The sequence below is a fragment of the Electrona antarctica genome (genome assembly GCF_951216825.1).
Source record: "Electrona antarctica genome assembly, chromosome: 24".
In the NCBI taxonomy this organism is placed as follows: domain Eukaryota; kingdom Metazoa; phylum Chordata; class Actinopteri; order Myctophiformes; family Myctophidae; genus Electrona; species Electrona antarctica.
In genome coordinates this window covers 27449176-27521264 of record NC_136803.1, presented here as the reverse complement: position 1 = coordinate 27521264, position 72089 = coordinate 27449176, and the positions used below count along the sequence as shown (strand labels likewise).

The 72089-nt window shown below is 43.0% G+C and overlaps 2 protein-coding genes across 2 annotated transcripts in view; both read right to left on the bottom strand.

Annotated features, from left to right (window-relative positions):
* LOC306916955 (cysteine and tyrosine-rich protein 1-like) overlaps positions 1–8238 on the bottom strand; it is a 13450-nt gene extending 5212 nt beyond the window's left edge. Inside the window, exons 1-3 of the mRNA XM_079495056.1 lie at positions 8050–8238; positions 2595–2691; positions 1128–1288 (exon numbers count right to left, since the gene is read on the bottom strand). Of these exons, the coding sequence (XP_079351182.1) occupies positions 1128–1288; positions 2595–2691; positions 8050–8143 (352 nt within the window). The 5' untranslated portion in view covers positions 8144–8238. The remainder of the gene's footprint in view (positions 1–1127; positions 1289–2594; positions 2692–8049) is intronic.
* A 25056-nt stretch (positions 8239–33294) lies between these two features.
* On the bottom strand, positions 33295–63770 carry kpnb3 (karyopherin (importin) beta 3). Its single transcript, XM_079495834.1, has 26 exons — positions 63526–63770; positions 59238–59318; positions 57360–57552; positions 56326–56428; positions 55166–55262; positions 54479–54583; positions 53749–53871; positions 53137–53257; positions 51977–52064; positions 51266–51372; positions 50676–50800; positions 49157–49246; positions 48691–48864; positions 47220–47438; positions 44435–44518; positions 43761–43893; positions 42918–43039; positions 42447–42543; positions 42091–42263; positions 41350–41461; positions 40253–40308; positions 39657–39779; positions 37892–38111; positions 36138–36366; positions 35701–35842; positions 33295–34428 (listed from the first exon to the last, which is right to left on the bottom strand). The coding sequence occupies exons 1-26, from the start codon at positions 63601–63603 to the stop codon at positions 34342–34344; spliced, it is 3282 nt and encodes a 1093-aa protein (XP_079351960.1). The 5' UTR covers positions 63604–63770; the 3' UTR covers positions 33295–34341.
* Between the last annotated feature and the right edge of the window lie 8319 nt (positions 63771–72089).

Sequence of the window (72089 nt, the reverse complement as noted above, 5' to 3'; positions counted from 1 at the left end):
CGTCAAACACGGAAGAGATGCACAGGGGCCTCCGTGGTGCATTTGTTCCATGCAGGAGCGCTCTGCGCGGCATGCGGGTCGCCGTGTCCATGACGGTAAACGCCACCGGGTCCCCCAGCAAAGTAGATGGCTGTGAACACGGAAGTTAGGGCTCTTGTTGTGACCTATCTATATTATTTTGTATAAGTATTTAGATAGGTTGTTTCCCAGGGGGTGGGGAAGCAACCAATTTTGAGCTACCAGCTGATCGGAATGGGCTATTGAGGTGATCAATTGAGTTGAGCACTCATCCCAGCTAATCAGAATGTATTTCATCTGCATTATTCATGTTCATTTATTTAATCGTTCCTTGCTAGGTTTATTGTTAAATTATTGACTTATTAATTGCTTATTATTATTTGCAGCTGACAATAAGACTATACAGTAAGCAAAGGCAGTTTTCATCTTCTGGCAGCCTTGGATAAATAAATGCCTTGGATAAATGGCTAAGAAATATGCCAGAAAAGGCTATGGTTTTAGTAACTTTACCCTGCTTGCACAAATCTTGCTCTCTCGCTGTATTTGTGTGTTTTCACTGTTTGTTTTGGTAGCCCAAAAACATCCTGTCTAAAAACATCATTCATAAAATTGCTGTACAATAATGTTGAGGTTCTCACAAGTATAGAGCGTCGCAGTCCCGCCCCCTTTCATGACGACGCCAGGCCCAGGAAATGAATCCCAATGCATTTTTCCCATAGACATTTCAAAACGTATTTATTTAAAGACCTTTTAAGCGTCGTATGAAGCCAACTCTTGTCGTGACAAATCATGACAACACACACAATATTTTGGACCAAACAAATAATTACAAAGAAGAAAAACAACAAAATAAGTGTAACCTGCCGTTTTTTTCTATTTTCTAATTCTTTGTTTGGCCCGAAAAATTGTGTTTGTTGTCATGATTTGTCACGACAAGAGTTGGCTTTGTCCGTGGCGTAAACGTCTTTAAATAAATACTTTCTGAAAAGTCTATGAGGAAAATTAACGGGGATTTCTTTTCCGGGTCTCTCGAGGGGGCGGGACTGCGACGCTCTATAGTTATACAAACGTGTGTGTGTGTGTGTGTGTGTGTGTGTGTGTGTCACTACCTGGGTAGCCTTGGGTCACAGTGTTGATGTAGGAGCTGTTGAACACGCCCACGCGAGCGCCGCGCCCGTTCTTCATGCACATACACACACACAGGAACAAGGCCGCTACTGCCCCCATGAGGAACACCACGCCGAAGACAATGCCCGAGATCGCAGTCCCCCTGCAACGTGCGCACACACACACACACACACACACACACACACACACACACACACACACACACACACACACACACACACACACACACACACACACACACACACACACACACACACACACACACACGATTAACCAATTAAGTCTCAAGATACTACAAATTCCTTCTAAATCAGAGGTTCTCAGAATTTTTGAGCAGTGCCTCCGCTTCATTACGCAGCTATGTGTGTCCGTATGTGTGTCCCTGTGTCCGAGCACGGAAAGCTGCAACACAGTAACTCTGTCATTTCTCGACCGTTTCGGACGCGGGAAGGCTAGCCGGAACTTGGCCGCCCCCCCCTGGTTGCGTTTCTGGGGACCTCCACAATAATAAATGTAGAGTTGCACCGCTCAGTTCACACAGGTGTGATTTTTGTGTGCCAAGGACCCCCACATTTATATATATTTGGCCCATCTGAAAAAGGTTATAACTGCAGTGACAACACACAAATGTGTGGGGGTAGGAAATCAATTGGCATAACGACTACATTGAGGAGAAAAAGAAGTACAAAAAAGAAGCCGTTAACTCCAGACAAGGTTGAGAACCACTGTTCTAGAATCTAGATCACAAGACATTGAAATGATCAAACAATTTTTCAAATGGGGGTCCACAGCGTAAAACATAACCATTTGGGGATCCTTGACATGGAAAGGAGAAACAATGAGCTGTAGTGTATGAAAGTGATAAGGACAGCCTTCTGAAAGGGTGACATGCACAGGTCAAAGGTGACGAGACAACCAAGTGACCCAACAGCTGGTGTGTGTTTGTCAGCATTTCTAGATGAATGCTGAGCTTGTGCAAGTGCGTGCGCATGTGTGAGAAAGAGAGAGAGAGAGAGACAGAGAGAGAGAGAGAGAGAGAGAGAGAGAGAGAGAGAGAGAGAGAGAGAGAGAGAAGTGTCTGTCAGAAAGCTCCTTTCTGCCAGAAACACAAACAAATGGATACATAAAGTCTTCTTTCAATAATATGTGTTTTTGTAGATATTGGGACCATTCATTTCTAATTGAAGATAAAACGCTTCTAGGGCTTCTGTTGGTTCCATTCTACTGAGTTGAGTTCTATTCTACTGAAGCTGCCCTTCTGGCCAATAGCAGTCGTATTCCGGGTTGCAGAAAAACAGGCTTCAGAAACAAACAAATAGTAGTAGAAACAAATAGGTGCAATGCGTTCCCCGTGTCCATTCTTTATTTACAGTCTATGTGTGTGTGTGTGTGTGTGTGTGTGTGTGTGTGTGTGTGTGTGTGTGTGTGTGTGTGTGTGTGTGTCTTACGAGAGCACGTCTCCGACGTAGGCGTAGTAAGAACAGCAGAAAGGCGGCGAGCCATCACAGCAGTACTCCAAACAGCCATTACACTGTGCGTCACTGCCTGTCAGAGAAGTAGTTAAATGGCATATTATGCAGAAAGATGAAGTGGATAATTGCACAAAATGTCTTCAAACATGCTCCAATTCAATAGAGCGGAGTCTGGAGAGGGTACATTAGTAGGGGGTGGTGTGGTGGTGGTGTGCTTTAAATGCCCAATATCAGAGAAAATAGCTGATCTACAAGCTCACAAAGCATCACAAAATGTTCCGAAATGGTCAAAATAGGTACACCAACTTGGAAGTTTACGCTTTTCTCTCCTCTGGGGAAAGACTTCACACTTTCCTTTTAGCCCTTTTCCCATATGAAAAAAGAAAAGAAAAATAAATCATTTAACGTGCTTTAATGAAACCTTTCATGGACCAACCTCAAAGCAATAGAAGCAAACAACCACATCCCACCAGCTTCTAATTATACCCTCAAAGCAATCTTCCAGAGTTAAGGACACAGTTGACTCATTATAGAAGCACAGAGCTCGTTGGGAGTGTGGACACTTAAAGAGCACTGTGGTTTAGATCCACTACTTTTAAACATGTGTAGTAGGTCTTAGTGTTTCCTGTAGCATGCACAAGTCACACCTTTTAACACTCAGCCACTCTTACTTGCCTAAAGTTTGCAGTAACACAAGTACACGAACACGACTAAAGACTAAATAAATAAAATCCACACTGATTTACAAGTTATCGGAAGGTAGGCCAACAGATTAAAGAAGTTGCTAAGTGTACATAAATGACTGTACTTGGCATATGGTGTATAAGGTCTAATATTTATACAATTGCTAAAACGTGTAAATGGTATAGGTGCTCCGATCGATCGACCACCGATCTGTGATTAGCCGATTTTCACTCCAAATGACTCGATCGGTGATCGGCAATTTACCCGATCTGGAGAAACCGATCTTTTATACCATTTTAAGTGGTATAAATCATATCGTTTTGCATCTTCTTTATGACAGGTCTAAACATTCTCCCCTTCCTCCGCACACACACACAGAACAGTTTTGACATATAATGATTTTGGGGAGACAAACAAACAAACAAACAAACAAACAAAAAACGTTTTTGGCAGTGTGCCGCGGGTTCGACTCCCGATCCCGACAGCCTTTACTGCATGTCACCCCCCCATATCTCTCCCCATTTCCTGTCAGCCTACTGTCTATCCCTCTATAAAATATATAAAATAAAGGTGAAAGCAAAAAAAAATACAAAAAATAACCTGTGGCGTGGCAGGTTAAAACTAGCCCGTGGCTTCCTGTGATGTTAGGTTTAGGGTTGGGTTTTGGGGTAGGGTGACAGACTCATGATTGTGTAGGACTGTTACGTCGGACAAAAACACATGCACCCGTGTACACATGCATGTTTGACTGTGTCTGCTTGTGATGAGCTGAATGCACTCAATGCGGTGTCATAAAAAAGCCTATTAATTCAACAGGATTGTGCACACAGCTGTGTGTGTCTCAGAGGACTAGCCCAGACATGCAGGGCTGGTGATGACACAGCAACACCTGTTTATGTTTGAAGGTTTTTCCTCTCTTTTGTGAGCTGGGAGCGATGTTTGTCTTTCTGCTGTCACGGGAAAAAAAATGCAAAGCATGGTGGGAGAACAGCGTGACGGGGCCTTTGCATACAAAGGTACAAACAAGCAATAAAATCAGGGTTATTCTTGATTTGCATGTGTATTTGGATACACGTAATAAGTACGTGTGTAACATCTGTTTCCACTCAATAATTTCCCAGAACCCGAATTATGCTCTGTGCATGTGTACAGTCACCGTGCAAGAATTCAGGGATATATGGGCATAGAGCACTGGCCTTGCATTTTGACCTCTCTGCAGACTATACTGCTTAAAGCAGCCAGGGGTCTTCAATGTTTTTCAGGTGACGGACGCATTAGCTGGGAGAGATAGATGAAGCTACATTGGATTCATGTTAAATGTGTGTACAGTGTGTTTTCCAACATTTAACCACTTAAACCCTCAATACTTCAAAATTGACCTTTGGCTCTCGATACCCGGTCTGCCCTTTATGCCTGTACACCAAACCTCTTCACCAAAAATAGCCGATCTACGCCTACCTATACCTATTTGCAGCTAAGCTCCCCCCAGAATTGCTAACCCTAACCCAATGGATTTGAGGGTTCAAGTGGTAAAGTCTCTATCACACCAAGATTTGGCGGCCTCCCGACAGTATCTCTATAGGGGTCCCAGACGACCCCTGTTCAAGACCTTATGAAAGACTTTTACAGGGAAGAGCTGTTGCACTTTTCCATAAACATATTTCACTTCCAGGTGAATGCCTCAGAGCTCCCCACTCCTTCGCCAGACATGAAGACCTGGTTACCACACTGCTCCGGGCAGCGCACCCCTCGCTCCTCAACCTCCCAGTTCTCCTCTGTGTGTGTGTAGTGTCAACACGCGCAGAGATGATAGATCAGAATCACACACTCGCTCGCACACGACACAGTTTTGGTATGGAATGAACATAATATAATAATTAGGCCTGCATCGCTTTGCCTAAAACACTGAATTATGAAAAGGACCGCAATTGGAAAAAGCCTGCCGCTGGCTCCCATTTGTTGAAGAGAGATATATACATTTTCAAATGATATTGTTATTATGCTTAAATTATCGCTTTGGCTAAAACGCTGAATCCCGCCGATAAAGTATACAGGCTATGTACATATAACTACAGGAATTCATAACTACAGACATTAATATATCCTACTGCATAGGATTGTACAATTATATAGCCTACATTTAACAAACAAGCTTGTAAATACCAGTAGGTCAATACAAAAACTGCTACGAGGATAAAACCAGAAAAAGCACTAAGACTTAATTGTTCACATGATCAGGTATAAAGTAAAAGGAAAATGTGACAACCGTATGTAAAAATGGGCAGAAGAACTGGGAGGTGGAGGCGCGGGGGGTGCGTGTGGTAACCAATTAAGTCAATACAAAAACTGCTACGAGGATAAAACCAGAAAAAGCACTAAGAAGACTTGTTCACATGATCAGGTATAAAGTCAAAGGAAAACGTGACAACCGTATGGAAAAATGGGCAGAAGAACTGGGAGGTGGAGGCGCGGGGGGTGCGTGTGGTATCCAATTAAGTCTTCGCAAACCCAGACAGCGAAGACCATGCTGTAGTAGGCCCTCTCTTTCTGGGTGGTCCTCTGACTCTTGCCCCCCCTCCACCCACCCTCTCTCCTGGCTCCTGTCTATCGACACCCTGGGAGACAATGGCAGCATGTTCCCCCTGCCTATACCTCCCCCCACACTCAGCTGTGCTGTAGCTACAGTATAACTCACCGCCTTAATTTGACCCCCAGCCACCATGATTGTGTTCAGCCCATGAAAATGATTGTCTGCATTTCAAGGTTCAGCAGATGCTCTTCAGACTTCAGAGTGACTTGCATCAAAGAGAACAGTATATATTCATGGACCCTTGGCCTGTACTCAATATAACTAATTACTAGGTTGCTATTAGTCTATAGCAGGGGTGCCCAAAAGGTAGATTGCAATCTACCAGTAGATCACAAAGGCTGTGCAGGTAGATCACATGACATGCCCCTAAAGAGTATTTAATTTAAATATATTGAAGAAAAAAAACCGATTAAAAAAAAAAACATTTCTCCCCCTCTATTTCCCATTCCAAGTGCATTTGTCTTATACTGTACAGAATGTAACACAAACTCTACTATTCCGAAGCCCCCTCAGGTACATATTTCAACTATTTTCAGCAATGGTATAATAATTGATTTGGTGGGTAGATCTTGCCGAGCTGGTCATTTTGAAAGTAGCTCTCAAGTCAAAAAGTGTGGGCACCCCTGGTCTATAGGTAACAGCACTGTGCACTAAGGAAGAGTGGGCACTTTCAACGTAAAACTCTGTCTCTGTACAAAATGTTATAACAGAAAATGGTCTTCGTATAGTATAGGACCTATACTATACGAAGACCATTTTCCGTTATAACATTTTGGTAAAATGATTGATTGACATTGACATTGATTGTAAAATGTTCAAGCATGTTCTAATTACAACATTAGGCTATACTATAGGCTAATGTTGTAATTAGAACATGCTTGAACATTTTACAATCAATGTCTAATATTTATACAATTGCTAAAACGTGTAAATCATTGTGGGTATAAACAAGAAGTTGAAGGATACATTGGATTTAAGTCTGGGAAAAGCACATTTTACATTGAGGTGCATTCTTCTATTTTATCTATCTTCTATTAGTCTACGTCCCTTTTGGACAAATTTAGACAAAAATTGGACAGATTTACAAGCTCGTACAAGTTTAGGATATAGGAAGAAAGTACGTAGTCTAGGGCTTTTAGAATAAACAATGTGCCACACCACGCTTGGCGCGCACAGCGTTTTTGTCATCCACCTTGTTAACCTATAATGACAAGTTCACGTCATGAATTAAATATGAACAGGCTGTTTCACTATAGCCCCACCGTGGATGGGGTGTTAAATAAGTAATGGTCCTCCTGGTGAAAACGTATTGTAGAGGCCGAGGGGAAACAACAACAAGCCAAACAGTGGTGGAAAAGTAGCCTATACTACAAAGTATAAAGTCTGGAATTCAAAATGTAGGCCTACTTGAGCAGAAGAAGTACAAAAGTATTAGCACAAATGTACCGGTACTCATAACATAAAGTATCAAAAGTAGAATGTACAGATTATGTTTTCAAATGTATATTAAAAACATTTTGAAAATATTTTTAGCGCAACAATGTGTCTTGCATCTGCTATTTTCAAATGACTGTGTTGTTTTGTAATGATCAAAAACCTACAAAGTAACTGGTAACTTTAAAACGTATTACGTTTTAAAATACTTGTATTGGAGTAAAACTGTAGCCTCTTTCTTGAGATGTAGTGGGGTAGAAGTAAAATGACATTTGGGATTTGGAAATACTCCGGTAAAGTAAAGATAGATACCTCATAATTGTACTTAAAGCTTTGGTTCCCAAAGTGGGGTCCGGGGACCCCCAGGCCCCAGGGGTCCTTGATGGAGTTCCAGGGGGCCCCCAGCTAAATGCTAGTTTGGTCTACTCTCAGAGGTAAATTAACATTGATTTTACAATATAAATTAGGGGTCCCGGACCCAGAGATAGAAATGGCATTAAATGGAGGTCCGTAGATCTATATGCATGTCAAACTGGGGGTCCTTGAAATTAAACGGGTTGATCTCTCGTAAAAAAATCTTCTCTTATGGGGGTCCCTGGCATATCTTTTCAAATGGGGGTCCACGGGCTAATAATTAGTGTCAATTTGGGGGTCCTTGACGTGAAAAAGTTTGAGAACCACCGCCGTAGCCCTACTTTGAGTCACCACAGCAAGCCAACTCACCGGCGCAGAACAAGCAGAAGAGCAGTGAAGTCCGGAGGAGTTCTTCTGCGGCTCGTCTCGCAGTCGCAACCGTCACCGGAGTCTCTCCTTCCATGACGAGCACGAGACTGAATCCTTCAATCCTGATGTGCCCACTTCCCAATCCCTCTATGATCTGTTCATATTACCCGTTACATGCAGCATCAATATTCAATAACAACTAGCGCTTCGTAACGGCCGTAGGGCTCCCGCGTGCCTTGATCGCCACCCTCAGCATTGTGGATGTGGATTGTGGAATGTTTCTCTCAGGTCTACTCTGAGAGAGAGAGTTGTTCTTCAGTTCAGATCTCGTTCGCAGAAGGCTTTTGTGTCCTTGCCGTTTGCTCGCTCTCCCCTCCCTTCTTCTCCTCCCTCCACCCACATCGCATTAGGCCTACACCGCGCGAGAGAGAGAGAGGGGGGGGGGGGGGGGGGTATACGTGCATGCAAAATACGCTATCGAGTAGTATGCTACAGTACTACAACCTCTATGGATCATGGATGTAAATTTCTTCTGACAGAAATGCAAAATTGTTAATTAGGCTAGTTGATAGATCAGGTGAGGGGAGGTAACAAGACAACTCATCCCGTCCCCCCGAAACTTTCCCCAGTGAGGGGTGGGAGGGGGACCTGGATCTGGGTGAGTTGTCCAGTATTCTATAAAGTAGTAGGCTACCCTAACTCCAAAGTGCCCATATGGTAGGTCTGGCCATATGGTAGGTCTCTCTCTCATATGGTAGGTCTCTCTCTCTCGCGCGCGAGAGAGAGAGAGAGAGACGAGAGAGAATTAGAACAATAGCACTAACTGATCAAAATTCAAAAGACATAATTTAGATGTTATAATCACCTAAAACAAAACGACCCAGACATTAAGAGACTCCAGAACAGATACCAACTAGCCTACTTACTAGACCATGATTCATTCATTCGTTTCCATCCTTCCTCCCATTCATTCATTCACTTAATTCATTCATTTTTTTGTCGGAAAATACATTGATATGAATCCAGCATTATGTTCTTGTCAAGCTAACCTGTGAAAAACACTGCAACACCATTGTGCATGGACATGTAGTGAGTATACTCTATCTAATAGGCAGTAGTATTGTCAACATTGTGCAAGTGGTTCTCAACCTGTGGGTCAGGACCCCAGGGACCCCCACATGACAGTGAAGTGACAAAAAATACCATTAATGAATCAAAAGTAATCAACAAACTACAGTATACTATAAAAGCTGTTCGAACATCGGCCACATTGTCAAACAATATCACAAAGAGGCTAAAATTGAGAAAATAGCAGATCTGTAAGCTCACATCAAAGGCCTGAAAAGGTTGAGTACTGTATATGAACGATAACACAGTAAGCACAATACACTTTATTGTAGGCCCAGTTTACTATGCAAGTTTATACAATGCATGAAGTAGGGGGGCCATCACCATTTCATTTTTCTTTTCTGAAAGATAATTTTGGGGCTTTTTGCCTTCATTGAAAGATATAATAGGTTGACAGGAAAGGAAAGGGGAGAGAGGTGGGGGGAATAATAATAATAATTGCGACTGCAGGTCGCATTTACTATGAAATTGTGCATTTCCCGTCAGTTGTTTGGTTGGTCACGCCCCCTATGGAGATCCCTGACGTCATCAATATTGGCCAGCACCTCTACATCTGACCTCAAACCCTTAGACCTGTTCTGACATTCCATATGTTGTCCCTCCCCCACATCCTTCCTCTTTGATGTCTCCCTTTTGACGGATACCTGTACATTTAAACTCCCCAAAGTTATTAGAGCAGCCGCGCCCGGCAGCCAGCAAAAACTAGAGTTCTCAACAGGCCCGGCCCTACCTGGGCCCTCATCAAACCCTGTACACTCAAGACACGCTCCATATATGGCCAGTACAGAATTCATTCTATATGTTGATCTGACCCCCCATTCCAAAGTGCCAGCGCTCGCCCAGCAGTCTGCCGTCAACGAGGCGGATGCGTGCACGCGACCTCGCCCTTTTGGGCAGTTGTTACTTGTTACTGCTGACGAATTATTTTCTCCAGAAACAGACTGTCAAATATGAGTGACTGACTATCGATAGAGAGCCACCTCCCCGACAAGATCGCTGATACAGTTTGTTTATTTTTGGACCACAATTCTCATGAGACGATTCTAAGATGACCCTGTTATTGTCCATAGATCTCGCCCCTCCTGAAATTACTTCCACAACCCACTTACGCAGGGGATAAGTGTCGTCAGGATTTCGGTACCAAATTAAGGGCAATCATTCCTGAATTTCAGGTTAGTTTAATCAGAACCAATATCCATGTTGTCACTTACAAGTAAATCAACATTGCATATGACAATACAAGAATAAAATAGAACAGTGTTAACATAAGATGAAAAAGGAAAAATAAGTCCGATTTGGTGCATTTTAGACCCAAAGACTAAACAGCTCATATCTTTAGTAGTCCAAGACAAGTCAAACTATATATTGTAACACATTTCATACACACAGAACAAATCCTATCAGGCAACGGAAAGCACTTCAGCCTTAATTTCTCAAATTACCAGCTTTCTGCTTTAATTGGCCTATTCATTCCTGAATCGTAGCTCAATACAATCATTTGTGTAGGTTTTTTCCCCTGAATTTCTTGAATTATGACCCTGCATATTACAAGGCCACGGCCATTTCCACCAATCTCGATTTTCTGATATTTACCTTTTTTTAATTTATTTTATCAAACTATTTGGTATTACTGGAACAATCAAGTGTATTTGTTTTCATGCACATAACTAGTATAGGCCAGTTTTCCCTAATAGACCATATTCACATTTTGCATTGAAAAAGCAGGGTGGCATTTCATTAACGTAATGGAAAGATGTCCACCATGTGGTCTGTTGGCCTCATGGTTGCACTACACGAGCCCACTTTTGATTTTGACCTATAACTCGTAAACTATATACAATATGCCGCCCACCCCCCGTCCTGAATCCTTGGATCATTGGACCAAACTCAATTTTCTGCCATTTTTCATTTCTTCTAAATACAACTCCTCCACAGTATATATCTCTGGAGGGAGTGGAGGCCTGCGATAAACATGCATCATGTACATTTTTCACATTACATTCCGATTGTCAATATTAATCTGGTTAAGGTTTATACGGTGGGCCTAATTTATTTATATTTATATATATATATATATATATATATATATATATATATATATATATATATATATATATATATATATAAATAATGCTAAAATTAATAATGAAGTCATCATCCAATGACCCCCAATTTCATTCAGTTACGGATGAGGGGCATCTAAACAAGGCAAAGCTTAAATCGATTTCCCTAAAGTCGCTCTCCACAGATAGACAACGCAGATCTCCGACAACCTACTTTCAAGCCTATTCATACAGACAAGCAAGCATTCCAACAGTGATATGCACAGGCACAGCTTATGACATTTTAGTGGGGATAATCATTCAAATTAAAAAAATACTCTTCGGTCTGTTAAGGAAATTATGAGGCCCCATCATTGGCAATCAGCAGAGGGAGGCGAAGGCATGACACAGCACAAGGAGTCCGGCATATGGTCAGCATCGTTCTTTATTCGTTCCTATCATCTCAGTACAGCAGAATCGTAGCATGGTTGCTCATCGTCGTACAGTCAAGAGTGAAGCATCACCCCGTTCCTCCCCAAGTTGTCCCTTTCCCTCCCCTTTATTTCCCAACCACACACCCCCAAATTGACAGTCAGTGACAGGTGTTTTATTCAAATACAACAGGACATGGACAGATAATAACAGGTGGTCATACAACATCTCCGTTTATGGTCGGAGTTAAGCAAGCAGGAAACAACATGCTATTCTCATCCAAGCTAAGATGAGAGAGCACACCACTAGCAACACCTTTGTTGACAATGGTCTTCGTGAGCATGGGAATGCAGCTGTCAGATTGACAGCTGCATTGGTAGTCTCCTTTTTGCTCTGACAGGAATAGTTACCCCAATGTGTATTTGCTGACATGGTGTTTTACAGTAGGATGGAAAAATGAGATGTATATATCTATTTGGCAATAGTAACACCTTGGCTGCCTGGCTTGGAAACTGATTCAGCTGTCAGGTGACAGCTGTCGGTCAGTCCGAATGCGTATTTGTGATAGTCCATCCTATTTGACTGAAATGAAATACAATTATAGTTCTTATTGAATAGTAGAATTGGCATTCTAAAACTGCCATTACAATCCACCGCTTTATATATGAAAATTGATACCTTATTAATTTACATGGCCCAGGAGATTTTTAGAATGACAAATATTGATGATTAAAACTGTATGGCTAGATTCATGTTTGATGACAGTGGTCAGATAAAGAAGGTTTCGCTATTAAGACATTTAAAAATTACTGGACACATCTAGAATCAAGAAAAAAACACATCTATAGTTAAATTAGGAGATAGTGAACACATCTAGTTAAATTTAGGAAGATAGGCACATCTAGAATCAAGAAAAAACACATCTATAGTTAAATTAGGAGATAGTGAACACATCTAGTTAAATTTAGGAAGATAGGCACATCTAGAAGATCTTGTAGATCTGCTAATTTTCGAAAAGGTAGTTATTCTTTGCTCCGTTTCCAATACTATTTGTTGGTAAAGTGTAATTCCACACTACACGTACCTATAATAGTTTAGTTAAGAACAAAATTAACTGAAATGATTAAACTTACAATTAGGGTAGGATTTACATTCAAATGGAAAGAATTAAAATGGATTCTATTAGGATAGAATGTAAACACTTCAACAATAAAATAATTGAATATGGCCACGTTTAGTTCACCTCTCAGGCTGTTTTCACACCCGAAAATAAATAAATAAATAAACTGACCGTGACCAAATCCTGTAGTTTAGGCTCTCTGCTACTTTTAACTCAGTTACCCACAAACACACAAATACCTTTCCTCCCCCCCCCCCTCCTGCTAGCTGGACGAGAAAGAGAAAGAAAGGAAGGCTGTAAATCAGACATTTATATTTTCCAATATCGAATTAATTCAAAATAAACTGTTGCTAATGTGACCAAGGTGAGGTTTTCTCTGTCTAAATATTATCTCCATTCGTTCAACATTTTCTGTATTATATTACTTAAGTTAGCCCACGGAGATAAGGACCTATTTTGAAAGCTCACTGGAACGATTTAACTGCAGATCTTACTATTCGAAAATAGGTTTTTTGTCCTCTTTTTTCATACATCACGTGGAATTCTCATAAATTCTTGACATGGAATTAGAATTACCGTGGGCTACCTAGTAAAACCAGACTAATTTACAGGAGACAAACTAATATTAGACTTTTAACCATGTGCCATGCCATCTTAAATGATCGATTTCACATTATTGATTTAACACCTTGAAACACTAACTTTTGAATAGTTACTTTAGATCCATATTACTTATTTGCAAAACTGTAAATGTATTCCTAATTTGGGTTTATTGACACACACACACACACACACACTGAAAACACCTTTGCCACTCTCTCCTTCCATTTTGGGGGGAGAGTGAGATGCACTCAGTATGGTCTGTGGGTGGAAACAAATTCCACTACAACTTTACCCATTGTCCTATTTTAGGTTTCTGGTTTTCAGCTGCTGTTTTACAATTACATTTTTACCAATTTTAAAGTGGATTTTAATAAGCCTAGTTATAATTTTCCCTAGACTGTTGGATTGCTTTTAACTCAGATCGTAGTTTATAATTTTGTAGTTCACTACTTGTACATGTAGAAAAACTAAAATATATTAAATCACATAGGATAAATTACAAACTAAAGATCTAGTTACTTTCAGTTGTTTTCTCTTTAGCCAAAATTGATTTGCTGGCCTGCTTTACGGCAACGCCAAGCTTCCTGGTTTAAGGGGCACTCACGGGTCATATGGCCTTCCTTGAAGCAGTAAAAACACACGGTCGTCTTCTTTCCCAAACATCGTGCCCAATGTCTGTGTCGATTTCTTCTGTCTTGTTTTTCCTGGCGTCTCGCGTCCATGCTAGCAACGTCAGGCCTGGCTCGGCCATGCCAGCGGCGTCCGGATTCCTGGCGTCTCACGTCCTCTCTAGCAACGTCAAGCCTGGCTCGGCCATGCCAGTATGGTGTTGGTCCTGGTGGTCCTGGTCGTCTAACTCGCTGGCTGTGGAATGGCCTTGGGTTGCCCGGCTGGCTATGCCAGGCTCCCCAAGGTTGTGGGTGTTGTTTTGCAGCCCAGACGGGTGGTCTGGTGATTACTTGATGTGGTGTCCTGGCTGTTGGTTGTGGGGTAGGCTCGATGTAGTCTGGCACATCAAGTGACAGTGCCTCGAAGCCACCCAGTAGAACGGTGTTGGCTTGGTCGTCGGTTGTGTTGGCTTGGTCCTGGTCGTTGGTTGGTTTGGCATGCAAAGTGTAGTTGGCGTGTAAGCCTGTGAGTTGCATTACCGCGGTTTCAAGTTTCTGTTGTAGTAGAGTTACACGTGACTGTGCGTCGTCCATGAGTTTCTTCTGGACCTGTAGTTGGTGTTGGAGTGCCATTTCCCTTTGCTGTGCGTCGCTCATTTCCTGTCGAAGTTTCTTTCGGCTCTGCTTTGCCCCCATCTTTAAAATCGTCGGGTTTTTTTCCAAGTACTCATCTATGGTGAAGACGAAATATCGGCCCTGCGTCACTGCGTCATTTGTTAATGACCCGTCTGGCCAACGCTGATGCCATTTTTCTGAAATACCCTGCTCGCACACCATTTGTTAAGGAAATTATGAGGCCCCATCATTGGCAATCAGCAGAGGGAGGCGAAGGCATGACACAGCACAAGGAGTCCGGCATATGGTCAGCATCGTTCTTTATTCGTTCCTATCATCTCAGTACAGCAGAATCGTAGCATGGTTGCTCATCGTCGTACAGTCAAGAGTGAAGCATCACCCCGTTCCTCCCCAAGTTGTCCCTTTCCCTCCCCTTTATTTCCCAACCACACACCCCCAAATTGACAGTCAGTGACAGGTGTTTTATTCAAATACAACAGGACATGGACAGATAATAACAGGTGGTCATACAACATCTCCGTTTATGGTCGGAGTTAAGCAAGCAGGAAACAACATGCTATTCTCATCCAAGCTAAGATGAGAGAGCACACCACTAGCAACACCTTTGTTGACAATGGTCTTCGTGAGCATGGGAATGCAGCTGTCAGATTGACAGCTGCATTGGTAGTCTCCTTTTTGCTCTGACAGGAATAGTTACCCCAATGTGTATTTGCTGACATGGTGTTTTACAGTAGGATGGAAAAATGAGATGTATATATCTATTTGGCAATAGTAACACCTTGGCTGCCTGGCTTGGAAACTGATTCAGCTGTCAGGTGACAGCTGTCGGTCAGTCCGAATGCGTATTTGTGATAGTCCATCCTATTTGACTGAAATGAAATACAATTATAGTTCTTATTGAATAGTAGAATTGGCATTCTAAAACTGCCATTACAGGTCCGACAGTGTCCCAGGGAGATTCACACGGGCAGATAATGTTCTGATTGGTCAACACTATATGGTGGGTCCTGATCCCAGCCAATCGAGTGGTTCTTTACATAGTCCTGGGTGCCACAAATGTCACCGTTTGGACATCGAATCACTGATCAAGGAGTCATGTGAAGTGACGACAAGCATCAAACATGTTTTTGATATATTCCATTCCAATCCATACAGTTTCCCTGTAATGTTTTTACATACATTTCCACAGCTGGCAGCTTTAGTAATAAAGTGAATTCCAGAAAGGAGTGCAGTTCCTCACTGAATACAGCAACATTGTTACAGACCCCACACAATCCAACACACACCTCTTTGTAGTCAAGATCAGCTATTTTCACCTAAAGGACGACTTTTCAACCACCTCTTCATATAATAGGTCCTCACTAATAATCATGATAAAATGGCAAATTGTTTTCCTACTCAGTCTGTGTCTCATAGGAAGGCTGTGGGCAGTTCAAAAAAAATCTGCCTTAACGATGGTGTCACTGGTGAACGGGTTTCTGAACTGCCCACAGCCCTCCTATGAGACACAGACCGAGTAGGGGGGAAAAAGTGCCATTTTATCATCATATTAGTGAGGACCTATTATATGAAGATAGGTTGAAAAGTGGTGAAGTGGCTCTTTTCTTTATAGGAAATAATAGTATTCATTGTAATAAATTAAGTCAAATCGCCCCGCCCTACTTACACCTTAACCACTCCTCATCATTGTTTCCCTGGTAACGTGTGTGTGTGTGTGTGTGTGTGTGTGTGTGTGTGTGTGTGTGTGTGTGTGTGTGTGTGTGCGCGCACATGCGCGCGAGGTTATTAGAGTTGATTGAGACAAAATGACCCAAACGAGATGTGAAATTAAGCTAGCTAAAAAGGAAACTAGAAGGAAAGAAGGCTTGAAGGAAACTTTGGTTGGATATTAAATTCATCTTCTTTCTAGTCATTTGTTTTGTTTTTTAGCTGTGCCAGAATATTTTAATACTATGTTTTGTTAAACTACTCCTCCTGCACCTCCTGTTTACTTGCACCAATGGTATTTTAAAGTTTGAATCCACTGAAAACTCTTTAGACATTTTTTGCATTTGTAGGGCTTCTCTCCACCATGTGATTTCTGGTCTCTATGGCTGAACCTTTTCCCACGCTGGTGAAGGTAGTAGGAATTATCTCTTACCCTGTGAACCCTCTGGTGACTTTTGAGATGACTCTTAATGCTGAACCTCTTCTCACAGTGGTTACAATGGAAGGCCTTCAGTCCTGAATGGATGAGCATGTGAGTGGTGAGATGACTGCTCTGGCTGAACATTTTACCACACTGGTCACAGCGGTAGGGTTTCTCGCCAGTGTGAATTCTCAGGTGAACTGTGAGATCACCGCTTCTGCTGAACACTTTCCCACACACGATACAGTGGTAGGGTTTCTCTCCTGTATGGAGTCTCTTGTGAACAATGAGGGTACCGGCTGTCCTGAAACTACTCTTACACTCTTTACAGTGGAAGGACTTCTCCCCGGTATGGACTCTCTCGTGTAACATGAGCCTCGTGGATGTGCAGAATTCTCTCTGACACAGCTCACAGTACGTTGGCTTCTTCTCTGGCGGTATGGGAGGAGAAACATCTGGGGTGGAGAAAGAAGAAATGGATCATTCACACCAGTCTGAAATGACTATATACAGCCAAATGTATAACATTGATTGTTATATGGGAACAATCACATTTTGTGATCTACAATTGGCATAGAAAACATGAGTTATACGATGTAGGATAGGCTCACTTGGGATTCTCTACCAGTTTGTAGAAGTGACATGGTCAAAAAGGTATTTCACAGCTATTTCCACTTTTAAAACACTTTTCCTGCCACGTCCGTTGGGAATTAATCTGTTAATTTGAGCCTTATGAGCCTATTTCAAGGCAAAAGATACCCCGGGGGCTTGACCGGAAGTTAGCTCTTGGATAAGCAATCATATCACAGGAGGATCGCGGACCACCAAAGGCATCGTAATCTGTGATTAGATTCTGAGATAAAAGGGTGGGATCAGTCAGGGGGGAACCATTATGCTGACGGACCATTGACTTCCGGTTTGTCGGTGCGCAACAAAGACGCTCATAGACAGTGGTATAGCACGATCTCTAATTTAATCAATATAAAACATTAAAATGGCAGCCGGGTGAAATAAAAAACTGAGATATACGTTCATGGCAGTAAATGTTTTAAATATAGCTATTAAATATGTCACAAATGCTTCTATGAATATTTAGATTATTTGTTATATCTGCCCCATGCAACTTTAAAGCCTAAAAGCCAAACATAAATGTATTTTTTATTCAGACGTCCTCCCACAAAAACACAATTCAATCGTTAAAGCTGCTATAAGCAATAATATGTCAAAATTTGAATTACCTTTTTCTTTTTTTGGTATTCAGACAGCCAGCAATGGGTAGAACGTCTCATCACGTTGTCTCATCATGATTACCTCACCTTCTGACGTTTGGCAAAATACTTCAATTACCTCAATTCTTGACGTATTTAAATAATACCTCATGGCGTGACTTAAGTGTAAAAAGGTCACGCTCTGACGTTTTTTATTTTTCTGTCTAAAATAATCTGAAGCTATATTATTATTCATGTCATGTTAGAGCAGGTCTGAAATAAATGTCAGAGCTGATATCGACATATAAATATGAAATAAATGCTTAAACATGTCACTATGTCTAATGTTATAACCATTGGGCAATGCTAACAACTTCCCTGCTAAAGTATGCAAATTCCGCTAAAATCCGCCTTTTTGTACACAATCGTTTTGGAAGATAATACTAGTCTTTTACTAACTGGCTAACAGAAATAGCAGATAAAGAAGTATTAACACTGATAGTTTGTAAAAAGTGTTTATGTCCACCATGTTCAAGGTTGCTTGCAAGAAACCTATACATTGTGTGGATGCAGTATTGGATGCAGTCAAGTCTATTGAGATCTGAGTGTAAAATCGACCTACGAGGACCACATTTTACACTGTAGGTGTAGATATTGGGGCCAATTGTAAAATGTAGTCGTAACGTTTTCCTATACAACCAACCGACTACACCGGCCATTTTAAATTAATATAATAAAGATAATTATTATATTATCTGACTACCATTAAAATATGTTCACTGAGATGGATAAGACCATAATATTGAATTTAATTGAGGGTGCATTGGTAAATAAAATAATATATTTGTATAAAATATCTTTCATACAAATACAAAGACAAACAAAGACAATGCAAAGACAGACGTGAATAAAACGCAACAATTTTATTTTATAATTCAAACATCAACAAAGTTAAGATAATTTATAACAATATTTATAAAAGTGGTAAAACAGATTATATACATTTATTGACCTAGTCTGACCAGCAGATCATTGTGTTCAGTATTTCAGTGTTAAGTGCTTCAGTAGAATCACATCCCTAAATCACATTCATATTTATAAAAGTTGGTGTAACACCTCTTCCTTATGAATGTATTTTGTGTCATACAACCTGCACATTCAAGTAAGTCACCATAGTTCAGCCTTATTGTTATGATTCTCTAATCTTACTGTTCATAGTGGCAATAGCAATTCATAGATTGTCGACATCTCGTGGTAGTGGTAATTGAAGGCCAATTAACTCAATATTCAGACCCACAAACTGTCAAGTGACTGTGGTGGTAGAATCCTCTCCTCAGAACTGGTCCCACACAGACATTGTCAAGGACGACGCAGCTTCTGAGATTTTCATGGGGATCTGGATCTCCACAAAGCCCTTGTTGAAGAGCAGGCACACCCACTGCTGGTGGGAGATGGCCATTGCTTGTTCATGTGAGAATGCAGGATGTTTGCCTGCTTTTTGAAGCCTCTTCAAGTCTGCACCGTCACAGATCTCACTCGCCCACTCCAGGTTGCCCTTTGCTTTGGCTGGAGCCAGGTTGTAATTGTGTATGTCGTTTTACAGCTGCTGCTGCTGCTCTTCTCTGTTTCTTCAATGTGGTGTAGAGCTGCTGCATCTGACACACACGGTCTGTTCTGTCTTTCCAGCTTGTCCTTTTCCATGATGTCTCTCAGCTGCTCATCTTTACTCTCCAGTGTGGTGCACATCTGCAAGCTCTCTGCTTTTAGCTGCTTTATCTCCCGTCTCATTCTGAAGATCACTGTGTCCATGGTCTTCATCTCTTTCTCCATGTTTTTAATTTTGTCTGCTTGGATTTCAAACAGTTTATCTTCCATCTTCTCCCACAGCTCAGTTGAGGAACTTGAGGTGAACCATTTATCCTGACTCTGAACTCGGGGTGATGGAGGTGAGGTGGTGATATGTGAATCAGCTGTAGTCTTTGATTTGCCAAAGAAATGCTTAACCGCCTTAACGAAACAGGCTGCTTTTCCTGTCCTCCCCTTGCTGGAACCAGGAGCAGTGACAGTGCTGTGATCCATTCTGGAGGATTCCATGTCAGTTGTTTCCACCATAATACAGTTGGTAAAACTTGTGTGACTATTCTGCTTGCTAGCACTAGTAGACAGGATTTCCATTAACACTAAATCAAAGGTGATTGTCTGTGACAGGCTGACAGCCCTTGCCCTTTTATTCCAGATCAGCTCTGGTTCAGTGTAAACAAATCACGCCGCTACCATGGTTACCGCGCAGCTCCACCAATCAGAAACGGTGATTCTGTCAACAAAGCAACGTCACACCGATGTGACCACGCCGCTACCATGGTTACCGCGAGCTCCACCAATCAGAAACGGTGATTTTGTCAACACGGAAACGTCACACCGACACGGGGCCGCCACGTCACAATCTACCAGACGACCACGTCATAACCAACACGGGACGACCTGACAGTGACGCTCTGGCCCAACTTAAATAACGCGCTGCGGCGCTACCATGGTTACAACGGGCAGCTCCACCAATCAGAAACGGTGTTCCGACTAGGTTCGCTCAGAGCATAGGCTCAGAGCATAGAGGCTCAGAGCTTCTATGGCTCTGGTGATCCCATACCCCAGCCGGTTGATCGCACCCTGATTGGTTAGATTCGTCGCCGGGCAATGGGTGGTTATCGTTTTGCTCCGAAATGGAATCAGAGTAGAGTTGTATTAAAAATATAAATAGCGTTGGATTTATACATTAATAATAATAATAATAATAATAATAATAATAATAATAATAATAATAAACTAAAAGTCATGCATTCAAAACTTCTTAAAAGTTACAAAGGCATGTGGAGTTTTGCTCTTTGACCACCGTTTAGAATAGATCGTGCTGACCTAGACCTAGATCAGCACGTCTTACTGGTATCATGTCTATTATATGTGTGCTCTATGTGTGTATTCTATGTTGTCCAGCATCAACATGCTTGATTGATTAATAAACTTTTTAACGATCCTCAGAACTCTGCATTATTTTACTTGCTCTGCCATAGATTCACTTCAAACAGTCCCCCTTTTTATTTTTTACAATTTTAAATATTTAATGTAGTCTACCCATTGAAATGCCCTTTCTAGTGAAATTCTCCACTTGAGCTTGGCAAAGCGAAGAAAATCATGGTTCTTACAGAGTTAAGACCAATTACTTCACAAAAGGTCCAACAAGGACATGACAAAGACAACTAGTAAAAGTGCACTGCTCTCGGAGCACAGGTCTCCCACATCAGGTAGGTTATATTGTGGCCTCCTGGTGGCGCTATAATAGGCCAATGTGAAAAGCCTAAATGTCTGACTGTACCTCGTGCTGTTTACATTTTTATCGAACAAAGTAGGCTATTCAATCAATCAATTAATGGAAATGCATTAGTCAACACCAACCCAATAAACCCAAACGCCCAATGGTAGACTCAGGGTCACTGGCTCTAGGTATAGTCATGTATTTGTATTCATTTCAATCAGGATCAATACTGACCAACCACGTTGTGCGACGATAAAACCCTTGAACGTTGAAACAGTCTCCTTTCTTAGCTGCACCCACCTTATACTGTACAAGAAGAATCTATTCAATTACACTCATTCAGGTTTATTGACAATCAAAGAATGCACTGAATAAAATCATCTCAAGGAATCAGAGAGAGCGGTTTTTGCTAAAGAGACAATTCAATTCACTCATTCCGCAGCAAACAAATCATTTGATTATTAAATTTACTTAAAAGCCTTAAGTTAAAAACAAGGTGTAAACAAAGGTGTAAATAAACTAAGCTTTAAAATGCAATCTCTGTTCTGAGATGAGAGATTCAGCACCATGGACAGTGTCATGGACAGAGCAGAATTCACTGTGAGGATTTCACAGAGAAGTTGAGAACTTTCTTATTTTCAGTTCATCATTACAGCAAGGTCTGTTCCAGTTGAAAAGCTCATTCCAGTTGAACTTATTTAAACATACTATGCAACAACATGAATAAGTCAGACCACAGTCTACTGATGACTTAAAAACACATCAGCCTGGATGAAATAGCACACAGCAATACAAGTCTTACAGGTTTTCAGGTAGTCCTCTCAGGGTCTCTCTACATTTTCAGAGCATTCCTTGCCAGAGGTGTGTGCATAGTTTAGAGATCAAAGTCAAAGTCGTACGCTTTGTCACACACGTTACCGCAGTGAAATTTGTTCTCCGCATTTGTCCCATCTCTTGGAGCGGTGAGCCGCAGCCAAGGAGCGGTGAGCTGCAGCCGTGCTGTGCGGGCGAATCATTTGATTTGTTGATTTAACCCCTCAATCCAACCCTTTGATGCTGAATGCCAAGCAGGGAGGCCTTGGGTGAAGGTCCCATTTTTACAGTCTTTGGTATGACCCGGCCGGGGATCAAACCCCAACCTCCCAGTTTCAGTACGGACACTCTAACCACAAGGCCACTATCTGGTCAAAGAATGGGATGGATTCATACCACATGCCTTTAATGCAACATTGACATCCTTTAATGTGACATCAGACGTGTGACAAATTAAATGGAAAAAAAACAACATAACATGTCTTAATAAGGTGTTTTCAACTTTTTCAGAGCATGCATGCTCTACAATAGTATTTATGAAATAATACAAAAGTATATAGCTTAGCTTTTTGCTATAAACATGATAGTGATGACGGATGTATTCATTGTTATAATGTTGTGTGTAGTCTAGTCATCTTGGTTGTGTTAATGTTTTCTGTGCTGTTTAGTCTGCCATCTATTGTCAGATTGAGGTAATGGTTTCTACTTTACCACATAATGACATTCCTCATGGAATCTCAAATCTACTTTGTGACCTAATATACTGTTTTCCAAAAGATTATTTTTTTCCAGTAACGACACCAACAAAAAAAAAACAGATTGTCCTTGCTCTCCTCTTTGTCTCACAGTTGTGTCCTCTGAACACGTGTTCTGTGGTGTTCCAGTCAGGAGGTGTGGGAGTCGTTCTCTCAGTCAAGGACGTGGTGGAGTTTGTCAAGAGCTCAAATAAGAAACCCTCCAGGTGTGTAACGGTTGCTACACACTTATGTGAGGGTAGCCTCGGAGACCGTAGGGGTTCTGTTAATATGAGGGAGGTGGGCACTGGGAGGGTCAGTTAGGAGCTGAGGCTAGCAAAATAACAAGTGTCTTCACTTGTAAAAACCTATCTTTGGTTCGGCCTCCTTCAGCTTTGATATCTGCTTTTTAATTGTTTTTGTGTTGATTTTTATGTATGCTGTTTTAACCTGTATTGTTATTTGCTGCTCCTGCATACGGTATGTAAAGCACTTTTTAAACTGCCAATAAAGTATTCTTTGTAACTTTGTTTGGGAAAGTGATGTATAAATAAATTCATTATCATTATCATGAAATGCATGTCCTGTCAGTCAACTGTATATTTATCAATAAAGGCAGAAAATGCCCCCAAAATTATATAAAAATGTATACAGTATAATACTAGTGATACTACTGCAGTGCTAATAATAACTTGTACTATATTCAAAGTATAATAAGGAATACTACATCATGGATTATAGTAACTGAAGAAGAAAATAAATATAACTGCTAATATTATTTAAAAACAACACAATTTTATCCCTACTCATGGAGTTATGTCACTAAACATAAGGTGTCTAATGGGGAGCTACAAGATCACAACACATTGCATGTTATGAGCAAATATTTGAGTTGAAACATTTTCACTATTTTTGCTCCTATGCCCAGCTCTGTGTGTGTGTGCACCCCATAGCTATGATTTGATTGGCCGAGGGCTTAAAAAGTGAGGACGCCAATTTATTGCCCGGAATGTGATGATGTATGATACATACATACTGGGGCTCATTTTAAATGTTTGTCCATGTTTTTGTTTTGTGTTTTTTAAATAGGCTCTATGTTTTATGTTGCACTGCCAATAACTGAGGGGAAACGGTATTTCATGTTCTTTTGTATTTAAGTACATAGGAAAATGACAAATAAAGTGATTCTGATTCTGATGATGATAAGAGCGCTTCACACAATTTTTCGTTTGAATAACAGTTTGAGACTACTAGGATGGAAAGATTATGAAGCTGCTATTGAGACACACTGTATACTGTAGGTTGTAGTTATGTTACTATTTGAAAAAAATCAGGTAGGATATGAACCTTACTGTCTAACAGTGTGAACAGATTGGTAGTATGTCTGAAATTAGATAATCTATCTACGGTAGTTTCTTTATGTTGCTTGCAAGAAACCTACATTGTGTGGATGCAGTATTGGATGCAGTCAAGTCTATTGAGATCTGAGTGTAAAATTGACCTACGAGGACCACATTTTACACTGTAGGTGTAGATATTGGGGCCAATTGTAAAATGTAGTCGTAACGTTTTCCTATACAACCAACCGACTACACCGGCCATTTTAAATTAATATAATAAAGATAATTATTATATTATCTGACTACCATTAAAATATGTTCACTGAGATGGATAAGACCATAATATTGAATTTAATTGAGGGTGCATTGGTAAATAAAATAATATATTTGTATAAAATATCTTTCATACAAATACAAACAAAGACAATGCAAAGACAGACGTGAATAAAACGCAACAATTTTATTTTATAATTCAAACATCAACAAAGTTAAGATAATTTATAACAATATTTATAAAAGTGGTAAAACAGATTATATACATTTATTGACCTAGTCTGACCAGCAGATCATTGTGTTCAGTATTTCAGTGTTAAGTGCTTCAGTAGAATCACATCCCTAAATCACATTCATATTTATAAAAGTTGGTGTAACACCTCTTCCTTATGAATGTATTTTGTGTCATACAACCTGCACATTCAAGTAAGTCACCATAGTTCAGCCTTATTGTTATGATTCTCTAATCTTACTGTTCATAGTGGCAATAGCAATTCATAGATTGTCGACATCTCGTGGTAGTGGTAATTGAAGGCCAATTAACTCAATATTCAGACCCACAAACTGTCAAGTGACTGTGGTGGTAGAATCCTCTCCTCAGAACTGGTCCCACACAGACATTGTCAAGGACGACGCAGCTTCTGAGATTTTCATGGGGATCTGGATCTCCACAAAGCCCTTGTTGAAGAGCAGGCACACCCACTACTGGTGGGAGATGGCCATTGCTTGTTCATGTGAGAATGCAGGATGTTTGCCTGCTTTTTGAAGCCTCTTCAAGTCTGCACCGTCACAGATCCCACTCGCCCACTCCAGGTTGCCCTTTGCTTTGGCTGGAGCCAGATTGTAATTGTGTATGTCGTTTTACAGCTGCTGCTCTTCTCTGTTTCTTCAATGTGGTGTAGAGCTGCTGCATCTGACACACACGGTCTGTTCTGTCTTTCCAGCTTGTCCTTTTCCATGATGTCTCTCAGCTGCTCATCTTTACTCTCCAGTGTGGTGCACATCTGCAAGCTCTCTGCTTTTAGCTGCTTTATCTCCCGTCTCATTCTGAAGATCACTGTGTCCATGGTCTTCATCTCTTTCTCCATGTTTTTAATTTTGTCTGCTTGGATTTCAAACAGTTTATCTTCCATCTTCTCCCACAGCTCAGTTGAGGAACTTGAGGTGAACCATTTATCTTCAGCCGCCTGTGGGTCATCCTGACTCTGAACTCGAGGTGATGGAGGTGAGGTGGTGATATGTGAATCAGCTGTAGTCTTTGATTTGCCAAAGAAATGCTTAACCGCCTTAACGAAACAGGCTGCTTTTCCTGTCCTCCCCTTGCTGGAACCAGGAGCAGTGACAGTGCTGTGATCCATTCTGGAGGATTCCATGTCAGTTGTTTCCACCATAATACAGTTGGTAAAACTTGTGTGACTATTCTGCTTGCTAGCACTAGTAGACAGGATTTCCATTAACACTAAATCAAAGGTGATTGTCTGTGACAGGCTGACAGCCCTTGCCCTTTTATTCCAGATCAGCTCTGGTTCAGTGTAAACAAATCACGCCGCTACCATGGTTACCGCGCAGCTCCACCAATCAGAAACGGTGATTCTGTCAACAAAGCAACGTCACACCGATGTGACCACGCCGCTACCATGGTTACCGCGAGCTCCACCAATCAGAAACGGTGATTCTGTCAACACGGCAACGTCACACCGACACGGGGCCGCCACGTCACAATCTACCAGACGACCACGTCATAACCAACACGGGACGACCTGACAGTGACGCTCTGGCCCAACTTAAATAACGCGCTGCGGCGCTACCATGGTTACAACGGGCAGCTCCACCAATCAGAAACGGTGTTCCGACTAGGTTCGCTCAGAGCATAGGCTCAGAGCATAGAGGCTCAGAGCTTCTATGGCTCTGGTGATCCCATACCCCGGCCGGTTGATCGCACCCTGATTGGTTAGATTAGTCGCCGGGCAACGGGTGGTTATCGTTTTGCTCCGAAATGGAATCAGAGTAGAGTTGTATTAAAAATATAAATAGCGTTGGATTTATACATTAATAATAATAATAATAATAATAATAATAATAATAATAATAATAATAATACAATTTATTTGTTAGTAACGCACTTCATATTTGACACATGGCATAAAAAGTCACACAAAATAAAATAAAATGTATCCGAAAAATATAGTCCGCTTTTAAAAGCGTCAACGGACTGTAGCAGTGTAGCGGGTCTCTCAGATAAGGGAGGGCTAGCTCTGGTCCATAGCTCAGAGCTAAGGGAGGGCTATGTTCAATTGATGAATTGAACATGGTGGACCCTCTTGTAAACAAGTGTTGTGCTTAATTGGGTCGTCCACTCACATTTAACAGTCTTTGTATTGAGTTTGTGCTTGAAATGTACTGTAATTCTGCAAACTGTTAATAAATATTTCAATCAATCAATCAAAAAAAAGGGCCGCATTCGTCAGCCGAGGAGTAGAGCTTCGTCATGAGGGTTTTCACTTTTCAGTGTGAGGGGGGCGGGTGGAGGTCGCGGGTTTGAGGAGTGACTCGGAGGAGGGGGCATTGTTGCTGTGGAAGTGTGGATGCACTCTGCAGTCTCCACTCTCCATTCTGACCGTAGACGCGACCTGTGGGTCTGTGCTGTGCCTGGTTGAGGTTCACCAGAAGATGCAGTCTACCATTCATCTTTTACATGATATCTGCCCTAGCTCTGGTGGACCACCAGAGCTATACATCTGCCCGTGTGAATAACACACCATCTGGTGCGTTCACAAGATCAAAAGATGCAGTCTACCATTCATTGAAATGGAAGCCAGCGACATGACGATGCAAAGACGCAGTCATGCTTGCATGAATCTGTAGCTGCCCCAAATGATACTCCCATTTGTCTTTGCATCTTTGCGTCTGCCCTTGTGAACGGAACGCAACAGACATTTAGCGACCAAATGTCGTTTTTTTTGTTCATGAGCTTGCTTAAAAACAATACTTTTTTGTGGTTTGTTTGTTTTTGTCTGCAGATATGTAAACTTTCATCGGTTTGTTCCAAAACTGCATGGTCAATATGGAATTTATTTGAAGTGACACGTTTAATAAATCTTATCCTTTCCTATGGGTCTAACAGGAAAATAAAGTCAACGTTGAAATTGATGCAGGCAAATGGCCACTATTAACCGCAATGTACGTGCTTCCCCTTGGTTATGTGTTTTCAGTTTGCACTTGTCAAGGACCACCGGATTGAGATGAGATTCAATTTATTGTCAATGTACAGTACAAGTAGGCTACAGTAGGCTACAGTACAGCGAAAATTATTTTCGCATCTCACCAAAGTGCAAATACTTTGGTGAGATTGATAGAGCAATTTGGTCATGGACCTCCATCTCAAAAAATATTTGTGCCAGGGACCTCCACATATTTGTCACCGTCATTCATAGCAGTCTGTGCATTCAGGCATGCAGAGAGAAATTAACTATAGCTTTTGAGTTGCGCACAATAGCCTACTTTTATTATGCTTATATCACACAACGCAATAAAGCCAGTGGCTTGTTGTGGTCCTTCCGAAGCTCTATTAATTCAGCGAAAATGTGTCTCTTCAACAAACAGCAAAGCTTTTTAGTTTAATGTGTGTGTGTGTGCATGTATGTGTTGGGTCAGCGACAGCGTCTCATCAGCCGCAGCGGCCGGCAGCTAGTGGATGGCGGGTGGTGCATAGTATCGGGTTTCAAGCAGTGTTTTCTGTGCTTCAATCTGGTGCACTTTGAGATAAAAATGAAGAGGCTAGATCTATAAAGAACTCATATTAGATTATTATCATCTTTTTAATTGCACCTGCACTGTGCAGGGCAAGCACACATGCATTTTTAAAATTAAAATATATATTAATTAAAAAGTAAAATGTAAAGTAATGGTACACGTACAAATTTCAATTTCAATGAAAGATTTTTATTTTCTTATTGGCATGAGAAACATACGTTTGCATTGTCAAAGCATACAATAATAAAAATGGTTAAGAAAATGGATATATATACAGTGGCTTAGGCTATAGCCTATACAAAAAGGCCTCAGTAAGACAGCTTAATTAGGCTATCAAAAAAAGAGAGGCAGGCAACAATAATTCGTGGTAAAAAATATAATAAGAAATAAGAATAAGAAAATGGAAAAGGGTATATTTACAGTTCAGATATACAAAAAATAGTCTCGGAATTACAGCTTGCTGCTTAAAAAAAGCCGTTCGATAATCCTTGTCAGTATAGCTGCATTCTACTTTTGGGTGAGTGGAACCTCTTGAGCAGCATATCTTTATGCTGCTCCCAAGCATGCCGCTTGGGAAACGGCTTCAGTTGGACCTGGACTGGTTTGTCTTTGCCTAAATCATCTGGCATGCAGCTGCTGGCTGGGGCGCCTGACAAATGGAACTGATGCGGCGGCATGGCGGCTGCCAGCTCAGCCTCGTCCTCTGCTACAAGCTCGACACTGCAGGGCCCAGCCACGGCTGCCTCTGGCTCTGGTGGTGGTGGGCGGCATCTCGGCGTCGTCAGGGCTTGGTGATGGTGATATCCCGCTGCTGGTGATGCGGGTGTCCTGTGCCAGGGCAGGCAGGATCGGCAACTTATCGGCGGCAGCTGGTGGAGTCTTCGTGGAGCCGGCAGCGGCTGTTGGCATCTTGAAGAATTGTAGCGTTCTCTGGCCCTCGATGAGTCTCTTTTTAGTTGGTGGAGGGCCGGCATGTTGTCTCTCTGTCGATAAGCTAGCTATAGTCTCTGGTTCCCCAGCTGTGTGCTCCTTTATACAGTGTACCTGGCAGGTATTGGACATGAAGACAATGCCCCACATTTGCATATCTACAGCTCTCCATTTAAGCACCCTGACCACTGCGACAATGACATTAGCACTGTAGCACCCCTCCCCACCTATAGGCCTAGGTGAGGAATGTCGTTTTTCCAGTTCTTTCTAGACATGGGAGATCATGGCATGAAATGAATGATGCATCCTTACTTCTTTAAAATTGAATGTAATTGAATGCCTGGAAAAATACATTTGTTTTGTAGAGTGACGGTGGTATGTATTTGTAAATATTAAGCTCGTTCTTGGCGACAACATAGTGAACCAACACCAGGGTGGATAGAAAGAACGTCGGGCCCAAATACATTACAAGGACAAGGAAAATGTTGTGAACAAACACGGCTGTGCTTAGATACTTTGTTGAACATTATGTCTCTGCGCCCGTGCGCCGATCCAAGCCATTCTACGTCTTTTTGTAAACTTGTCAATCTGGGTTCCTTGATGCTGTCTCCATGCTGGAAAGCTGAACATCTAATTCCGTTTTCTGGCTCATTTCCTCAACGTGACCTGCTGTGGCACTTATTTACTGAGCAAGTCTGCACCATTGTGAGGTCAGTTTAAAAAAAGAACGTATACAAGCACACGGATAGTCGCTCAATGTAAACAAGCCAGCAAGTATGGCGGCCGCTACCACGTGACACATATGTTGACGCCCCCTCCAGGAGATTTTGGTACACCCTATAGGAATTATTATAGGTAGTCTCTCTGACTTACATATTCAGTTCAGTCCACATATAAATAAATACATATTTGTCACCGTCATTCATAGCAGTCTGGGGGGGCCAGGGGGGCCAGGGCCCCCATGAGGAATTGGACCAGGGCCCCCATGAGGAATTGGACCAGGGATCTCGGCCCCCAAGAGGAATTGGACCTGAATATATATTCGCCTCGGTTCGTCCCGTTTGTGCCGCATCAGGTCGCGCCCGTTCGCGCAATTCTCGCTTGCATTTACTTTGTATGTATAATCGCGCTGCTCTAACCATCCAAGTCTGACACCTTAACACGTCTGTTTTCCTGTCTGTCCGGGGCGGGGGGTGGTGGGGGTGGGGGGTGGGGGTCTGACATTCAGAGGTGTTGCGCACCAGCGAATATATATTCAAGCTCCAAAGTCAAACTCATAAGTTCACAATGATCATGCCGCCCCTTGTGAGCTTTAAGATGATCAGAGAGAGAGAGAGAGTTAGAGACGAGTGCATTATATTTATATACCCCATGACGGGGTGAGGATATCAGAAGGTTAGTGTGTTTGGAGCTGGGTAGGGTTTTCACTCCATAACCAGCTGACATGAATAGGCGAACTTCTCAACTAACTACATAGTGGGCTCAGGGCTGTGGCCAAAACCGCTAACCTGGGCAGCTGGGCTGAAGGAGAAGGGAGTGTGTGATTTTACGGGGGCCAGTTTCGAATTGCAGCCATCCGTAGGTGCCCTTTGAGAGCGGTTTTGAAGGAGTCAAGGGATTCGCATGTCTTAATGACTGTTGGTAGGGCGTTCCACATTTCGGTGGCATAGGAGCGAAAAGCATTTAGTCCCTTGTTTGTGCCGAATCTGGGTTGAACATGATTCGTTGCACTCCCTCTGGTGTTGTGGGTGTGGACTTCGTTAACATTAAGGAAGTATCTACACAGGTACATGGGTATCTTGGTGGAGTATCGAATCTTGTGGACCAGACCCATTGCAAGATGCTGTACTCTGTCGCCGACCCTAAGCCATGCCAGTCTGGCTCACTGTATTATGATCTGAAGGAGGTTGTGTGGGTTCATTATTATAGACCGCATACATTGCTGTGTTTTAGTTGAACACTGGGTGACGCTGTAGTGTTGTATTATGGATTAGTCTGACTGTAGCAAGCAGACGATCTGTGACGCAGGGCTCATTGACTATGACGTACTCTATGTATGGCTCTGGTGACAAATTAACAATTTGTGTGTGTGTGTGTGTGTGTGTGTGTGTGTGTGTGTGTGTGTGTGTGTGTGTGTGTGTGTGTGTGTGTGTGTGTGTGTGTGTGTGTGCGCGCGCGCGCGCGTCACAGGGGGCAAACTTTCATCACAACTACTTGTTTATGTAGTTGTGAACATTCCAAGTGACCTGTTCTGACGATTACTTTTAAAATATGCCTTATTGATTTGATCGTCTAAAGATTGGGGGGGGGGGTCCAGAGATGAGGCCCAGAATGTTATTCATTCATTGAATGTCACCGATATGCAATGTCTGTCATGTGTGTCAGCTGCCACTAGATGGCGACAAATGCATTCCATATTCTTTTGCATTTGGGGGAGAATTGATTGACTGCTTATTAGGCTCATGTTGTGATAAGAGAGACAGAGACTTCACTATAGTACAGCGAAAAGTATTTTCGCATAGTGCAAATACTTTGGTGAGATTGATAGAGCAATTTGGTCATGGACCTCCATCTCAAAAAAAAAATTGTGCCAGGGACCTCCACAAGCAAAAAGTAAAAAATGGTTGCTTGAAAAAAGAATATAGCCCTATCTTTTTCTAAAATAGCAGATCAAATACAGAGCTATGACCTCGTATATCTGCTATTTTCAAACAGCCAAAGTATAACGTATGGTTAAAGGTGTTAAAATAATTGTGACGCTATAGGCCTATTAACAAATTTAGCTGGGGACCCCTACCCCCCAAAGACCCTAATATAAGTTGTCTTCTTTCAGCTAGTTCTGCGTCTACTGGTGTGAGAGCAGATTTGGAGTTGATGTCTCATATTGGAGCTGATAGGAGAGCCCTTCAGTGCTGTACAGAATAAAAAATAAAAAATGCTAAACAAAGGATATTTATTAAACGCAGTATATTGTATAATTAAATATTCAATTATTTCCTTTCCACAGAATCAAAGGTTTTATGCTCATGATTCACCAGGATGACTTGATTCTAGGCTTAAAATAATTGATGTAAATATTTTTGTAAATCTCTATGGGAAAATTTGAAGAAAAAAAAACAACGTGTAGGACTAAAATACAAATTTGCTCAGACACGAGGTAAATTCTCCATTCATTGTCAATGGCATTTAATGTTTGTTAGGACAAAAATCTACACTATAGCTCAATATAGGAGGCCCTCCTACACTAGCTGAATATAAGAGGGGCTAGCGCCTCTCAAAAATTTAAGAAAAGTGAAGACTCAAATAGCGATTGGCCGGAATGTCATGATGTATGACATCGCGACAAGAGCGCCTCACTTCACACTGTTGTGATTTTTTGAGTGGTGTAAACCACTCCTACAACTGGCTTTTGTGTGCAGAAAAAAATGAGCATGGTTGCTATGTTCAAAATAATTTCTGACGTAATTAAATCACACCCGGGTGAACTGGATGACCGTAGCAACCATGCTCATTTTTTCTGCACAAAAAGAGCCAGTTGTGAAATCACATCCGGGTGTGATTTCATTACGTCAGATCAGAGCTGATCAGGCTATATAATAGCCTTACACCACTCAGTTCACACGGGTGTGATTTTTTATTTACAGAGCCATAATCTTCTAGAAAAAAAAAAACGAATAGCCTTTTTTCCCCAAGATTACAGAAAAACTGGAGAATGAACCGCCATTACATGTATGAACACAAATGTAGCCACTACCTGATGACGTCCAACTTCAGTGCCCTTTGCTTTTGTCTTAAGAGGAACATCATATTGTTGCAAAGAATCCAGCAGATACTGCACTTCACAAGCAGCATGCCCTTTAACTGTCCAAGTGGAATGGTGTTTTATTATTAGATTATTATTAGATTACTGTAGTGTAGATTGACCACCTTTCATCCCATGGAACACACTTTCTGATTTGCCTGTCCAGCATGTGGCATTCACTCTCATTTGCCTGTTGTCCCAGGACACATTATCCATAACAAACTTCAAACCATATAAAAGCCTGATTGTTATTGAATGTCCTAAATGTATAATGAACAACTATAATTCAAAATGCTGCTCCAATATTGATTTACTCGTTTTAGTTCCAACTAGCAACCATGGCCTGCAGCAGGCTTTAAAACGTTCAAAGATGACACATTCTTCAAAATTCTCTCAGCTGGAATTTTATTAGTTGGTCGATGGCAAATCTCCCAGACAACAATGATGTGCGTTAACTATATCATTTTGTTTATCACCCCAAAAAGGAGTGAGAGTTAGCCACTGACACACATGCTGTTAAGTCTTCTGACATTACCCCCCCGTGAGCTGGGGGCAAACAGATGCCATTTGTCCCCCAGGTCACACACTAGGAATTACAGATCAAGAAAAAAAAAAAAAAGAACAAAATAAAATGAAATTAAACAAAAATAAAATGATTCACAGGAGGCAGGCAGTGATCACCCCATGTGCACAGTGCACACGCCCCCCACCACCTCGTACAATTCAGCAGTCAAAGTCTCGAGTCCCATCCCCCTGGTTTCACCATCTCTGGCCACCCAGAGCACTGATAATTCCAACAGTTAGTTTTCACTGGGCAATATTGAAGTAAAAGAATATATAAAGAACATCCCATGAAATACACAGCTAACCGTCAGGTAATGCACTCCAAGAAAAAAAAGTGAAATGCCCCAGATATGAGATAATTTCATTTGGAGTTGAGGGCAAATAATGTGATACACTCTTAGCTTTTCCCTCGGCGCCATGTTGAGAACCAACATCACTTCTGTCCGGAAGTAGAGACACAAGTCTGCTCAGTAAAAGAATGGCGGGCGTGGCCCGTCAGGGTTGTGGCTGTGGAGATGGGAGGGATATTGTCCATGGAAAACCAAAAGCGAGGGAGGGAGGGAGGGGGCCCTCCTTGTCGCTCAGTCCAATCTAATCCAGCACTTCCGGTACACCCAATTTCACAGAAGGTCATTTTATTGACTTATCGGCGTGGAAGGAAGGATTTGGGGTTGGGTTGGAGGTTGGGAGAGGGGGGGTTGGGAGTGTATGAAACCGGAGCCAGGCTACAAAGAAGTCCATACATACACACGCTTGCTCGCTACAGGTCAGAGCAGGAGGGATTCTATGAGCCAGATGTTAAGTCATGGTCTGATTACATGGTTGTTTGCAGGTGAGGTGAGGTGAGGAAGGGGTGGGTGGTTATGATGGTTCAAGCCGTGTTGAGGAGATCCTGGATGGCTTTTTGCTGAGTTTCGGTCAATGTTGACACGCACTGCGTCCACAGTCCTCCAGACATCTGGCGGGGCAGAGAACAATATGGTCAATTGATTTGGGAGCAGCATTTAGATATTTTCAGGGTTCAATATACTACATTTCAGACATTTTATAAGACCATTTTAACTAAGACCTCGACAAAAGTGCCCAGGCGGTGGCGTAACAGTCTGGGCACCCGACTGGTAATCCAGTCGCAGTGTGCCGCGGGTTCGACTCCCGAGCCCGACACGGCCTTTACTGCATGTCTTCCCCCATCTCTCTCCCGTTTCCTGTCAGCCTACTGTCTGTCCCTTCAAAACCAATAAAAAAGGCGTAAGCCGCAAAAAAATCTTTAAAAAAAAAAAAAGTAATTTAAGACCCAAATTAATGTTGCAACAATGTCTTGCTATATTGAAATTGGCTATGGGAGTGCGGGCCAGTAGACCCCAATGGTCCGTCACCATTACTCAGAATTGGAGAACAGTTCCGACTCTCCAAATGAACATGATTATTTGTTCAATTAATTTAAGTGCTATGACACGGTTTTTACTTGAGCAGAACTAAAAGCCTATGGGTGCTTTGTCACAAATAAAAATGGACAAAACATAATATAGCCTACAGATATAGTTATAGAAATACCCCAATGCTAGGGACATGTCTTGGACAGGCATACAGCCGCTGCCTCACAGCTGAGAATGGCAACAACAAATGCATTGATTATGTCACGTCACCGCATCGATGCAGAATCATGCACGGCTGCATCACTAAGCAAGCAAATTGTCTTCATCTAAAACTTTTTAAGAAGTCCACTGTGTGCGGCTGCACTTTGCTGCAAGCATGGGCAGTTCACGTCACCGGCAGGAGACAGGGAGCGCGTGATTTGTTAAACAAAAAACTCCCCTCCCCATGCCACCGCAGTACTGACAAAACGGGCAGAGCCAAGAACAAAATAATGGCCATTTTCCCGCAGCGGTCTCTAGACATAAAACTTGTATTAATAACGACAAACTAATCAAATGAATATGCACAGATGTTTATGGCTGTCCATTTTCCCATGAAGACTTAAAAACCCTCATCTTCATATGTAATACCTACGGTCAGATTTGGTCAAATCTAAGACAAATTAAGACCTCAAATTAAGACATTTTAAGACTTTAAGGTCCCGCGGGAACCCTGCTTTCATCTTTTCATGGAACCTTAGTTTAGCCAAAAGAAGTTCAGTTTTTTCAAGACAATGTTCTGAGCAGACTCATACACATTTCTAGCAATGGGAAAAACAAACAAAAACACATTTTCAAGGTGCATTTCTCCGTACCTGTACTTGGCGGATGACGTTTGCCAACCGTTTGCTGCACGGATCCTCACTTTTCACAGATTCATTGGCTACTCCGTCCGCGATGATGAGGAATATTTTGGGGAGGTTCGAGTTGTCTGGTCCGAGGACGATAGGATTGTTGCTATGAGGATCAGGGACAAAAAGTAAAACATTGTGAGGAAGGATTGCAAGCCGTATCAGAAAATAATTTAGGTGGCAATGTAGTTGTGAATGGCGATGGCCTTTTTTAATTTTGTCCTTTATTTTTAAATCGCTGCAATAATAATGGGAATGCATTCCTGAACACTATGGGAATTTATATTTGTAAGTTCACGTCAATTATCAGTATGAGGCATTGTAGACAACACAGTAGAGGCAACCACACAGTAAGAGACAACCTTCCAACACCTGTCTGCGATTGGCCCTTCCAACCTTACCTTTCAATGAGATCACACAGGAAGTCAAAGGTGTGCACGGCCTCTTCCTTGTCCTCGTTGAGCGGCAGCCAGTTCAGCCAATGGGGCAGGATCTCGTTGACGTTGGCACACTCGGGCCGGAACCGCATCACCTTGCCCACGGCCGAGATGCAGTTCTCTGTGGCGTTGACGTTCTCCTTGGAGCGAGCCTCTGCAGCCTGGATGACTCCCACCAGCAGCGGAATGGCCTCTGGACAGTAGTAGGAGAACACGGTTTAGAGCAGTGGTTCCCCAAACCTTTTCACGACAAGGACCCCCCCCCAAATTGACACTTAAACCCATTTAGACCCGAGGTCGATTCTACAAATGCCTTGTAAATCCTGACAGTTTTCTGGAGAGCGCATGTTTCTATGTCAGTCATTCTCAAAACATTTTCTTGTCAAGGACCCCCCAAAAAATATATACAATTGGCCGCCGACCCCCATCTGATGTTGGTCCAGGGCCCGGAAGCAAAGATTTGAGTTAAAAACGTTCGCTCTGAAAGAATATATATTTAAAGATTTGCAACAAATTTTCACGATTTTTTAAAAATAGCAGACCTACAAGCCGCGCTATGAGCTTGTAGATCTGCTTGTAGATCTGCTATTTATAACTGCTTAAAACACCAAAAAAAAGGGTTGCCGCCCAGAATGAGTTAATAACCCGCGGAACCCCATTTGAAAAGATACGGCAGGGACCCCCCACATAAGAAAAGATTCTTACGGCTCTAGCAGTGATTCTCAACCCGTTTAATTTCAGGGACCCCCAGTTTGAGATGCATTAGTCTACACACCCCCATTTATTTCTATCTCTGAGACCCCAATTTATTTTGTAAAATCAATGTTCATTTAACTCTCAGTGTACAAATGGAACCAAATGGACCCTAATGGGTCCATTTGTACACTCGAGTTACATACCGATAAGGGTCCATTTGGTTCCTAATTAACATTTAGCTGGGGACCCCCTGGAACTCTCTCAAGGACCGTTTGGGAACCCCTGGTTTAGAGGACAAGATGGGGGTCTGAGTTATCTACGATAATAGTGTTATAATAGGAGGTTTGCGTCTACCTACAAGGCAAGGTGGGCCAGATCACTGACATTTAACAACTTGAGTATTTACAAGCTCACACCAAATAGAGATGCGTAGAATAGGGATAGTAGAGTTCAATTTAAACCCTGGTTGTCAGGTACCCACAGTGCACACTACCAGGACAGTACCTGCAGTCACCTGGAGTCCCAGGAAACCAGAGAAATGCATTTTTACTTCAGATAGAAAAGGACTAAGGCTAGTAAAAAAACAAATTAATCCATTTTGGGCGGGAACCCCTTTTGGTGTTAGCATTATGTTATGTTTTAGCTATTGAAAAATAGCAGATCTACAACGTACTGAAATGGACAGGAGCTAATTAACTGAAATGGACATGCACATAGGAGTAACAAACTTAACCCATTTTGGGCGGGAACACCTTTAGGTGTTAGCTTTATGTTATGCTTTAGCTATTGAAAAATATGCTTTAGCTATTGAAAAATAGCAGATCTACAAGCTCATAGCGCATAACCGAGTGGGGCGCTATGAGCTTGTAGGTCTGCTATTTTAAAAAAAAATCGAAGAACAACTGACATAGAAACATAGCTTTTTCAGAAAACTGTCAGGATGTAGAAGACATTTTTAGAATCTGATCTCAGGTCAAAATGGGTTAACACCATTTGAGCTGGGGGTGGGGGGGGTTAGCTACCTGTGCAGAATGGCCTGTAGTTCTCGCCGCCATTCTGGGCCATGACCCCAACGCCATAGGCCGCTGCCTGCCGCACCTCGGGACTGGTATCGCACAGGGACTGGAGCATGGGTCGGAGGAAGACCTCTGCGTATTTGAAGGAGGTGGGACTGCAGTGCTCCACCACGTCGTCAAAGATGCACAGACCCCACTGTCTGTCTGCCCACGGCCTGGTGGGGCACTGGAGGAGAAGAGGGGGGATATTTAGAACATTAGAACTTAAAGCAGGGCAGGAGTTCCCCAACCTTTCTTTTTTTAATTCTTGTAATTTTTATCGCACAATTTTGCAACCCAGTTTTATTTTCACCCAGTGCCAATTATCTAATGTAATCCTGGGCGCTACACTTCCTCTGCCAACCTGGGGGGGCAGCAGACTGACCTCATGCCTCCTATGCATGAGGAGTCCAAGCTGCTTCTTTTCACCCGACAGGGGAATTTCCCCGGCCGGACGTAGCGCGTGGAAGGAACACGTTATTCCGACCAGTTCCTTTCCCCTCCATCAGGCACCCCAGCTGGCCAGGGGAGGTAGTTTTAGAGACCAGGATTACTGCATGTTTTTTGTGAGGGTACCTACCCTAGGGGACACGGGGAGAACATGCAAACTCCACACAGAAAGGCCCTTTTGCCAACCCCGCCTCGGGTATGGGCACAGATGACGCGGAGGAGGGAACACGCCGCCAGTGCCCACAGCGTCCCCAGCGGGAATCGAACCCAGGACCTTCTAGCTGTGAGGCGACAGCACTACCAACTGTGCCACCGTGCCCCCCCCAACCTTTCTATTACCACGGACCGGCTGACAGTTTAAAAAAGAAAAAAAAAAAATCGGACCAGTATGCTTCTGGTACAAGACTTATCACAATGAATGTAGTTCATCGAGAACGAGACTCGACCTAAAAAGCAATGCAGAAAAAATAAATATGGATGGTCCCTTACGATAAAACGTCCTCCTCGTCACATTTTATCTTGCACCTCAATTTGATTTAACCCATTCTGGGCGGGAACCCCTTTTGGTGTTAGCATTATGTTATGCTTTAGCTATTGAAAAATAGCAGATCTACAAGCTCATAGCGTGCCACTCACTTGTAGGTCTGCTATTTTTGAAAAATCGTGAAAATATTTATTTCAGAAAACTGGAGGATTTAGAAGAATTTCTTTTAAATTTCGAGGTCAGGCCAAAATGGATTAAACAAAAACAAATGCATTATTTAGGCTTGGCTCAGGGAAGAGGACGCCCCTGCCATGCATAGTCCGCCATGGCACCGTTGGAGGTGCGACAAAGAAAGCAGGAAGACCATCGTTCTGTATGGAATAATGATTATAATTTCCCGTTTCATGTCGAGGTAAAGATTGTTTTAATGTCCACCACAGCACAATGAGCACATGAAGCTCTGTTCTCCCGATAAGTATGGGCTTGTAATCTAAACAATATATAGAATAATAGTAGTATCAATCATTCTTTTGATCTTGCAAGAGCGCGTTTCTTAGCACCATGAAATGCGGCCAGCGCAGAGAAAGAAAGACTTTTGCGGTCTTTAAATTTTCCTCCCGCATACAATATTTTATATAAAATGTCTGCTTCACAAAGTTCACAGTCAATGTTCCAATTTTTAGCTCATCACTTCCACCTTATAGCAAAATATGGGAATTTGGGTTAGTTCACTTATTTCAACACAAAAAACAACCTTCTACTACTTAGGTGACAAGTACTCCTCCACCAAGTACTCACTATTAGCTGGACAATTAGCGGCAGGAGTTGTTCGAACCAAGGCAGTACTTTCTCTTTGTAGCTGCTGAAGACTGAATGCAGAATGTCTGACACTTTGGTAAGGATGTACACGTCATTCTCATCCTGATTGAAAACAAAAACAAACAATTAAGCCATGGTAGAACGGATTACACACGAAAAGCAATTGCCTGCAGTAAGGATGTTTGAATAGTACGTAGTACAAATAAGTTACTCTCGAGGATTGTGTCAGGACTCGGGACAAATAGTCGTGTTGATTTCGTCGACTAAAACGAAACATTTTCGTCGACTACCTTTTTCCACTGACGGAAACTAAATGAAAACTAAGCTACGACGACTAAAACTAAATGTACCGTAAGTAAAAACTAGACTAAAATGTTAGATAGGGACTAGTGGACAAGAGATCCAGTAGAATAGTCATTTTACAATATTGGTTGCATGCTGAAAATAGCAGATCTACAAGTTCACAACTAAAATCTCATGATATTTAGTAGACTAGAACTATTCAAAAGACTGACTAAAACTAAAATCTAATTTTGCTGCCAAAAACAACACTATACAGAGTGTAAAATCCTTACCTCATCCTGTAACGTTTCCTCCACTTGCTCATCGTAGTCCTCATCATCTCGCTTGGCTGTGGGGAAACAGAGGAAGGTTCAGGAAATTCTTGCTCAAACAGAAAAATAAAATAATAAATTTCACCAGAACTAAATCAAATCAGTAAAGATATTAAGTGCAATCTCATTCTGTTGGAACAAGATTTAGGCTACTATGAACTGGGGCTGGGAACTGAAATTAAATCCTTTTTCATGGCAATGACTGAACTGTTTCAAGAACACCTCGCATTGAAAAATCTGCACCAAATGTGGATACCTAAGGGAGTGAACCTCAGGGTCAGTGAGCCAATAAACATGCCTGTATATGAGATCCAAGTTGCATGTAGTGAAAACAACATCACATGCAGTGAAAAGGACGTCATGTGTGCAAAGAATGTGATACAGTACGCAAGGCTTAAAGCCAAAAAACATCCCAAGAAATCTGCACTGATCTCATGTTCTAGTTCTAGTCTACTAAATGACCCCCATGAAATCCTCAGGACTGAAATCAGTCCACTGAGAACTTTTAAGCCCCGAGTACGCAAATAAAAGGACAATACTGCCTTTTACTTATTTTTTTTTAATGTTTTTTTTATTGCTTTCGCCTTTATTTTATATTTTTTTATGGAGGGACAGACAGTAGGCTGACAGGGAATGGGGAGCGAGATGGGGGGATGACATGCAGTAAAGGCCGTCGGGATCGGGAGTCAAACCCGCGGCACACTGCTAGACTGGATTACCAGCCAAGGTGCCTGGACCACTGAGCCACGGCCCAGGCTGCCTTTTACTTATTATAAAAAATAATAAGTATCGATTAGTCAAGGTATCAGTATCAACACCAGTATCAAACATTTCGGAACTAATCCCTACTAAGGTCCCATTTACACTGGCAGACAAATCTAGCCTGAATCAGATCTGTGCCACATCAAGATTGAAATCAGATTGGTTTAAATGGTCACATGACTCATTTAAACAAATTCCAAATTCCAATCTGGATGTGGCTCAGATCTGATTCAGGCTGGATTTGTCTGCCAGTGTAAATGGGGCCTAAGGACCGGCTGAAGGAACAAAGGACACACCGTGTCTGAGATCCTGGTTCTTAAAGTGCTCCTCGAGTTTCCCTTTCAGAATGCCTCCCAGCTCCTCAAAGTGCTCGTTGTTAAGGCAGCCATCTCCCATCAGCTCGATGCACTGCCAAAGGAAGAAAAAAAATGAATTAGCAACGCAATAGCAGAGTAGAGAATGGAGTAGTTCAGGGATGAGCGCAATCTTCACGCTATGAACAAACGACAACCTTGGTTGCATGTCTTAACATCCTTTTTAAATACCATATTAAAAAAAACACATGTGTCCTCAATTTAGTCATTATGCCAATGAAATCGATTCCTCCTGACACCTGTGTGTGTCATCACTGCGTTTGAATCCTACTGGCTCACCTACTGAAGCCCTGCCAACACTCATGTGCCGCCCCAGCCTGTAGGAATACATGCAGTGACTTAAAACACAAAAAAAAGGGTTCCCGCTCAGAATGAGTTAATAACCCACCCATAAGAAAAGATTCTTACAGCTCTAGCAGTGATTCTCAACCCGTTTAATTTCAAGTGGCTTCCTTCCCCCCCTATAGACACCACGGTAGATTTAAACCCACAACCTCCGTGGTGGTGCGTTATTGAAGGGAGCAGAGCAACAATACAGCAGGCACATGGGGACAGCGAACCATGACAATACATTACAATAGGGAAAGAGGCCATCTTGTGGCGACAGACTGTAATAGCAGTCTCTGATTAACAAAATGTCACAGCAGTCATAAAACACCTTACCTTGGCGAATGAGTGCATGATTTCTGATAGAACGTCCGAGTCGGGCTCGGTGCCGATGGCTGTGATGAGGGCGCCGCACATGAAGTGCCACATCTGGGTGAGGTACTCGGGGCCTCGAACCCGCGCACACTCCAGTAGCAGTGGCATGGACTCGGCGGCTGCCACCCGGACACGTAGGTCACAGTCAAGGAACATGGCATTATGTTATACTTTAGCTATTGAAAAATAGCAGATATACAAGCACCACTGATACAGAAACATTGGTATTTCAGTCAGGCCTAAATGGGTTAAATGGTTAATTAACACAGATCTTAACAATCTGGGGGTAAAAAAAAAAAAGAAAGTGAGAAGGATATCATCATGGAAGTAGAATTTGAGCAGAGGCACCATCAGTTTCACCACCTGTTCCGTGTACTCCACAAAACCTTCCTTCAGCTCTTTGGCGTAGCACACCTGCAACAGAAAAACAACATAATACCATCAACTCTTGCAAATAAATCCAACACAATCATTGGCATTTTTGTGTACAGTGTTGCAGTGTCTCAAGCAAATGTCAAGAAAGTGGCCTAGATTTGAATTCCCATTTAAAAACATTTAAGCCCAACCAGAATGCAACACATCAGCGTAACACAATAAACCAAGTGTGAGCTTTTTTCGATCACAGCTCAACCTGTATCAGTCTTGGAATCAGACTGGCCTTTCTATCACAGCTCATGAACCTGTATCAGTCTCGTAGTCAGACTAATAATGGCCAATGACAGCTACACCGTACTGATAAGGTACTTAAAGTAAAGTCATATGCAAGTTTCTAGTCGGTGATGACTCACCAACATTTGGCAGGCAGTGGCCTTCTCCTCCAGGCCTGCCGTCTTGATGCCGAAGCTCTGCTGGTCCCCCAGGTTGACAAACTCCCAGCCATCGTCCTCGGACATGTTCTCCATGTCCTGGGCTAAAATTAACACACACAAACCACACATTGTGAGCTTGTAGATTGGCCAACCACACCTATGATGAGTATTATGGAAAAACAGCAAACAAACTGGCATATTGTGATGCATTTCAAACTGTGAAAGTAGAAAGTGCAAAGTAGAAAAAGTCCTTTTGCACACCTACTGAAATGGACAGGAGCTACTGAAATGGACAGGCGCGTAGGAGTAACAAATTTAACCCATTTTGGGAGGGAACCCCTTTTGGTGTTAGCATTACGTTATGCTTTAGCTATTGAAAAATAGCAGATCTACAAGCTCATAGCGCGCCACTCGGTGGCGCGCTATGAGCTTGTAGATCTGCTATTTTTGAAAAATCGAAGAACCACTGACATAGAAACATAGCTTTTTCAGAAAACTGTCAGGATGTAGAAGACATTTTTAGAATCTGATCTCAGGTCAAAATGGGTTAAGAGAAAAAAGGGGGCGCACAGTCTTCACTTACAAATACATAAATTGACTAATGAAGGACCGAGCAACCAAAACGTAGTATCAGCATTTCAACAGACAGATCTTGCAGCCGGAGTGACATGCACAAACAGGTTTTGCAGTAGGCTCTAAATAATGGCCCCTCTGGGTGCCGTAGCGGTCTGGATTCAAATACCATGAGGGGAAATTCAACTCCAGCAACACGCATCGATCGACGAGGCCCAACAGTTAATAAATAATTCGGGGGGGACTTACTGTCCAGGAGAGCGACCTCAGGTTTGATGGAGGCCGTCTTCATCAGGGGACCCATGACCACAGGCAGGTACTGCTGGAACTCCTTACCCAGGATCTTACACATCCTAGCCCATGCGGAGATCATGTAGGAGATCTAACACACACACACACACACACACACACACACAAACACAAACACACGTGTGAACATGCGCAATAGCGGTCTTGCAGAACTGAACAGAATATAGACGGTTCTAGCCCATTCATATCTGGAACACATGTGTGACACCTTAGATTTTACGTCTTTAACCATTATTTTAATTACTTTAGCTGTTGAATAACAGCAAATATACAAGCTCATAGCACGGCTACGAGCTTGTAGATCTGCCATTTGTGAACATTTTTGAAAACGTGGCAAAAATCTTTGAATATGTTCTTCCACAACAGACGTTATTAACTCAAATTTGCTACCCCTGTCCCTGGAACAAAAACAGTTTCAGATGTGGGTCTGCGACCAATTACATATAATTTTGGGGGTCCTTGACCTTAAATAGTTTGAGAACCGCTGGTATAGAAACATAGGTTTTATTCAGAAAAAACGTCATGATTTAGAAGACATTTGTAGAATGGGGTCTAAGGTCTCAATAGGCTAAAGAATGAAACCACAGTGTGTGTGGGTCTCTCCTGCTTCCTACCTGAGGATCGTCATCTTCTAGATCGTTGAAGTCCGTCTGTGTTTTGAGCAGCAGCTGCATCACGGCCGAAGCATCAGGCATGAACTATCGCACACAGAAGACAAGAGGTATCAAGGCATGAACTATCACACACAGAAGACAAGAGGCATCAAGGCATGAACTATCGCACACAGAAGACAAGAGGTATCAAGGCATGAACTATCGCACACAGAAGACAAGAGGTATCAGGCATGAACTATCGCACACAGAAGACAAGAGGCATCAAGGCATGAACTATCGCACACAGAAGACAAGAGGCATCAAGGCATGAACTGTCACACACAGAAGACAAGAGGTATCAAGGCATGAACTATCACACACAGAAGACAAGAGGTATCAAGGCATGAACTATCGCACACAGAAGACAAGAGGTATCAGGCATGAACTATCGCACACAGAAGACAAGAGGCATCAAGGCATGAACTATCACACACAGAAGACAAGAGGTATCAGGCATGAACTATCGCACACAGAAGACAAGAGGCATCAAGGCATGAACTATCGCACACAGAAGACAAGAGGCATCAAGGCATGAACTATCACACACAGAAGACAAGAGGAGGGTTGAAGGAGTGCATGTAATGTGATCTGGGAGTGCCACTTATACTTCAGTCCACTGGGAGGTGCTGTGGGGTACTTAAAACACCAACAACCACACACCTGCCCCATCCCATTACATCCTACTTCAAAGCCACATACAGATTAGTAACCTTAGAGTATATATGAATAGAGACGGCACCCGGATGAAACCCTGAGGCGAAATGGACATAGTGGCCGAATTTGATATTGCAGCGTGGGCCCAAACACATGAACGCGCTGGTCCGTTGACCATCATTGTGCACGTTCACGATGACACGTGAACGCTGAATGCCTGCAATGATAGTCAGCGGCAGCGAGTTCATGTGTTTGGGCCCAATCCATCCCAGAATGCACTCTGTTCCTACCCAGAATGCACAGTGAAATCGCCTCATGCGCTTTTGAGCAACTTAATGCAAGTGGATGGGAGGAGAACTCGGGTGCCGTCTCTATTCATATATACTCTAAGTTAGTAACTCCCAAGATAGTTGTAATAGAACCATGGATTATAAAAAAGGTGCAGTGTCCAACTTGCCAGCGCATTTGGATGATAGGAGTGGTATATAATAAGTCTAATGTCTTTTTACAGTACAACTTACAGTAAAACAAATAAACAAATCAAATGGTCTATCAAATGCGTTTAACCACCTTTTTAATCCCCAAACACTAGTCATCAAACATCAAAGCGGTTTCACTGAGTCAATGAAATACTGTGAGCACATCAAAGCCATTTCATTGTCTAAAGCCGGTCAATGAAATGGGAGTGCATCAAAGCACTTTCATTGTCTAAAACTGGTCAATGAAATGTTGAGAGCAAAGCCGAAACAGTGTCCTTGTCCAAAGCCGGTCAATGGAATGTTGTGACATTTCGATGCCAAAGCAGCACAAGGATGACACCGATAACTTTAGTTTACCCTTTGCTTGTTTTGTGTCAGAAAAGACAGAACATTGCTATACTATAGAGGGTATGCGCGTGACATCATCATCAAACCCGGAAGTTATGCAGGAATGCCTACCAAGTGGCAAAAAACTACTTTCTGGCCTTGAAAGCCCATACATCCAAACAGAAAAGTCCTATCTGATTGCATTAAACAACGTTAAACAATGTTAAACTCATTTTGCATGTTGCTTTGCCACTCGATGTGCCATTCACTTTAAGCATGCGCATACCCTCTATACTAGATTTGTTATACTGGTCTTGACTACATGCCGTCTGCCTAAACAATAAGCCTAGCAGACAGACGGGGGCAACATTCTTTTAATGGATATTAAAAACTGCTGCTAAAAAAACCCAGCATATGTGTTGTTTTAATATCGCTACATATGGCAACCATTTGACATAATAACTATGGTGGTAGCCGCACCTTTAGCTGTGATATAATCACACACCACGGCCTATTGAGAGTTACTGCCCCCAAGTACATATTACAAATATTTAGATGGAAGCAGGATTTCCATCTGCAATGTTTGACCTCGGTTAAACATCCAGTAGCTGATGTTTAACACATACTGGGCGGGAACCCCTTTAGGTGTTTTAAACATTATGTTAAATAGCAGATCTACAAGCTCATAGCGCGGCACCGAGTGCCGCGCTACGAGCTTGTAGGTCTGCCATTTTTGAAAAATAGTGAAAATGGGGCGCAAATCTTTGAATATATTATTATTACAGAGTGAACATTTTAACTCAAATCTTTGCTTCTGGGGAGGTTCCTGGAACAACATATTTTCAGATGGGGGGCAGAGGCATATTACATATCATTTTTGGGGTCCTTGACATGAAATATTGAGCACCACTGATACAGAAACATAAGGTTTTTCAGAAAACCGTCAGGATTTTGAAGACATTTTTTAAAATTTCGAAGACATTTTTTTAAATTTCGATGTCAGGCCTAAATGGGTTAACCCATTTTGGGCGGGAACCGCTTTAGGTGTTAGCATTATGTTATGCTTTAGCCATTGAAAAATAGCAGATCTACAAGCTCATAGCACGCCACCGAGTGGCGCGCTACGAGCTTGTAGGTCTGCTATTTTTGAAAAATCGAAGAACGACTGACATAGAAACATAGCTTTTTCAGAAAACTGTCAGGATGTAGAAGACATTTTTTAGAATCTGATCTCAGGTCAGAATGGGTCAACAGGTTTGGTTGAGTTGCCTCCTCCAACAGCATACCTTGTCCTTGCCCACGGCCAGGCCGATGAGGCTGATGCACTCGATGGTCTTGCCACGGAGCAGCCTCAGCTCCTTCTGCACGGCGTTCTCCACGATGTGCTTGAGCGACGGCATGAACAGGTCGTAGTACGGCACAAACTTCTCCTCCGCCGTGTCGGCCACGGAGGCGATGGACGTCACCACCTGCTCTAGGACCAGCTTGGTGCCCTTCTGGATCAGCTGGGGGAAGAGAAAGGAGTGTGTTGTACGGAGCTTAGTACGCAGGCAGGCACGGTGGGTTCTAAAACGGTTACAACCCTGGTTTGATTCTGGCCGGACACCACTACCCTGTCTTTCTACGGTCTAGTATAGTTGGAAAAAATAAAGTAAGTGCCTCTCTGCTTGGAACTCGGCATCACGGGTTGGATTGGGGGTCCCTGGGAAGTCCCTGCGACATACTAGGGTCATTGCGAACGAAGTGAGCACTAACTATAGAAGATGGCCAAAACTGTCTGTGTGTGTGTCACGCTGTAACACCACCCGCCCGCCTAAACAGAGGGCAAAAGATTGGGAGCAAACCAATACAAACTGAAATGATACAGAGGTCTCTGTGTGTGTGTGTGTCAGACTGCCACAACAGCTTTGTTCGCTTCACGCGTCTTACTCGTGTCTTTGGACATCAAGCTGCCTCACGCTACAGAAACAACCTGCCCTATGGGCCTCACGGCTCGGCAAGACTTACTATGGCCAAGTTTCCAGGTAAACATAACGTTAACTATGCAATTCTCACCATTTTATGGAATACAGTACATCAAGCACTAGCAAAACAAAAGACGGCACACTTGGTGGACAAATGACTACAAATAGTTGTGACACCCAAACAAACGTCAATAGTTTTGCAGTGCTTTGCAGCTCAACTCATTTAGATGAACAAGATGCAGAGAAACAAAACGACGAATTGAAAACACGAACATTCAAGCCTTGTGCCATTTGCATTAGAAACTGGCACTGTGTGTGTGCACACATATCACACATATGTCGTTTTTGGCAGCAAATTTTGATTTTAGTCATAGTCTCTTGAATGGTTTGTCACATTTTAGTCACCTGGAATGTTTTAGTGTTCCGATATTTAGTCGACTAAATATCACAAGATTTTAGTCTACTAAATCTACAGGTGATTTAGTCAACTAAAATGTATTTTGGCGGGCCTTGATGCCGCCATAATGACCGTTTTGACACCTGTTGAAAATAGACGATCTACAAGCTCAGCGCGACGCGTTGTGAGCTTGTAGATCGGCTATTTTCAGCATGCAACTAATTGTGAAATGGTCCACTAGTCCCTTCCTAACATTTACAGTTTAGTCTTAGTTTTAGTCATCATAGCAGAGTTTTAATTTAGTTTCCATTTAGTTTTTTCGTCAGTGGAAAAAAGGTAGTCGACAAACATTTTTCATCTTAGTCGACGAAATCAACACTGGTGCATCTTCTATACCTCCTGAAGCTTGGCGACCATGATGACGTGGAGATGCTGCACCAGGCTGTCCAGGTAGGGGAGGAGCAGCGACTTGGGACAGTCCTCTGTGAAGTTGATGAGGGCGGCCGCGGCGTGTGCCTGGACCCGGGGGTTGCTCTGGTCCTCCATGGTCTGTAGTAACGCCGAGATGACCTGGCGGTGCAGACAGAGGGCGAGGGAGGGGGGTGGAGAAATGTGTACCGCAGTTTACTAGTATGTAATTTGTGTGTGTGGCCAAGTTTTTATTAGATTCTTATTATTTTTGAGGGATCGCCGGCCCCTCCTAATGCCCAACTTGGTCCGTTTGTGTGAATTTTAGCGGTGATTCGATTGGCTGATCACCCCATAACGATGATTTGATTTGGCTGAGCAAAGTACATGTAGAGCAGGGGGCCTTCACAGCGGTTTAACTCGTTTAACAACTCAAAAGTGATTTCATACCAACCTTGTCGTGGAATTTCTTTTGGAAGGTGGGGGCAAAGTCTGTGGCCATCTGGCCGATGGCGTTGCAGGCCGCGTAACGAACCCTGGGGTGCTGGGGGGAGGGAGAGAAGAGCAGAGTCAACACCACTACAAGACCTGCGGCACACATTACTCAGGTACATTCAAATCCTGAAAAACTGGCTTAAGGGTAAACACGCACGTTAAAACATTTTGGTTCACTGTGTGAAGGGATGTGTGGAATGACAAACGAAGGGACCTAGCTGTGCATGCAAATCATGACAAAGCTATTTATGTCCCATTGTCCCAGTCCCAAGTACATTTGACCATTCTTCATCATTTAATGGGCTCAATCTATGCACACACGCCATTTTGGAAAGAACTTGGGCCCCTTCCCTACTTCCTTCTAGGGCTGGCCAAATGGAGACATTTTATTTACCGGTTACAGTAAGGCCTTGATGGCTAATTAACCGTTAAGGACAAAATGCGCTATTTTTTATCCTTTTAAAATAAAAAAAAGACAAATACAACAGGATTTTTCGAGTCCCAACCGGGTCCATTTGGTTACACGCCCAAATTCCCAATGTTAACAGCCATCAGTTGACCACTGCTGCATGTTGGCTCACTGGCTACACCAGTGAGTCTCTCAAAGTGTCCTTGAGTGGGATCCAAATGGCCCCATACAGGTGTGTAACTCTGAGAGTGTACAAATGGAACCAAATGGACCTGTAAGGGTCCATTTGGTTCCATTTGTACACTCAGAGTAATATTGAAATTGAAATTAAAGTTCGAGAACCATTGCACACTAAATGGAACAGCAACACCTGTGAATGTGTGTGCTGAAATATCGATATGGCGATATATATCGATACGTCCTCCCGCGATAAATAATCGATATTGATTATTAAAATATCGATATCGATATATTTGTTTGAAATTTGAAATGTTGTTCATCATGAAGTGATGAACAACATGTTTAGAAAAGGAGGAAATGACAGCTAAAATAAAGCAAATCCCACTCAGATTCCACAGCAACCAGAAGTACTGAAATACTGGATGGTGATTCGTCCAAAGTCTCCAAACAGCTTTGTGGGAATACAAAATGCTGCATTTTTTCAGTTCCAAGTATTTTGTAGTTGCAGATATCGTGATATATCGTTGATGAAATTGCATACAATATATCGATATATCGCAAATATCGCAATATATCGAATATCGTGATATTATCGTTATAGAGGGCCTAATATCGCGATATATATGGTATCGTGAGGAACCCATATCGTCCCACCCCTAGAATGTAGTAGGGAGAGTTATTCTGTGTGCATATAGTAAAATGGCTATAATATAGCCCATTGTGTTGCTTCATTTGCAGTTTTGCAAAGTGAAACATAAATCCAAGTTTTAATTTAAGTTTAAGTGAAATAATCTGCATGGTGTTTATGTGTGGTTGTTAGGCTATACTCAAACCAGCTAAAGACACAAAGCACTATTCAAACAGCATTAATTAAACATGCATGTCTTACGGGGTCAGAGCAGAAGAGCAGGACGAAGCTGACTATCTCGTTGAGGATGGCCTCCATCTGCTGGTGGCAGCCCTCTCCGATGGCCGACAGGGCCATCAGGCCTGCATGGCGATACTTCCAGTCGGCTGCAGGCAGGCAACGAAACAAAATATATATTTTATTTTTAAAAGGGAATTGTTAAAATAAATAGGTCTCACACATAGCAGCCCATCCATATGTCATGAGAAGATGGCTATAGTAAAATACACACATCACTTAGTGGAGGTGCTGGGTTCAAAAAGTGACTTGGGAAAAGGGAAGGGAACCCGCACACTCATATGCTCCAAAAGATACATTTATTGACGACGTTTCGAGCCAAGGCTCTTCATCTGGTCAAACTGATTTGACCAGATGAGCTCGAAATTGGCTCGAAACGTCGTCAATACATTTATCTTTTGGAGCATATGAGTGTGCGGGTTCCCTTCTCTTTTCCTATGAGAAGATGGCTGCCATGTCAATATGGTCAATGTTGTTCAAACATTGTGTGTGTGTGTGTGTGTGTGTGTGTGTGTGTGTGTGTGTGTGTGTGTGTGCATCATGTGAAAACGTACGGTTCTGCAGCATTTGCATGATGTGCTGTTTGATCATCGGCAGGACGATCTTGCCTCCCAGCCCACAGGCGATCCTGTCCAGGGCGCTCTCCCCTGCCACTGCGTTACTATTGGGACACAGCGGAACCTTTTCAAACCTCACCGTCTCCCACAAACGGAACATGGCCACCCAGAGGTGTGCATAGCCAAACCACTTGGCTCAACGCCTTCGATTATGCAGGGCTTGGAATTGGAATAGTTTTTGGTCACATATTCTCCCCGAAAATGTAATCCGTGCAAGCTTGAAATATAACTGGGAGCGTTTGTGTGAGTGCAAATAATTGTACAGTCTAGAGAGTACACTCTGTATATGTAGAGTCTTGTAAATTCATTCAAGTGTCTTCTTGACATGACAGTAGGTGCTCTGCAGTGCGGACGGAGACAGTTTGCTCGTTGGAATGGCGTAGCAGAGAAGTCGCATGGATGCTTTCTGCGGCAACATTCAAAATCACACGAGGGAGATTGAAAGAGGAAGCGCAATTTTAAACAGACTGTCCAGAACACTTACTTGACATTTTCCTAATTTCCATTCCTAACTTTTTGAAGTTGGGAGTACTAGTGCTAGCCCTGCTGCACATTAGCACGCCATACAGTGAGTGAGTGCATTGCACAGACTTACACAAGGGCAGAGAGCCAATCATTATTCTGGCCACGTTGTTGAAAATATGTTACCTGTCAAAGTCGTCATCCTCCAGTTCGTCGGCCATAGCCCACTCCTCGTCTTCCTCCAGGTCCACCATCATGGTCAGCATCTGGGGCACTGAGCGCACACACACACACACACACACACACACACACACACACACACACACACACACACAAAACCATGGTTAGCACTGGTACAAATACTATATTTGGTTAAAACACAATCTACATTGACTTAAACCCTATACAATTGACCTATAGCAAAGCCCTTCCCCAAACTGCTATGGACGGTCCAATCATGGCTAAGCATAACATGGGTTAGACAAACCTCTCCACCAATAGTTTTCATATATGATAAAATAATTGTTTTAAAAAAAAAAAAGAAATGTCACGCACATATTTTTCCAGTGCATATGGCAGGCCTTGTTGACGGATTTGGAAGAGATTTTGAAGGTCTGGTTCCAAAAAATGAACCTAGTATTTAATGTGTAAAATCCATGATATTTACATGAATGAGCCCGGCTAGAAAGTGTCCAAGTGGGAGTGTCTAAGTGGGAGAGGGCGGGGCTTAGCTATAGGTCACACACACACACACACACACACACACACACACACACACACACACACACACACACACACACACACACACACACACACACACACACACACACACACACACACACACACACACACACACACACACACACACACACACACACACACACACACACACACACACACACACACACACACACACACACACACACACACACACACACACACACACACACACACACACACACACACACACACACACACACACACACACACACACACACACACACACACACACACACACACACACACACACACACACACACACACACACACACACACACACACACACACACACACACACACACACACACACGCACACGCACACGCACACACGCACACGCACAAAAATAGCCAGTCTACAAGTTATGCGTTGTGAGCTTGTAGACCTCCCATTTTCAGTGACTGCTTGGCCCCGGAATAGGGGATGCTAGGGGTTCATGTGGTTAAAGTAAAAGGCAAGGCCTGAAATCTACATAACAAGTCTAGTTAGGCGAGTTCAGGAGGCAGGTGAAGGGCAGTGATGCAAAGGACAGTTTATGAGCTGCTGCCGGCCTTCCTCCATCACTCACCACTCTGAGCCACGGTGGCCGTGTGCTTCCGCAGCATGGCCGCCGCCGTCTCCGACAGCGTGACGATGACCTCCAGGGCCAGCTGCCTCTGCATGTTGGTGAGGTTGGTGTCTGCACATAACTGGAGAGGGGACAATTAACAAAAAAAAGGTCATCTTAATGCATTTACAACGTGACATTTTTTAATTTATAAGGGTTCATTTATTTAGGCCCGACATAAAAAAAAAGATCCTGACAGTTTTCTGAAATACCTATGTTTCTATATCAATCGTGAAAATGTGGTGCAAATCTTTGAATATATATTCTTTCAGAGCGAACATTTTTAACTCAAATGTTTGCTTCTGGGGGGTCCTGGAACAACATGTATTCAGATGGGGGTCGGCGGCCAATTACATATATATTTGGGGGTACTATGTAAACTCTATTATTTCCATTTTCCAGCCATTCAGTTTAAAAAAAAAAAAAAAAAAAAAACTAACTAAGCTGCAATCAATCGAAACTCTTTGAATTGGACTCGTGCAGCAGAAATGCCCTTTAAAAAAAAACAGCCAGGAAAAAAGAAAATTGCCAAACATGGAACATGATAGGAGCAATGGGAACATGTGCACTCACCTTCAGACTGAGCTGCAGTGTGGCCTCCAAGTTGGGTCTCAGGTATTTCGGCGCAGTGTCTGCAATCTCGACGAGAGACTTGAGCACAGAGTCGTCTGCCTGATAACACGACTCGTTCACCGCCTGGAGGGAGACATTACGTTGTGGTCAGTGGTTAGTCAACCCATTTAGGCCCGACGTCAAAATTTAAAAAAAAAAGTCTTCTGAAAGAAGATATATTCAAAGATTTGTGCTGCAATGTCAAGATTTTTCAAAAATAGCAGACCTACAAACTCGTAGCGCGTAGGTTAGCTTAGTTAAAACACCAAAAGGTGTTCCCACCCAAAATAAAAACAAAATAAAAATAAACAACTTTCTTCTTTTTCTCCTTCTGAAATGTACACTCTGAAGCGATATTGCCCTTTGCCCCTGTTAAGTGTTGACTTGATGCCATATGTAGTCCTGAAGAAAGCAAGGATGTTACAGAGTCACTTGGAGGGGGGAGGGAGGGAAGAGGGGTGAAAAAAGAAAAAATCCTGGGAACTGCACTTGTGTCCTATGTATACATAGAAATGCTGTTATTGTACTGCTTTTTCCAAATAAAATAGATATTATATAAAAAAAATAAGACATTCAGTGAAAATATGCTCATCGCGCATGTATAAAACTCAAGTGAAATAAGACCACGTCGCCCACTTGACTCATTGAAGATCAAGAGTTTTTAAAATGTGTTACAGGGTTCTCCACGGACCTGCAGAATGCCGGGCAGCAGGTCAGCAAAGTGTTTGAGCAGGGCCGTGTTGCCCTCGTTGGACAAGACGAAGGAGCAGGCAGCACGTGCCGCCAGCATGCGGATCTGAAAAGTAAACAAATATTTTTTATTTTTTTTACGTAAGATGTTGAGTTCTAGTGATTTGACTGGTTGATTTCAGCTTTTGAAAAACATATCAAAATAACGATAGTGGGTGTCTCACACACACACCAAGACTTCAGTTCAAAACATTCATTTCATTTTTGAACAGGTGACAAACGTTTCGGCTTGACACTGATGAAGGCTGGATAGCCGAAACGTTTGTCCCCGTCCCAAAAATTAAGCGCACATAGTCGGAGCACGGTGGTCACGATTTTGTAACCCATTTTTCACCCGTGTCAATGATCTAATGTGATCGTGGGCTCTACACACCCTCCGCCAACCTAGTCCCCATATATGGGGGACATGGGGAGAGCAACGGACTTGAACTCATGCTTACTTCATGCCTGAGTGTCCAAGTTGCTCCTTTACACCTGACAGGGGGGAGTTTCCCTGGTTGGACGTAGCGTGTGGAAGGAACACGTTATTCCAACCAGTTCCTTTCCAAAATAGTATTTGTAATATGATTATCATGGATTTGCTAAATCAAATCAGTACAATCAAAGTGTCCTGTGAAGACTCTTTTACCTGCGTGTTCTCCTGGTCCTGCATACACTGGACCAGCATGCGTTTTATAACCTCCATGTAATGTTGCTGCTGGTTGCCAAAGATCCCAGGGAAGTTCCTGGTACACACACATGTAAAAGAAAAAAACACGCGTGTCAGTGGCCAGTGACATTTGACCTGAGATTATATTCTAAAAATGTCTTCTACAACCTGACAGTTTTCTGAAAAAGCTATGTTTCTATGTCAGTCGTTCTTCGATTTAAAAAAAATAGCAGACCTACAAGCTCGTAGCGCGCCACTCGGTGGCGCGCTATGAGCTTGTAGATCTGCTATTTTTCAATAGCTAAAGCATAACATAATGCTAAACACCAAAAGGGGTTCCCGCCCAGAATGGGTTAACGGTTATGAGACAACAAATATAAACGCAATATTAAGAACTCCCACTTGCTGTAATGTCTGTAAAAAACAAATTGGCAGAATATCTTGGAAATGTCATCATGATTTCGATCTATTAGGTTGATACCTATCTGCATGCATTTGGAGGTTCTGAAAGCAAATATCTTAACCCATTCTGGGCAGGAACCCGTTTGTGTTTTAAGCATTGTGTTACACTTTAGCTATTGAAAAATAGCAGATCTACAAGCTCATAGCACGGCACAGAGTGCTGCGCTATGAACTTTTAGGTCTGCCATTTTTGAAAAATCATGAAAATGTGGCACACATCTTTTTTTTTTTCCTTCTTTTTTTTAATAAATGTAATTTTGTTTGCGTTTGTCACCAACGGGTGCAGGTTGAGAACAGAGGTGATATAAACGTCATTCTCTGCTTGTTCTCATGTTGGTGTGTCAATCTAGCGAAGTACTAGCCCTGATCCGACCATGGGAGAGGTCCAACAGGCGAGAATGATTCGCATTGTGGCACACATCTTTGAACATATCATATCATATCAGAGCGAACATTTTTAACTCAAATCTTTACATCTGGGGTGTCCCTGGAACATCATATTTTGAGATGGGGGTCCACGGCCAAATACAGATAATTATGGGGGTCCTTGACATGAAAAAGGTTGAGCACCACTGACAGAAACGTAGGTTTTTAGGATTTAGAAGACATTTTTTAAATGGGTCTAAATGGGTTAACTGCTGTGGCACAGACAAAAACATGTTTTAGGTGGAGCTCACCAGAATATGTGCAGGGCAGCCTCTCGCAAGCCCACGTTCTGAGAGTTGACAGAGTCAAACAGGAACTTGAGCAACTCTGGCCATTGGTTGTTACCGTCGTCATCTGGAGATGGGAGGAAAATAGAAAATAGAACTTCAATCATTATGGTCAGAACTGACATTACTGATATCTTCCGTTATGTTCTTCTAAAAAACAGTGGTTCCCAAAGTGGGGTCCCTCATGGACAGCTCCAGGGGGTCCCCCCCAGCTAAATGATAGTTTGGAACCAAATGGACCCGGCTTCTGGGTATGTAACACTCAGAGTAAAATTAACATTGATTTTACAATATAAATTAGAGTCTCAGAGATAGAAATGCCATTAAATGAGGGTCCGTAGCCTATTGCATGTCACTGGGGGTCCTTGAAATGAAACGAGTTGAGAATCACTGCTAGAGCTGTAAAAATCTTCTCTTATGTGAGTCCCTGGCACATCTCTTCAAATGGGGGGCATGTGTCAATTTGGGGGTCCTTGACATGAAAAAGTTTGGGAACCACCGTTCTAAAAAGCATGACTCCCTGAGGAGCGAGGAAAGAGGAGTAATAAGGGAAAATTAGCTTTAAGTTATGGCAAATCTGGAAAAGAAATGCTACCACTAGCTTTCTTCAAAGATGTGTTCATAAAAGGTGTCTACTATCACAGACAAATTTGTTCCAACCCAACTCCCTTGGGAAACTTTGTGACAGCTGCTGAAAGTTGGGGTACCATTATCAACCAATATAAGGCTGAATCCATTTCAAGCATTCGTTTTGCACAAAGAAAACACTCCTTGGGCATGTGACTTAAAGTATAATGAAATTTGGAATGTTTTGCCTTATATTGGTTGATAATGGTACCCCAACTTCCAGCAGCTGTCACAAAGTTTCCCAAGGGAGTTGGGTTGGAACAAATTTTTCTGTGAAGAAAGAAAGTGGTAAGCATTTCTTTTGCAGATTTGCCACAACTTAAGCTAACTTTACCCAACTAGAGGAGGAGGAGAAAAAAAAGTGTCTTTACCGATGAGATTACGACACAGCTCGGCAGCGATGTCGCAGACCTTCTTGCGGATGGTGGGCGCGGTCTCCTGCTGGATGCTGGAGAGCAGCTCTGTCTTGATGGCAGTCTGCATCTCCAGCGTCAGGCCGGGGTAGATCTCCTCAAACGACGACGAGAGCAGCCGCCGGAGCAGCACCGCCGCCATCTGTTTGACCTGGACCAGACGGAGGAGGGGGTGATTTGATGTTAGTTATGTGCGCTTCGAAAAAATAAAATACACGTCGTCATTAAAAAGCATAACCAAATGGTTTTCTAGTCATACCGGGGCGATGAGGGCATTTAAATGTCATTCTTTTTTTTATATTTTTTATCCCACGATTTTGTAACCCATTTTTCACCCGTGTCAATTATCTAATGTGATCCTGGGCTCTACACACCCTCCGCCAACCTAGTCCCCATAAATGGGGGACATGGGGAGAGCAACGAACTTGAACTCATGCTTCCTTCATGCCTGAGTGTCCAAGTTGCTCCTTTGCACCTGACAGGGGGGAGTTTCCCTGGTTGGACGTAGCGTGTGGAAGGAACACATTATTCCAACCAGTTCCTTTCCCCTCCATCAGGCGCCCCGGCTGGCCAGGGGGAGGCAATTAAATTAAATGTCATTCTTTGTCATGCTTTGACAGTTCCAACAACAAGAACTGTCTCGCAGCATCTCATCTCACAAAACAAAAAGGCAGTGTGACACTCTGCCGGCCAACCATCCATTTAGCTGCTCCCGTTTTCAAAGCTCTAAAAATAATCGGTCATGAGGCAAAAGGAAGAAGAGAGAGGCACGAAAGGGCCCAGGCTGCCCCGTGGACGACAGAGAGTCGTCACTCGCCAAAATCATGACGCGCACCAATAATCGTGTGGGGGGGCCATGTATGTACACGCATTTCCTAATAACGTCTCAGCTCTATAGAGCGTCGCAGTCCCGCCCCTTACCATGGCCCAGGAAATGAATCCCAATGCATTTTTCCCATAGACATTTCAAAAAGTATTTATTTAAAGACCTTTTAAGCGTCATACGAAGCCAACTCGAGTCGTGACAAATCATGACAACACACACAATATTTTGGACCAAACAATTACAAAGAAGAAAAACAAAAAAAGTGTTGTAACCTGCCGTTTTTTTCTACTTTCTAATTCTTTGTTTGGCCCAAAACACTGTGTTTATTGTCATGATTTGTCACGACAAGAGTTGGCTTTGTCCGCGGCGTAAACGTCTTTAAATAAATACTTTCTGAAAAGTCTATGAGGAAAATGAACGGGGATTTATTTTCCGGGTCTCACGAGAGGGCGGGACTGCGACGCTCTATACGGGCATACTTCAAAGCAAAGTTAAACCAGATTGACACTTTAGCTTCTTGCATGCATGTCATGTATCAAAAAATAGATCTACAAGCTCACCGTGTGACACAGCAGGCTGGCAACGAAAACTAAATGAATCAGGAATTGTGGTGGCGATGTAAAAGTAAGAATGCAAAAATGCTTAACATCAAATGTGACGAGAGAGAGGCGTGTACGCACACCACATAATTACATCAGGTTGCACAAATAGCAGCTCATGAGTCATGACCTGCCAGACAGTCATCTTACAAATTAGATGCAGGGACAAAACATTCAACGAGGAAGGTTGCTCCCCCCCCCCCCCCCCCCCCTACTAACTTTACAGGGGAGAAGAGATAAACAATAAGAATGTTGGAAACACTGACGTCCAATTCCCTGCGGTGGATTGATTTCCTTTCGAGTCGAACAGGTCGCAAATGGATAAAGGCCCTGTGCACGTACTGGTAATAGCTAGGGGGGCCCTCGGGGGACCAGAGATGATGTCGTCGAAGAGTACATATATACACATACCTCCTCTGTGGCGGCGGCATCTCTGATGGCCTGCAGCAAAAATGTGATCTTGTTCTGGCCAGGGATGCTGTCGTAGGTCTCCTGCAACAAAAAAAAAACAATTGGGGAGGAAATTAGATTTCTTTGGATATGATTAACTACACCGCGTACAACATCATCATGCCCATTTTGGTGCAAGCAGCTTTTTACAAAGCGAGCCCGAGCGACAAGCGTGTAGCCGAAGTGTTGTTGATTTGTACCGAGAGTTAAAGGGACATTTCACACAGCTGGAACAAACTCCAGTCACTCAATGTTTATGGTATGTGTAGTAGATAACAGTAGCACAATTTGAAATTTGCACTCTATGGCCAGAAAAATAATGTAGTCTGTGTGTTTGACTATAGGGTTTGACTGGATTACTACAATGACCATAATGCTTTGGTGCACTGCGCCTCTTTCTGGAGAAGAGGAGGGGCTCTTGCTGAGACGACATGTCGTCCAGGACGGAATTGAGACCAGTGTCTGTGACATCACAGACACTTTGAAATCTCAAAATCTAGAAGGCACTTTCATTGGCTCATATTCATCTTCAAATGTATTCATTTTAACTACCCTAACAGTATCTGCATCCCTTTAGCTCACCATATAATCTGAGGAACACAGAGTGAGAGTATGCCTACTTCATTGTCCCCACCAACATTAGGACCTTACCTCATTGTCCCCACCAACATTAGGAAAGAAGTCGTTCGACGTGCTTTCAAATACAAAGCTCCGGATGACTGGAACAATCTCCCCAGTTCTCTTAGATCAATCAACTCCTTCAATATCTTTAAAGTCTCTATCCTTACTTATCTTCAAATACCCTGCTCCTGCTTCCGATATGCCTTAGTTTGTTTCTAACATACTAATCTGCAAATATACTGTAATTTGACATCTATGCATGTGCACGTTTGTAATTATGTATCTCTCGTTAAAGCATTTTACTGCATGTGCATACAGTATTTGTAATAGTTTGTTTTTGATTTTTGTTTTCAGATTCTTGATCTATGTCCACTATATGAGTACCATGATGCATTAAGTGCCTCATTTTCGGGGTGATTCGGTGGGGTGGGAGCGGCCAGCTTGGGAGAGCTTTCTGTTTTGTTTTGTAATGTATGCATGGATGTATCTGTTGTAACGTTTTCTGTCTATTGTATTGCTCTGTATTTGCTGTATGTTGTTGGACACCCTCGAAAACGAGATGTGACATCTCAAGGGGATATCCTTTCTCAATAAAAGGTTCATATAAATACTAAAATATCTAAAAAAAAACACATATTACCCACATAAAAACCCCAGGAAAGTGTTTTTCTCCCAACAAGTCATGCTCGTAGAACGCAGTGACTTGTCTCCCAACAAGTCATGCTCGTAGAACGCTGTGACTTGTCTCCCAACAAGTCATGCTCGTAGAACGCTGTGACTTGTCTCCCAACAAGTCATGCTCGTAGAACGCAGTGACTTGTCTCCCAACAAGTCATGCTCGTAGAACGCTGTGACTTGTCTCCCAACAAGTCATGCTCGTAGAACGCTGCGACTTGTCTCCCAACAAGTCATGCTCGTAGAACGCAGTGACTTGTCTCCCAACAAGTCATGCTCGTAGAACGCAGTGACTTGTCTCCCAACAAGTCATGCTCGTAGAACGCAGCAGTACCTTACCGTGGTACCCAAAATAAATGGGACGTGCACACGGCAGGAACTGAACACGCGCGTGCATGCTAGGTTTTCTGGCAGTGGGCGCGGCCCTTTATTTTCACGCCGTGTCAAGAAGTACTGTGCCCAAATGAAATGGCTACTACTTTGTATAACAACAGGTTTAACCGTTTACCTGAACGCACGTCTCATACACACAAGTTTGTCCGATTATTTTAGGTCTACTTTTGTGTTTCTAAAACTCTTATACACTATAAACAATATAGGCTTTAGGCTATCAGCTGTTACGTTCTGTGCGCATGCCATGCGCACATGTAGGCGTGTGCAAATGAGTACACGCGTGCGCATGACATCAACATTCCGTGGTACCAGGGGAAAAAAAAAAACATTATGCCACTGTGCTCCCTAACATCATTAAAATAAGATCTGGTTGAAAAAAGGGGTGAAGTGGCCCTTTAAACTCACTGCCCCCAAGCACGTTTCAGTGCAGCGTTTCTCTGGGCTTGATATGGAATAGAAGAAACCCTCAACCCCCAGACCTTTTACATAGTTGGTGTAAATTTTACATCAACTATGAGACCCAGCCAGTTAATAGAAACAAACTATACCATTACTGTCATTGAGCTACACAGCATATTGTATACCTGTGAAAAACAAGAGCCATGCTTTACCAAGAAACAACACATTTCACTGGACCAGAGCGAATCGAGAGAGGAGCCATGCCTGTGGATGCGCGTAATTTAACACACACACACACACATATACATGCTTTAAATTCAAACGCTTCTTGAAATATTCAAGGAATGTGAGGCTGGGATGCTTGGTGATGTAATGGGGGTTTCTCCTGCCCCAGCCATGAAAGTAGCCTTGGGGGGGGGGGGGGGTGCTAGGCTAGGCTAGCCCACACTTTTGTACAGCTGCCAGTTGCTTACTTCAACTAGCTCAACGTGGTGGGGTATTACATGTCTGATGGGGCATCCCCCCCACCACCACTGCCTCCTCCCCTGACCCTACAATCTCTCCGACATACAGACATCTGACCAGAAATGTTGGGGTGGATACTTAGTTTAGACTAGTCATTGGTTAAGGTTAGGTTTAGGTGTGCTGCCCCGTGGGAGGTTAGGTTTAGGGTGACGGTTTGAGATAGGTTGTAGTTGTAGGACTAATGACTGGTCTAACCAATGACTAGTCTAAACTAAAAACTGTCTAAACTAAGTACTGCACCCGAAATGTTTCGTTTGTTGGGCCTCCAAACTCCAAAGCCATGCATTGGAGGGGCGCACGCATACGCCTGGGTGACAGCAGACTGCTGGGCGAGTGCTGGCGCTTTGGAATGGGGGGTCAGATCAACATAACTTTGGAGCAGGCCCATCTAGGAGTTTAAATAGACAGGTATCAGTCAAAAGGTAGACAGGTCAGCTCCATATATGGAGATCTAAGGGTTTGAGGTCTGGTGTAGAGTTGCTGGACAATATTGATGACATCAGGGATCTCTGTGTGTGTGTGTGTGTGTGTGTTGTCTCTCTCTCTCAACCGGGTGGATTCCAGTGAGCTTAGCAATCGCGCCCAGTGGTTGTGTATTAGAAAGGAAAGTGCTGACCAGTGGGTGAGGGATGAGGGCGATAAGATTCACCCAGCTGCAGCCTGCCATCCAAAAACGTGAGGGGAAAGCGTTTGGTTAACAACAATGCCATGTATCCGCGGATGAGAGGCTAATCGCGGTGTCTGTGGTGGGGGCAAGAGAAAGTGAATAGGCCAGCTAGACTAGACAACTAGACATTCAAATCCCTTGGGACCGACTAATCCACTGACTCACATCAGACAGTGTCCGGCCGGGGAGGAAAGGAACGCACCAAATGGAGCTAATCAACCCCACAGATTAGCTGTAATCATATCATAAACACGATGGGTAGTTAATTTGGTCTTTCGGGTTTTGTTTTTGAATAATTATGCTTCAATGAACCAAATCCAGGCCACAGCAGGGGGTTTGCGTGTGGTCGGCATGCATAGTGATCAGTCCCCGTCCCCTCCAAACAGTGAAAGCCTCTTTCACGTCTCACTGAAACGTGTTTCCATTTCAAGCTGGCTCATCGTCGCTTTATTAGTGCTGGCCAAAACAAATTAGCCTGCTAGCCCAGCTGCTACGATGAGCTAGCAGGGTAGACGCTAACATCTATGTGTGTTACTGAGAGAAGTTGGGGGTTTATACGAAGGACCGGGTCCAATGATCCGGTCAACCCCGGGCAGCACGCCGCCTCGGCGGGCAGCCACTCGTGTGGTCTCGGCGTCCGTTCCGGGTCGGCCTCAAGATGGTTGCCGGTGCCAAACTACGCAACATGGTTGGTTGAGTCAGTGTGTTTGTGTGTGGTTAGCGTTGGAGCTAGCGGTAGTTAGCGTGACTAGTGCCGTCTGTGAGGCTTCAGCGAGCTCACACGTGTTGCTACAGGGGCTGTGCTACTGCTAAAGGATAGATGATCGCTCCCGGATAGCATGGGGCGTGCTAACGCAGGCTAAGCGAGCGAGCCGGGGACGTACGCGGGGCAGCCAGCAGGCAGCTCCCTCTCTCCTCCTAGCCCCCGGCCTCGGGAGGAACCAAACAACCACGGCGATCGGCTCTCACCTCGGACTGTTTCCTGATGTTGTTGTCAGGGCTCATCAGGTTGCCCAGGAGGAGGTAGAACTGCTGTTGCTCCGCCATTGCAGCGCGATGTGTGGAAAGAAGAAGAAGGACCAGGGGAGGAGGAGGAGGGCCGTGAGATAAACCAACCACCCGGCACTCACACACACAACGTTATGCCGATCGACCGCCTCTCTGCTGCTCCTCTCACCGGACACACACAATGCTGCCGCGGCCCCATTGGCTTCTCTTCACGGCCGCACTCGCCGCTCGTTGGCTGCTCTGTGCTGCGGTAAACGCACCCGGTTGGCCCACGGATTCGCCGCCAGGCGATTGGGTGGGAATACACAAGGAGAAAGCGGATGAGTTCCCCCCATTGGTCCACCGCGCGAATCGCCAAAACGCGGGAAATGGACACATGTTGAGGAAAATAGAAAACAATATAAAGCATTCAATACAGCCATAATGTAGCCCGCCTGATACGCATGTTGATGGTGAATCTGCGTTGTCGTCATGAGGAGGCGAGGCAAGTTTATTTGTGCATTGCATTTCAATAACAAGCCTATTCAGAGTGATTTACAAGAGATATGTTGCATTATGATGACACAAACACATGTGCAAAAACACATTATAAGACACTTGAATACGAAACACATCATTATAAGATACTTGAATACAATATATATATATTTTTTAAACACAGTCGTGTGAAGTGAGGGGCGCCCAGATTCTTCTTGGGGGCCTGTTCTGTTGATGTTCTCATAGATCTGTGAAAAATGAAATATGAAATAAATGTATTACAAGATGTATTTATATCAGCGAGATGACTCTAACGTTGTCATTTACTGCCCTAAACAAACATTAAAGTCCATAGACTTGGCTGGCACATGACATCATTTCAGAAAGCCAAAAATAGAAAACCAGCAAGACGCCTGAGGGCGAGCGAGGTCACGTGCACACATCTGCCTGGGTGACAGCAGACTGCTGGGCGAGCGGCAGTGCTGGCGCTTTGGAATGTGGGGTCAGATCAACATATCCGCCTGGGTGACAGCAGACTGCTGGGCGAGCGAGGAAATGCACGATTCCATAGTTAACTGCGACCTTTGGTTGCAATAAAACAGAAAAATAAGATAATACAATATTACAATTACAGTGCTCTTTACTAAGGATAAGGATCTGGGGTCAAATGCAATTGTTACACCGGTATTTGGATGGATCATGGATGGATGGAGGGAATGAGGGACTCAGGACGTATAGACAGACCTTTGTAGATCCCAGGGAAACATCTCCATAGCTGTGATAAATACAAAAAGCAAGCAGTTGAGTCACTCAACTGTGTGTGTGTGTGTGTGTGTGTGTGTGTGTGTGTGTGTGTGTGTGTGTGTGTGTGTGTGTGTGTGTGTGTGTGTGTGTGTGTGTGTGTGTGTGTGTGTGTGTGTGTGCGCGTGCGTGCGTGCGTGCGTGCGTGCGTGCGTGCGTGCGTGCGTGCGTGCGCGCACGCACGTGCGTGCGTGCGAGAGAGAGATAGAAAGAGACTGCTCCCATAGAAATACTGAAATTCATAAGCTAATTATGTCTATATTAACCTGTTATGAGTCATGCAGCATACATTAGGCTACATATAATAACTTGAGCATTCAAGAGGTACATGAAAGCAGCATCACAGGATTCACAATCTGGGAATCAATTCTGTTAGATATATTGTTTCGGGGCACTTACCCTCCTTTATGTGTATAGAAACAGGAACTCCTCTCCTTTCTTATAGTTCACTTCCTTCTGGGTGTTTCTGTGTTTATTCCTACTAACAACAACACTACACTGTTATGAGAGATTATTATTATTATTATTTAATTCCACCCATAGCTATCTACACATTTAATCCTATATCCTACTGGAGGTCTGAAAATAATCATTAACATGAATCACATCTTGATGACATCATCAAGATGTGATTCACCATGTTAATGATTTCTTTTCAGACCTCCAGTTCTAGGAAACACAGAATGGGGGGACTTTTTTATTATTATTTCCACACAACCGCTTTAAGGTATATTAATGACATAGTAAAATGTTGAAAATGTTCAGTTGAATAAGGACTGCAGGTAGCATAGAAGATCAAATACATCTAGGGTATGTATGGTCAGTGTATTGCTCAAATAATAACTGAAAGAAAAGGTAATGCCTGCACAGTCACACTGCTTCTTCCGTTGATGCTGTTTCTAGCACCATAAAACATCACCATCAAATACAAACTGAGTGCCAACTCTGAGGCCTGCCCGTTCTACAGGAGGAGACAGTGCAAGCTGTTCCTTCTCCTTCCAGGAGATGCTCAGGGTCTTCAGTGTGCAACAGGCTGTTGTTGTCTCCACCAGGCCGAAGGCATGGGGAGAGAGTATGTTTTGCACTCCGTCCGTGTGTGTGTCCGTCCGTCCTTCCTTCCGTCCGTCTGTGTACAGCTAATCTCCGGCACCGTTTACCCGGCCGATGCCAAACTTTGCACACACACTCCCTGGATGCCAACGATGAACCTCTGCCCCACATTTTCCACAACGGCCAGTTATAGCGCCACCATGAGGCAGCTTTTCACATTTTTTACCTACAACTGCACCGATCTGCGTGAAACGTTGCATGCACACTCCCTATAGGCCAAGGACAAACCTTTGACCTGCATTTTCCGCATCTGCCTTTTATAGCGCCACCAGGATCGTTACACAGTATCTCTATGGTCATGTGCTCAAGTCGGATCTGTCCGATATTTCATATTCCATCCTAATTGGCTATAATTGGCTTTCACAGTTTGCAAGATTGCCCCGTTTTGAACAATAGCCTCAAATCATGAACGCAGCATGCAATTTACGTGAAATCTTTCACACTTTTTCTTACTAGGCTGAGGAATATATCCCACCCTTTTCACATTGGCCTGTTATAGCGCCACCAACAGGTTGATTTTTGCAAAACACATTTTTGGAACAAAATGCCTCAAATCATCCAATTGCCATCAAAGGCGTATGAAGAAATGGCAATCGGTGATCTCTGTAGTCATGTGATCAAGACGAGTCTGTTGGATTTCTCAGATTGTACACTGATTGGCTAAGATTGCCTTCCAAAGTTTTCAGGAGTGGCCCGTTTTGTACAAAATGCTGCAGAATTCTATCCTCAGAGATGCTATGAGTGATCTGGCTCTGCATTTCCTCAACAAAATGAAGAAAAAACATCATCCTAAACATTTTGCCAAACATCACACACACTCCTATCCTCCTGGTGGAGACCTGTGCTCGGAAGGGCACTTTTTCTAGTTGTAGATGTTCTACCAATCTGTAGTAGTAGCCAGGGTTCTCTACTCTGTTGGGGTGGGGTGCTGCTAACAAAGTGAACAAGCTGGTGAGAAGACAGAGTAGTGGTTGTTGTGTCTATAAAAATGCTTTGAAGAAGTTGCAGGTGCCCGGTCTGTAGCCGGCTGGGGGGCGGGGGATCCGGGGGCCTCTGGCCAGTCACTTGGTGGCGGGCTGGAGGTCACCGGAGCTTCTGTCTCCTCGGGGTGCGAGCAAGGGCTGGATGCAGGCCGGGCTTGTGACAATTAATGTTGGATATCTGCTGTATATTATGGGTCATGTCTCCTGCTGTTCCCTGCCTTGCCTTGTACTGTCTGAAAAATGCTGTATTTTTGAAGTTTGTCAAGCTGTTTTTCTGTTTTTCTTTGGATTTCTTTTATTGTCTCTGTTTTTGTTATGTATTTTTGTTTTCTTGCATTCACATTTATGTTTGATTTCTGTTTCATTGTTCATGTTTCATTTTTTTTAAGTTAAAAAAAAAAAGCTGGTGAGAAGAGGAAGGTTAGCTAAACTCTCTGGAAGTGGATGCAGAGGGAGGGGGGGCAGGAGGATGAGGAGGAAGCTGGATGGTATTCTGGTGAGCCCCTCTCATCCCTTCTAGGATGTGCTGGTGGGGATGAGGAGCACATTCGGACAGCCTCGTCTTCTTCCCCCAGCACAAAACGAAACAACTTGGACAGCTTGTTGTGCCAGTATAGTAATCAGGTTCCACAACAAAGCATAGCTGACCCCATTATGTCGTGTTCCGTTCTGTTCTTGGATTAATGACTCGTGCTCGACTCTGGCACACTTGCACATGGGATGTACACTAAACTAAAGAACCATGACAGGTGCCTGTTAAGAATAACTGTTGTCAGGCTCACTTAGTATTCATATACATTCATAAAGTGCACTATTATCCAGGGATTCAATGTTAAAGGTCTGACACTACTTATATCAGTCTCATTATTCTCTGTTAATATATACAGTATTGTGGCAGACATATTGCCAGTTATTGATTCCAACAGTTGTTGTGAATCGCCACTGAATTGAGATTGCAGTGATCACAATTTAACACTAGATGGCAATGAAGGACTGATCAATGATCTTCTCAGCCAATTCAGTTTCAACTTGAGACTATTTGATTATTATGTTGTTCATTGGCGTTACTTTAATTCCCCACGTCAACGGTTCTCTAAGTCTAAGCCATTCAATTTCTAACATGTGATATTTTTCTTTCTTTATATATATATCCTGATTTCAACTTAAGGCACAGTTAGCATAACGCCTAATTATCTGTTGTCTGCAGTTCAGGAGTGGTAATGTTTTGCATTTCAACTTTTTGTTCACAATATGTGCTGTTCCTGTTGTGAATGTGCAGTTATAACCGTTGTTGTCTGATGTCTATAGTTGGAATGGGGGATGTTTTGCAATTTTAAGAGTTGATGTGCAGCCTGTAGTCCACGTTGTGGTAAAATTGTTTAGGTTACTCGTGTTGTGTTGGTCAGAGTAATCTAGTAAGAGAGTAGCGACATGCTTTGATCTCGCCGCAAAGTGGGTGCCTATGGGCTATAGTTCCAAACATTGGAACTATCCCATTGAGATAGAATGAGCACTTCCGCATTCCATTGTTACAATGGGAGTCAATGCTAGTGTCGCCACTCTCTTTACTATTCCACTCGGTTGTTGGTCTGCCTTGAGGATACTGCAATAACAGAATGCACACAGGCATGGCTTTAGTTATAGACATCTGTCTTTCTCTCAATCGCCACTCTCTTGCTTTAGCCTACTTGTTTCTATCAAAGAATGACGGAGGACAGATGGAAATAGCATAACAAGAGGGTTTATTGTGCAGGGTCACGCAAGGTTTCATTTAATATGCAAAACTCTTAAGGCATTGCTAATCCAATCATGGCTAGGTAGTTTTCGAATACACTTTGAATAGCTGAAAAACAATGTTTCTGTTCATTTGAAAGGAATCTGTTTCCCTGTTGGGCTGGCTCTGTGTCTGGTATGAGTAAACCCTCAACTCTGTAACTGTCAGACATACTAGCCTATGTCTGTTCACCTTTCATGCAGGAATAGAGTGGGCACAAGTCCACACAATGTTTTCACATTCGTACAATTATACTCATACACATTACACACCCAGGTCTGCATTCATACTATTCCATACCACATCACACAAGTTTTTATTAAGCATTTTTCATTTTCATTACAAATCCCCCATCGCCCCACCCTCCCCAAGGTTCCAATTACCGTTGCAACAAGAAAATACATTTTATCAGTTAGTTCGACATTTTACAATATATAAGCATTTTGGCTGGTAGACTTAACAATAAGATTGAAAAGTGGGCATACATACCGGTACACATACATACATACATACATAATATGACATTATAGTTGTGCTTTGACCTTTTCTACCGCATCTGTAAGTGCTTCAATAGACTGCCTTTTTGCTCCATTAGCTCTCGCAATTGATATTTCCAACCCTAATACATTCAGAAATAGTATTTTCCATTTTTTTTACAGAAAGACTATGAGGAGGTTTCCATCTAGACACCAGGAGATTTTTTTGCAGCAGTAACTCCATCAAAGAATACTTTAGAGATTTGACTCTTAACATGTTATTGAGAATTGAGAAACATTCTAGTGACAGGGCGGCCTTTTACTGGGAACCCATGCTCCCTAAACTGACAACTCTCCATATATATCCTCATGTTGAAACATGTTTTGCTAGCAATCTCCCAGAGCAGATTTCCTTGTAGATTGTAGAAGACTTCATCAGCTTTCTGATTTCATACTTCCCTTATATCACCAGCAGGTGTCAGTCTCCACTAAAGAAACTATACAAAATAGAAATAGTCAAGGTAGGTATTATTGTGTGTGTGTGTGTGTGTGTGTGTGTGTGTGTGTGTGTGTGTGTGTGTGTGTGTGTGTGCGTGCGTGCGTGCGTGCGTGCGTGCGTGCGTGCGTGCGTGCGTTTGTGCATGGAGCCGGCAGGCAGACGGGAGGGAGATACTGGTGGTGGTGGAAGAGCCACAATGCTTGCACTATCTTACTTTGCTCAGTGGGCTTATTGTGCTCAGAACCACATGGGCCCCCTCCTCTGGCATGGCTTCAGATGTTGAAGGAGAGAGAGAGATAGAAAGTGTGTGTGTGAGAGAGAGAGAGAGAGAGAGAGAGAGAGAGAGAGAGATGGGGGGGATTGAGAGAAATTAAGGTCAGGTTTTGACACTCTTCAGGTGAACACCTTTGTAGTGTGCACGGTTAACAGAGCCTCGCCGCACAGCACACTACGTCATCTGGTCGGCTTCGACGCAGCTGTTCAGCCAGTTAAGTGAGTGTACTGTACACAGTAAACATTGTGCGCAAATGAAACCAAATAGATCCATTTGGTTTCATTTGTTGCATTTTATTCAGAGTTAAATTAACACTAAGTGGATCTTACTGTGCAGTACCACGCAGACAAACAACACTGGGTCATGGGTTCAAACCTGTGGTAGGCTTGCTCTGCTCTCCTGTCCTGGCTATAACAGAATGTCGTAAATCATAAAATATAAAAAAAACATGGGGGGAGAGAGAGAGAGAGATGTGGATCCAGGTTGTGGGTGATTTTTGCAGAGATGCTGGCAGACATATGGTAGAAAGATAGCAAGGCCTGTTGGCATATAATAGTACAAAATATATGGCACATGCGGAGAACGAGATGCAGAGAGGGAATTGGATCCAGATTTTGCCGTTATTCTCAGGGGGTTAACAGGTGCAACAGTCACTGGATGCAATTTCATCCAGATTTACTACCATTTATATGGCACCTTTATCAAAGCGCTTCACAGTGTGCCTACGTATTTCACACACACACATTCAGAACACACATGGTAAAAGGCAATCATGCTAGACACCAAGCTGCTCATCACCAGGAGCAGGTTCAGTGTGAGGCTCAAGGACACTTGCCAGGATCGAAACGGAGCCCAAATGGCCTCTTATCTCCTGATCCACTGCTGCCCAGCACTGTATTTTCTGCTCTCACTGGTTTTGCACAATTTCCAAACTCATCAATGAGGATCTGTTGCATGCGTACAGTAAGTGCATCTCGATGGCAACGCTCACGTGCTCTGCACCCTTGCCAGCCTATGCACAGTAGATAATAAAAAATGTACCCATAAATCCCGCCATAACCTTTCTGTCAGCGGTTCTCAAACATTTATATGTCAAGGACGAGCTGCTATTTTTGAAAAATCGTGAAAATGTGCCGCAAATCTTTGAATATATATTCTTTCAGAGCGTTTTTAACTCAAATCTTTCTTCGGGGGGGGGGGGGGTCAGCGGGCAATTACATATATTTTTGGGGGTCCTTGACATGAAAATGTTTGAGAACCACTGACATAGAAACACGTGACTTTTGTAGAATCGTCCTCAGGTCTAAATGGGTTAACTCATTTTGTTGGGGACACCCTGCAGGAACCCCTCAAGGACCCCGCCCGGACCCCACTTCGAGAATGGTCTAATTTGCTCGACACTTCGTGTCTCCCCGCGAGATCATGCCTGGTGATTGTCTCAAGAACACTGTGGAAATTGTTGTCTTTGATCGTCTTTAGTAGAAGAGGGTATGTATATCCACATTTGTGCATGGGTGCACGTATGCACACACACACACACACACACACACACACCCCCCCCCACACACACACACACACACACACACACACACACACACACACACACACACACACACACACACACACAGCACACACACGTTCAAGAGGAGCTGAGCTCTAGTTTGTATACTTTTTTTATACTTTTCAAACTTCATTTTCTGGAGCAAATAGCCTGCAGGTGGTATGTAACAAAATCATGCAATGTGTTTGTGTTTAAAAGCTAAATATTAATTTGATTATAACAATAGTCAAATCTTCTTTGCAAAATAGTCAGTGGGTTATTTTTTTAATAATTGTCTGGCGTGCCAGTGGGCTCGGGTGTACATTTGGGACATTCACAGAAGAACACATTTATTCTCTAATTCTTTCGTATTATTATTAGTGACGCCAGTGGGTCGGCAATTGGAAGGTTCCTGGTTCAATCCCCAGTTCCTCCTGAGTGCACGTCGAAGGTTTGATGCCTTGCATGGTTTCTTCCAACATTAAATGCGGGGTAAGTGAGGGGTCTCCCTAGTCTCCACATCTCTCCAACTCTTTAGTAAACTGAAAAGATTTTTTCCGGTTTTCAGTTTTCTTCTTTTTTTTTGTCTTT

Excerpts from the sequence above, each read along its gene's own strand:
- kpnb3 (XM_079495834.1), bottom strand. The coding sequence starts at position 63,603 with ATGGCGGAGCAACAGCAGTTCTACCTCCTCCTGGGCAACCTGATGAGC. Across the intron at positions 54,584-55,165 it reads AGGACCAGGAGAACACGCAG|ATCCGCATGCTGGCGGCACG; the intron begins GTAAAAGAGTCT and ends TTTACTTTTCAG. Across the intron at positions 53,258-53,748 it reads CACTGCAGCTCAGTCTGAAG|TTATGTGCAGACACCAACCT; the intron begins GTGAGTGCACAT and ends TCCCCTCTCCAG.